General features: G+C 41.8%; 9 protein-coding genes across 9 annotated transcripts; 7 read left to right on the forward strand and 2 right to left on the reverse strand.

Annotated features, from left to right (window-relative positions):
- Window positions 1-706: 706 nt before the first annotated feature.
- On the reverse strand, window positions 707-2,452 carry LOC121055573. Its single transcript, XM_040528368.1, has 3 exons — window positions 1,884-2,452; window positions 1,515-1,777; window positions 707-1,084 (listed from the first exon to the last, which is right to left on the reverse strand). The coding sequence occupies exons 1-3, from the start codon at window positions 2,236-2,238 to the stop codon at window positions 1,028-1,030; spliced, it is 675 nt and encodes a 224-aa protein (XP_040384302.1). The 5' UTR covers window positions 2,239-2,452; the 3' UTR covers window positions 707-1,027.
- Window positions 2,453-7,728: 5,276 nt separating this feature from the next.
- On the forward strand, window positions 7,729-9,600 carry LOC102715697. The gene is made up of 8 exons (XM_006661937.3): window positions 7,729-7,990; window positions 8,126-8,147; window positions 8,277-8,333; window positions 8,456-8,537; window positions 8,651-8,746; window positions 8,848-8,972; window positions 9,055-9,073; window positions 9,168-9,600. Exons 1-8 carry the CDS (start codon window positions 7,888-7,890, stop codon window positions 9,312-9,314), a joined length of 651 nt encoding a protein of 216 aa, XP_006662000.1. The 5' UTR covers window positions 7,729-7,887; the 3' UTR covers window positions 9,315-9,600.
- A 1,153-nt stretch (window positions 9,601-10,753) lies between these two features.
- LOC102703251 (putative expansin-A30) lies at window positions 10,754-11,631 on the forward strand. Its single transcript, XM_006662487.2, has 2 exons — window positions 10,754-10,907; window positions 11,000-11,631. The coding sequence occupies exons 1-2, from the start codon at window positions 10,754-10,756 to the stop codon at window positions 11,629-11,631; spliced, it is 786 nt and encodes a 261-aa protein (XP_006662550.2).
- Window positions 11,632-12,194: 563 nt separating this feature from the next.
- Window positions 12,195-14,455, reverse strand: LOC102715975 (SUMO-conjugating enzyme SCE1-like). Its single transcript, XM_006661938.3, has 5 exons — window positions 14,255-14,455; window positions 14,072-14,155; window positions 12,832-12,984; window positions 12,638-12,751; window positions 12,195-12,550 (listed from the first exon to the last, which is right to left on the reverse strand). Exons 1-5 carry the CDS (start codon window positions 14,321-14,323, stop codon window positions 12,488-12,490), a joined length of 483 nt encoding a protein of 160 aa, XP_006662001.1. The 5' UTR covers window positions 14,324-14,455; the 3' UTR covers window positions 12,195-12,487.
- Window positions 14,456-28,234: 13,779 nt separating this feature from the next.
- Window positions 28,235-39,789, forward strand: LOC102716250 (MADS-box transcription factor 56). The gene is made up of 8 exons (XM_006661939.3): window positions 28,235-28,574; window positions 28,696-28,980; window positions 37,354-37,435; window positions 38,310-38,371; window positions 38,476-38,575; window positions 38,706-38,747; window positions 38,862-38,903; window positions 39,127-39,789. The coding sequence occupies exons 2-8, from the start codon at window positions 28,796-28,798 to the stop codon at window positions 39,307-39,309; spliced, it is 696 nt and encodes a 231-aa protein (XP_006662002.1). The 5' UTR covers window positions 28,235-28,574; window positions 28,696-28,795; the 3' UTR covers window positions 39,310-39,789.
- Window positions 39,790-54,664: 14,875 nt separating this feature from the next.
- LOC102716533 (flavanone 3-dioxygenase 2) lies at window positions 54,665-58,308 on the forward strand. The gene is made up of 4 exons (XM_006661940.3): window positions 54,665-55,020; window positions 55,124-55,371; window positions 57,256-57,580; window positions 57,686-58,308. Exons 1-4 carry the CDS (start codon window positions 54,814-54,816, stop codon window positions 57,926-57,928), a joined length of 1,023 nt encoding a protein of 340 aa, XP_006662003.1. The 5' UTR covers window positions 54,665-54,813; the 3' UTR covers window positions 57,929-58,308.
- A 974-nt stretch (window positions 58,309-59,282) lies between these two features.
- On the forward strand, window positions 59,283-61,041 carry LOC102703526 (protein CURVATURE THYLAKOID 1B, chloroplastic-like). The gene is made up of 6 exons (XM_006662488.3): window positions 59,283-59,680; window positions 59,776-59,885; window positions 59,997-60,083; window positions 60,195-60,257; window positions 60,556-60,593; window positions 60,718-61,041. The coding sequence occupies exons 1-6, from the start codon at window positions 59,497-59,499 to the stop codon at window positions 60,770-60,772; spliced, it is 537 nt and encodes a 178-aa protein (XP_006662551.2). The 5' UTR covers window positions 59,283-59,496; the 3' UTR covers window positions 60,773-61,041.
- Window positions 61,042-61,677: 636 nt separating this feature from the next.
- LOC102716812 (peroxidase 5-like) lies at window positions 61,678-62,641 on the forward strand. The gene is made up of 3 exons (XM_006661941.2): window positions 61,678-61,725; window positions 61,812-62,000; window positions 62,096-62,641. The coding sequence occupies exons 1-3, from the start codon at window positions 61,678-61,680 to the stop codon at window positions 62,639-62,641; spliced, it is 783 nt and encodes a 260-aa protein (XP_006662004.2).
- Window positions 62,642-66,308: 3,667 nt separating this feature from the next.
- Window positions 66,309-68,179, forward strand: LOC102717097 (peroxidase 5-like). Its single transcript, XM_006661942.3, has 3 exons — window positions 66,309-66,730; window positions 66,823-67,011; window positions 67,383-68,179. The coding sequence occupies exons 1-3, from the start codon at window positions 66,488-66,490 to the stop codon at window positions 67,953-67,955; spliced, it is 1,005 nt and encodes a 334-aa protein (XP_006662005.1). The 5' UTR covers window positions 66,309-66,487; the 3' UTR covers window positions 67,956-68,179.
- The last annotated feature ends 1,170 nt before the right edge of the window (window positions 68,180-69,349 follow it).

Below are 69,349 nucleotides of genomic sequence, written 5' to 3' on the forward strand. Positions count from 1 at the left end.
CTTGAACTGACGCTTTCAAAACTCCTCTCTGAACCTGGTCTGAAACTGTAGCTTGTCTCTTGTCTCTGAACTGAATAGTCATCACTCACCAAAGACAAACATGAGGTGTGAAAGAAGTGATCAGGCCCGTTTAATTCCCAAAAACTTTTTTTAAAAAAAACATCACATCGAATTTTTAGACACCTAAATAAACAATTAAATATAGATAAAATTAAAAACTAATTGCACAATTATGAAAGAAATCGTAAGACGATCTTTTGAGTCTAAGTAGTGCATGATTAGCCATAAGTGCTATAGTAACCTAAATATGCTAATGACAGATTAATTAGGCTCAAAAGATTAGTCTCGCGGTTTCCAGGCGAGCCGTGAAATTCGTTTTTTCATTCATGTCTGTAAACTTCTCACGTATCCGGTCAAACGTTCAATGTGACCGTAAAAATTTTTATTTTTTAAACTAAACACACCCTCAGACTTCTAGAAGCAGCATGTTCTTGGTTTCAGAGACAGGTATCTGTCCCCTTCAGTCTTGCTAATTTGCCACCATTTGTCAGAAACGTTAGGAGTAGTCAATGGAAAAAACACAACTCCGCTCACTTTGACCTGGTTAATTTGGTCCAAAGAGGGCTGCTCCGTGTTGTTCTGAACTTTCTGCAGAAGAACACGAAATTGCCTGCAATTGGTAGCTACAGCATGGAAATTTCTCGTGACATGATTTTGTTGATATCATGGAAGAATTGGACACACAGCATATCAATCACCACTTCTATTGCAATAGTAGGACAAGAAAGGAGACTGAACAAGGAGTTCATCAACACGGCTCGTCCTGCACTGCATTCTCAGGAGGCCGAACTAAGCACAAACTCTTTTCATCATATTTACATCGTACAATCAATCCTGACAGCATATGCATCGGAGTTGTACACCACAAAACAGAAAGAACTCGACCAAAAAAAAATTTCCTACAAGGAAAATCTCAAGAACACCTCCTATCTGTGCATGTGTATACGTATCTTCAGGTCACATTATGTCAGACGCTACACTGTTTCATCCCCTTTGGTGTCTGATGGCCCCCTTTTAACCTTACCTGCATGATGGATTAACCAACTAAGTAATTGTTCAGTAAAATGACTAATCCATTTTCATGGTGACTAATTAGAATAAGGAAACTTTTTGGCAGTTATTCCATTTTGCCTAAAATATTCGGCGAATTGCAACTTTGCAAGCCTATTTGATTCCTCATCGTTCTCACCGAAAGCAGAATGGCAACATGTCGATGTGCTATATAACTCAGAGAAATTGCCTGGATTATTCTCGAGAATCACGCTTTCGGTTTGCACGAATCTCAAAGCACACTGGATGAACCTTGCAGCGTGTGATCATGGCTGCCACTAAAGCCCAATTGGATCGCAATGGTGCTTTTTTTTTTTTTGCATCTAGACGTGTATTGTGATCGAAAAGATTTCACTTTTTGTGTGGCGCAATTGAAAATTAGAATTGAGAGTGGTGGTACTCACGGCCTCGACGTCGATCCGGTACACGAGCAGGCGGCGGCGCTCGCGGCAGCTGGTCCGGTACGCGACGGCGAGGTGCGCGGCCGCGAGCGCCAGCGACAGCAGGAGCATGGGCTCCGGCCCCGCCGCCGCCGCCGGTGGTGGCGCCGTGGAGCGGCGAGGGAGCACGGCGGCTGCCTTAGCCAGTACGTAGGACACCGACCCCGCCGCGGTGGTCGCCACCACCCACAAGTACGCCGCGCCTCCGCCGCACGCCATGTACGCGCCTGCGAGAGCGTCGATGATGTCAGCTCAGCCACGCGAGAGAAAAACGAGCACGAGATTTAGACAGAGTGCCGTCGACGACGACGCCGGTGCGTGCCGACCGCTCACCGAGTATCAGCAGCGCGCGCGCGGCGGATACGGCGAGGAGGTCGACGAGCGAGGACCGGAAGTCGAACTCCCGCGCCTGGGCGGCGACGGCCGCCACGAACGACCCCGACCCGTACTCCACAGGATCCTCCCCGCCCCCGGCGCGGAGGTGCGCGGACAGGAGCGCCGACGGGAGCGCGAGGTCGAGTATGACGACCAGCAGCGGCGGCGCGCAGACGAGCAGCAGCGAGGCGATCATCGCGACGAGGAAGAACGCCGTCTTGGCCCACCTCCACGGCCGCGCCCACACCCTCTCCGCCCCGCCGCCTCCGTGCTTGTGCGCCAGCGCCAGCGCCACCGGCAGCCTCTTCTCCATCCCTCACCTTCCCCGCCCGCCAGTGAGCTAGGCTAGCTCGCTCTGTCCAGTCGCCGGCCGGAGCTACCAGCTGCACGTAAAACCGTACTCGCCGGAGTAGAATTAATTGGAGCTGGCACGCAGCTGCGGTTTGATCGCTTGCTAGTAATGGAGTATTTGGTTGGCTTCGATTGCTTCGCCGCGTCGAGGCCGACGGTTGAGGGCGATGTGGCGATCGAGGTTGACCTGCGCAGCTGCATCCGCAACTGCAACTGCCTTTAATACACTACTCTCCCGTCGTGCCCAACCTTCGACTCCCGTTTACGGCGGTAACTGCTATGCAAAACGAGTCCACCACTCTAGCGTGTTTCTTTTACTTTTGAGCAATTTTATTATTTTTAGAATAAGTTTAATAGTATAGCCAGCTGTTGGCTATAAATGATCTATAGCTAACTTAGTAGCAAATATATACAATAGTTATATACTATACAATTAATATTCAACCCCACCTATCATTCACATATTGTGTCTTAAAGCTCGTGCTACAGCTGGTTACAAATTAGTAGACTACTTCTTTTCTCTCTTCTCCTATCTCGTTAAAATATGCTTATAGCTGACTTATAGTCTGCTATTGTACCTGCTCTTAAAAAGATACTAAGAGGTACCACTGTTTTCTATGTAAAATTTGATACCTCTTGGTATCTTAGATACTAGAAGATATCAAATTTTACATAGAAAATAGTGATACCTCATGGTATCTACTCAAGGATAGAAAAAAAAGCTCTTTATTCTTTTATGAGCAATTTTACAATCCAACAAAAAGTAACAAAAAGTACCTCGAGGAACCGGTATCCTGCGGTGGTACCTCGAGGAACCGTTATCCCACGGTACCAAATCATTTCTGATCGTTGGATCTAACAGCGCACATCCTACTCAGCTAGATCCAATTGTGAAAAATAATTTGGTATCTCAAAGTACCGGTACTTCAAGTTACTTTTTATTGGACCAGAGCAAATCTCTTCTTTTATTTTAACGATACTACACTGTAGTGTTCATATAACGATAAAAAGATACATAGTAGGGCTAAAATCTAACCCAAGAATTAATTTATTACTTTGTGTACATTTTGTTGTAAATGACATGAACGTGTGAGGCTGAGATTAATCTTTGCGCTATCTTAAAGTGTACTCCATCAATTTTAAAATAAACAAATATAATGGTTTTCAAATGGTGTTCCTAGAATTTTAAGGAGTGAAATAGTTCTAACCTTTAAGAACCAAGGATTCATGGATCTACACTTTTGGCTATCGAACCCATTTTACTCACTTCATTCATATTTATTTAGTGTGTATGAATTCATATATAAATTTTTAAACTCATCGTTCACATCACAAAAATTAATTAAATTTGATTGAAATTTACTGGGATAATTTATTATTTATAAGAGCCACTTTGTATAAATTTTGACCCATTTCTATATATAAGATTCACATATATCTCTTATCTTAATAATCAAGATACTCATTTAGTTATACGTGGATAACCTATTTACGTAGTAAGCTCGGATAAATTTATCCTATTGAACTGTAGATTAATGAACTCAACAAAAGATTTTCAGGTTGATCCGTATCCTAACCATTTCCATCGTAGGTTTTTGCCGTGTTGTGTCGCATTCGAAAATTCCAACGTAGTTGGACCTGAGCCTGACTTGCGGCAGACCGGCAGGTGAGAAAGGCAGTAAAAAGCTAGCAAAGCTCCCTTTTTTTTGTGTGTGTAGGTGAAGAAAAAGATCCCAGTTTTTCACCTGCCGGAGAACGGTGTCCGAATTCCCAACCGTGCAAGAATGGAGCCAAATCGACCGACGAGACGACGAGTAGAAGCAGTCCACCTCGATCATGCAGAAGCCGGCCCGCCGGCCGGCCGGCAGCGACACATGGCGGCCATGTGGCGCGCCAAGCGATGCAATGCTGCACGGCGGCGGCGGCGGACCACATGATCATGATCGCCGCCGACCAGGTGCTGTCGCCGTCCGGGTGCGCGCGCTTCTGGATCGTTGCAGTGCAGCCGCCGCCAGGCGGCCATGTGTACGGTAACCGCTAACCGCTGGTGATTAATTTAACCACGCGAATTGTTTATGACACTGATTTGATTGATCAAAGTAGTTGTAATAATTTGTTCGTTTATTTAAGCAGAGGTGTTGGTGGGGACCACCTCCAACGCTGAGCTGACAAACTTATGGAAGCAGAGCCAGCAGAGCCGCAGAGGGCCTTGTTGATCGACTGAAATTATCATGGATGAAACGGTTTATTAATAATTAAAAACAATTTATTAGCGATCTAAATTATGATAAGAGAATTATAAAGTTAAATCCAAGAGCAATTTTACGGTTCAACAAAAAAGTAACAAAAAATACCTCGAGATACTCGTACCTCACAATACCAAATCATTTCTAATCGTTGAATCTAACAGTGCACATCTTATTCGGCTAGATCCAATAGTGATAAATAATTTGTTACCGATACCTTAAGGTTTTTTTTGTTGAACCGAAGCAAATCTCTAAATCTAAAAGGGAAAGATCAAAGATGGATGCATGTCAAATTATAAAACGGAAATAAAGTGTCGCAGGTTGATGTTTTTAAATTGAACTCTTCTAGTAGATGACGATTTGGAGTTAGCAGTTGCACTTGGATTTGGATTCGGATATGGGCACTGCCAAAATATATTAATTAGGTAAATATCAGTAGTTTCTTAGGCCAGCAGTATTGCTTGGCTTCACAAGGAAGATGAGCATATGGATGAACAGCGCTTTCATGCGCATAATTTAGCATTTCTTCATCTTGTTTAGTACACAGACTTGTGGATGCATATGTACCTTCATGCCAAATGGCCAACTTGGATATGCTTCAAATCGATGTTAATCATACAACCAAAATATAGCTTAGCCAAGAACAGTGCGGTTCAATTAATATTCGTGTACAGAACAACACACTGCCCAACTTTTGTAGTGTGAATTGGGACATCAGAGTAGTGAGGTATATCAGGCCATGTTTTCTGTGACTGGTGGATTTTGGATTTTCGTTTGTACTGTTTTCTAAGCTCTGTTTCGTGTAAAAAATCATATATATGTGTGTGTGAGAGACTTTCTTATTCTACCTTCTAAATTAAATTTTAACTTTATAAATCAACTTTTAACTTTGTAATAGTTAAATCAGTCATTTATACAATCAAACAACTCTATAAGATTGGGTATTTACTCGACTTTCTTCGTATGTGCAACACATCTTTTCACTTATGTTTATAAGCTAAAATGTAAATTTTTAATCTTATGTAGAGTTTTTTGATTCATGATCGAGAGAGCAGGTCTCTAGAATCGTCGCCCTCGTGAAATCTTGTACCGAAAGAGAACAATTTATTTTTTAAACTTTTAGATACTAATAATACATATATAAAATTTTTATTTATAAATTTAATTTATAAATATGTTGTTTCGAAACCAAACAATCACCCCTTCGACACTACTCAAAATGAAGCACCAGTACATGCAGTTGCGATGGACAAGATTTTCTTGGGGAGCAAAGGACAGCGTGTTGCGACACATCTGAGGCGTTTTTTTTTTCCATAGTTTTGTCTGATGCGAAGAGATCGAAACGCCGGTCAGCAGTTGCAGGTTCGGTTGGGATTTCATTTCAGGAAGAAGCCACGCTGGCAGGCATGGCCCACCTTGTGTTCATCCGTGAGCTCACCAGTCAGTCACACCTAGCCGCCATTTGGAACCAGGTGCATGCATTATCATTATTATTATTTTATTTCGCAAGAACAGGTGCATGAATAATTCATTAGCAGATCCTGATCATGTGACAACTTGGGGAAAATAGATAATTGCACTCGATTGAATCTTGGTGTGTAAGACTTTCTAGTACTTCATTTTTTTTCTTCCTTTGAGGTTAAGCATTACTCTTGATCGTCATTATCATTTTTCTTATTTGCAAGCTGCTCTATGACCTGCTTATGGCTTAGTTATAGGTTTGCATGTAGCCTGATTGGGTTCGAATTATATGGGCCTGTTTGTCTGAGCTGCGGCTTAAGCTACAACCCAGTTCTGAATTTTAGAATATAATTTTAACTTTTTTTGTTCTTTCCTTTATATATATTTTTTACCATTGGCTCGAGTCTTAACCTAAAATTATTTTTCATTGCTTTGATTACGTGTCTCCGGCTACAAGCCGTATTAGTAAATGCGTTTCCAAGCTGGCTAAACTTTTGTATCGAGATTATTTGTCTTTTAGAGCATTCCCAACCCACAACACTAATGTAGTTTTCATAAACTCCACATCATCAACAAACTAGTACTAGACACTACTTTTCCAATGCAAACAACACTATTCCATACTTCAATTTAATGCTACTTATCTAACATGATATCTTGAATATTATATAGAAACCATGGTTTCATTCTTTTTCCTCATTTATTCACTTGCCACATCATCTTTCATTCTAGATGGCAACTTATTTAATGTTATGGACACCATCCTAATCATTAGGTTGGGAATACCCTTAGAGTACACATACACCCGCCTTCAATACATGTATAAATGCTTCAAGATGCCTTGGCAATATATCCTCACTAATTGTTATTTTAAAAGGACAATTTTAATAATTTTTATGGTAGGGGAGAGGGAAGAGGTTGGCAAGCGGGGTGAATCGACGAGAGGCACGAGGAGAGATCGACGAGAGTATTGGGAGAGAATGATGGAGAGGAAGGGGAATATGACTTCTTATATTTGTTTATATTTTTCTTTATGGATGTTAAAGGCAAAATATTGGATTAGATGTAAATTTTAAAAATACGAGGGATTAAACAAAATATACTAGTGACTAAATGTGAAGCTATAGCTTAAGCCACTTACACGGTAAAAAATATTATTTTTACAAGTGGTTTCAACCTAGGTGATACTTGAACCACTATGGCCCATTCGTTTCCCCTCTACTTAATTTCATATTTTTTTCATGCGTACATGTCCCGAGCTACTAAATTAAATGTTTTTTACAAAAATTTTCTATAAGAAAGTTGCTTTAAAAATTCAGATTAATCTATATCTCTATTTTTTATATTTAATAATTAATTAATCATATACTAATATATTACCGTATTTTTACAGCGGTTAATAAACAAGCTGCCGAACGCAGCCCAGATCGAAGGGATTCTATTTAAATGCCCTTATAAATAGAGTGGGATTTGGTAAATGCTGACGTGATAAGTCTGTACGGTCTCCTGGCGTACGGAAAGGGTTGTATGGAATCACTCAGCCACACAGCCCACGGAGAGCAGCAAGCAAGAAACTGCAGGTCTGCAACCACGCACATTGTCACGTACTCCTCCCGCAAAAGACTTGCCGTCCTTCGATCGATTGCTTAACGCGAAGCTCGCAATCGAAGCTTCCACCAAAACCCTTTTTTTCTTTCTCCAAAGATGACTTGATCTTTGGAATTGACTGGCCGATCCATCCGTCAAACATCCCGGCCAGCTGCCGGTGTTGACGGCCGCCGGCCGTGCGTGGTGAGAGAGACTTAAGCAGCCACGCGCGTTGCGAGATCGGTAGCTCGCCGGCCACCGAGACGATCGACCTAAGGAGACGGGAGGGTCCGGCCGGTGGCGAGAGAGAGACGACGATGGCGGCGTCGCAGGCGTACCTGGACAAGGCGCAGCTCCGGCAGAGCTACCGCAACGTCTGGCACACCGACCTCACCAACGCCATTAAGGCCGACTTCACATGTGAGCAAGCATTCGATCATCCGATTCCGATCCTGTGCTACTACTGATAACGATTCGTCCTTGAGATTCTTGTTTTGGGACTCGATCTCAGTTTTTTTATTTGGTTTCTGTAATTGTGTCTTGCTTTTCTTGCAGGCTGCTGCCTGTCGCTGTGGTGGTGAGTTGGCGTTGCTCATCTGGTTTCTGAATTTCTGCACTCTGCACTCTGCACCTTAGATTGCAAGAGCTAGCTCAATTAGTCTCTGAAAATATGTTATGTTGCTATTTTTTTTATCTTCTTATCCAGCGGACCATGCGTGTCTTACATGCTGCGCAAACGTGCGCTCTACAACGACATGTCAAGGTAAATTTTCTCTCTCTTTTTTTTCCATGTGTTTGTTCATCGTGTTTGGTTAGCTAGCAGTTCTGTTCTTCAGTATCTTTCACGGCTTGAGTTCGTTCGTATCTCCATGTGTGTGCTTTCAGATACGTGTGCTGTGCCGGGTACATGCCATGCAGCGGGAGGTGCGGTGAGAGGAACTGCCCTGAATTATGCCTTGCAACCGAGGTGTCCATCTTGATTTTGATGTTTCCTTGGTTGATAACTTCTGATGATCTATGTGATCTTCACATGTGGTGTGTTAAAGTTGAACTGATGTCTGATGATACTGTATTTTTCAGGTGTTCTGCTGCTTTGGTAGCTCAGTTGCTTCAACCCGGTTCCTGCTGCAAGATGAGTTCAACATTCAGACAACCCAGTGCGACAACTGCATCATTGTACTGTCACTTCCCCTCTCGTTCACCCGATTTCCTCCCATCGCCATTGTTTCAGAATTCAGACTGCGAGAGTAAACACAACTCTTGAATTGCTACTGTAGAGCTTCATGTTTTGCCTCCAACAATTCGCCTGCATCTGCTCTCTAGTCGCGTGCATTGTCGGCAACGAGGAACTTTCAGAGGCCTCGCAGCTCATTTCCTGCATATCTGACATGGTCTACTGGACGTAAGGCCCTCAAAGTTTTCATGCTTCTGAATTCCTCTCTTCAGTCACCTGTGTCTCTGACCTTTTCTGATGCAATGTGCAGGGTTTGCTCGTGTATGCAGGTAATGCCACATTTCACTCTCCTGAATACTCACTCATGTACTCTCACTCCTTGACATTTCTGACATCTCTTGTGTGATTACAATGCAAGTTCAGACACAACACAAAGTGGAGATGGACAAGAGGGACGGCAAGTTTGGACCTATGACAGTGCCCCCGATGCAGCAGATGTCTCGCATCGATCAGCCGGTTCCGCCTTACGTTGGGTATGCACCACAGGCACAGCCAGCATACTACAGGTAGTCCAATGGAGGCTATCCAAGAGCTCCATATACAGATCAACCTCAAAGGCTCTCTTTAGCAAGTGAAGGATATCCGTCAAGTAGATATATACTATTGTGAGAATGTGAAGAGTTTCTAGTTTCTTTAGGTGATTTAGATGTTTGAATTAGTGATGAAGTTGTGATATTTCTGCGGGAACGGTGAGGTTCACCCCTTTGTTCTCCAAACATTCTTGTCTGAATAAAATGGGGGTATTTCGGATGGTTTTGTATTGTGAGATTTGATGATCTGCCATTTACTATTAGATTGGGGATTTGATGATTTTTCATCCTAACCTACGTGTCATTGACTAAAAGAGGGCCCCACATGGCCACATGTCATTTTCACATGATTGTTGGCGAAAATCTAAAGAACGACCAATTACCAAATTTCATCTCATCTTTTCGTTCTTACTTACGCTACCAAATTTTAACTTTAAATTTAGAGTTGATCTAGGGGTTTTGCTTTATTTTTTAGCATTGACTTTTAGATCGCTAAGAATACATATATATATATATATATTATTCGTAAATTATTTTTTTTACAAATATACCATATAGCTTTTTCCATAAAAAAAACAAACAACCGCCCCCCTTGCCTTTTGTCTTGTTCAAGAAAATCAATTAACTTTATTATCTACGTACTATCTTTTTTAGTCTAAAATATTGCAAAGATAAAGATGTCGCTCCCTTGATGACCTGTAGTTTTCAGCAAATGCTGAGGTCTTTGGTATGTAATGTAATCCAACATACCAGGTCGTCCAATGTTGTTGAAGTTGAAACGATCTGAGCCGTCCATCTGTAGAGATTGCGGTCCACTGGATGCTATCAGCAAATTGAATTACACTATTGTTTTCCTGAAATGAGGTCGAGATAACACCAGCGGACCATTTATCAACACTGAATATTTTAACAAACTCAAAATATGTTCACACCTTTTTCAAACTAAATAAAATAAGCTTGTGACCTTATCAGCTGGCATGTTCATTATATTATACTCCTCAATTATATCACATTCTCCACAATCTTCTCAAAAGGAGGAAGAACACAAATCGGGATCACAAGACAAATTCCGGCACCCAATCTGCCGTACCGGCAAAAGAAAAATGGATAGAAAAACAAAGTACAGCTCGGTTTCTTGCCGGCACGTATGTGATAAACCCTCGTACGAATCTCCACAGACTCGAGGGTGTGCAGGCACGTCGTCCGGCGAAGTTGTGCGCGGTGTTGTTCTCCAAACTAATCATCACTCTGATTTGATTGATGGTTGGTTGGTTAGTTGGTTGATTGATCCAGTGCTTGCTCGATCACTATAAATTCCAGTGGCCGGCATGCGTTGTTCATCAGAGCTCATCAGCGGATCAGCCTAGCTAGTGCAGTGCAGAACAGCTCGAGGAGATTGATTCGATCAAGAACGGTGCAATGGCGGCTTCGTCGACGGCGACGGCCATCCTGGCGGCTCTTGTTGTCTGTCTCACCGGCGCTGTGACCACCGTGGACGCCGGGTTCGCGGCGATGCAGTGGACGCCTGCCCACGCGACGTTCTACGGCGACGAGACGGCGTCGGAGACGATGGGTAGGTTCACCGGCGAGGCGGCAACCGCAGCTGGTGGTAACGACGCTCGTGGATCTCGGTTGCTTACGAGGTGTGTGTGCGCGGATGTGCAGGCGGCGCGTGCGGGTACGGCAACCTGTACGCGAGCGGGTACGGGACGGACACGGCGGCGCTGAGCACGACGCTGTTCCGGGACGGGTACGGGTGCGGGACGTGCTACCAGATGCGGTGCGCGGGGACGGCGGCGTGCTACAGGGGTTCGCCGGTGATCACCGTGACGGCGACCAACCTGTGCCCGCCCAACTGGGCGCTCGACTCCAACGCAGGCGGGTGGTGCAACCCGCCGCGGGCCCACTTCGACCTCTCCAAGCCGGCCTTCATGAAGATGGCCGACTGGCACGCCGGCATCGTGCCCGTCATGTACCGGAGGGTGCCCTGCGTCAGGAGCGGCGGCCTGCGGTTCGCGCTGCAGGGGAACGCGTACTGGCTGCTGGCGTACGTCATGAACGTCGCCGGCGCCGGGGACGTCGGGGACATGTGGGTGAAGGGCGGCGGCGCCGGCGGGTGGGTGCGGATGAGCCACAACTGGGGCGCCTCGTACCAGGCGTTCGCGCAGCTCGGCGGCCAGGCGCTCAGCTTCAAGGTCACCTCCTACACCACCGGCCAGACCGTCCTCGCCGCCGGCGTCACGCCGCCGAGCTGGTGCCTCGGGCTCACGTACCAGGCCAACGTCAACTTCTCCTAGGTCAGGTGGATGGTGCAGCCGCCAGCAGCAAGTAGCAAGAGCTCTCCAACACCACTGAGAATGCTTTGCTCTGCTGCTCTCTTCTACTGCTCGTCTTCTTCCTGTCGCTGTATCGTTTGCTAGGACATCATGCTCGTTGCCCCCATCCACAAGTTCATGTGGAACAGCGGGTTTGACGACAGCATTGATGATGTAGCATTACAAACTACATTGTGATGCAAACAAGGCAAAAAAAATTTGTTGCCGAGTTTATTGTTCTGGACACATCAAAGGCCACCTAATCACAAAGATGTAGCAAGGCTAGCCATATAGAGCAAAAAATGGCATGTGCCAACTTCCAGTATCATAGGTATAATCAAGAAAAACTTCACTATATTTCTTGCAAAAACATGGTAGGCACAAATAATGGCAAGATTGGATACACTATCACAGCTTCTAGCATCCGGTATAATCAAGAAAAACTTCAGTAATCGGCAGGCACATATATTGGCAGGATTTGATACAAAAATGGCATTATCAATAGAAACGTGAAGCAAAGAATCGCAGCCAAATTGAATAGTAAATTTCCCCAGTAACACGCACAAAGTAATTTCTCTTCAAGATATAACTGGCACGGCCACGTATTTGGTACAATTCTTATCCAAACATCCATCACTCAAGCGGTTTCAACAGTTGATAAAGCTATTTCTGTTCAGCCAATGCCAGATCACATAGCACAAAAGGACCACAATGACATTGGACAGTTCTTTAAACATTCCATTTTAGGCTATTTCCCATAAAATCACATATTTTGACTTTGCAATCTACTATGCGGATGTGCAGGATGACAAGCTAGTAACTTAGTAGGCCAACGCCCTCAAAGCAAAGCAGGGTACTGCTTGGCCTGCATACGAACACGCCTCTTATATTCAGGTTTGTCCTGCAAAATAGACAAAATAATGACAATGAATGACATATAATGCAAGAATATGGAATGGCAGAATCTCATCAGTTTTTTCTTCCCAACCTGAATAAAAATGTGATAACCGTCAGTCTGCGCAGGATCGGCAGGATTTGGCTGATCAAGTAAGTCCTGTATACCAACAAGGATCTGCTTTACAGTGATAGCAGGTCTCCAGCCCTGAGAAGATGCAACTACAACTGTAAATTCGGCAGACTGGAAAGTCCTCATAAACCAAAGAAACAGCTTGGCAGGCTTACGTTGTCCTCATTAAGAATTGAGAGGCACACTGTTCCTGAAGGATAGACATTTGGGTGGAAAAAGCCCTGTGGAAACTTGCACTTGGGAGGTTTGCTAGGATAGTCCTCACTGAAGTGGAGGGTAACAGGGTAGTACCCACCTTCCCAATCAGTCTGCACAAATGTTGTATAATTATCCACTAGTTCAAACCCACACCTTAAGGATACTGAACACAAATAGCATCACTGATTATGAACTCTGGGTGGAAGGAAACAGGGGAAGAAACTTAAAGGCAACCCCTGATTACCCTTCCATGGGCTAATGTGTAAAATAGTACACTGTATCATACATATGTCAATATATTTTTGAAATGAAAAATAGCATTTGTAATAGCTTAATAGCCTGGTTTGTCGAGATAATTATTGTTACACAACTATGGAAAGTTGAGCGGTAGCACGCTCAACAAACTAATGCAAAAGATTATTATAAATGATAAATCCCCCATATGCAAGACAGAGCTAATTATGAAGACAGTGGTGATGGTGACATTTAATAATCCATATTTAAGCAACTAAATCTTACAACATTCAGATCCTTAACCTCTTGATTAGTAACTGTGCCCCGTGGCTCTGTTCAATTGCATTTGGGTTCATGAAAAAACTATATCCATGTGCATTATGCACACTCCACTGCTCATATAGGAGCTGAACTACTACTCCTACATGATAAAGCTAAAGCAAAGCATGTGAGAAACCATGCAAACCTCTACTAAACCTAGAATGGTGGAAGACAACTCATGCTCAAAACCATGTATTCTAACTCTCAAACTATAGAGAGCATCCCAGCTGTCCAGAGTAAAAGGTACTAACACGTCAATTGATAACACAAAGAAAATACCAACTTGTTAATTGATAACACTAAAAAATCTTACTGAATTTCTGAAGCCTACTGCAAACCAACTCAATCCATCAGTAAAATTGTCAGCAGACCCTCTGACCAAGTTAGGAAATCGTAGTATCCTCCCACAGTTCATAGGAATTCTTGCTCACAACTTCAAATACCAATTCAATCTACTAATTCACCAACAAAGCTAAAGAAAAATCTACTAATTCACCAACAAAACAGTGCCGAAAACCTAAAATTCCCCCACAAAGCTGCCACACAGCCAGACAGGAAGCATCGCATCCAATTGCGTGTGCGTATCACTATTCCTACCAGATCGGGCAGGAAGAGGGGTCCTCAAGCTAGCCAGTTACTTACCCCCTGCTTGCCCGGGATGGCGCAGTGCCAAACCATGAGGTTCGCCGACCCGTCGGCCGTCGTCTCCGGCTTCGCGACGAACCCCTGACGAGCAGAGCAAAAGAGACCAGGTCAGAACTCCCAGAGCCCGAACCAGCGGCGAGAAGAGAAGACGAGGAGGGGTCCAGTCCAGGACCACCCTACGTGGGGGTGGTTCTTCCGCCAGGCCTTGCGCTCCTCCGCGAGGCGGCCCCGAGCGATCCCGGCCGACATGGCGGCGGCGGCGGCGGCGGCTGGCTGGCTCCTCTCGCGCGCCCGCCGCTTCTTCTGGTGGTTGGGTTTGGGCTTCGGAGTCTCTCTGGAGGAGGAAGAAGAAGCTTCTCTCGTCAGTCTCCTCTATTATTTCGACGAAATTTTCGTTTAGAAAAAAAAAGGGAAAGTTGGCGTGGGAATTCCGGTGGAAGGTGGGCCCCACGTGTCTTGATGGGATGAGGAATTTTTTTACTCGCTCCGGCTATGCTGTTGTCCTGCGTTTGTGCGGTAGTCTTATTTCAACTTTTTTAGAAACTGAAAAAAAATAGTCATATTTATGATTTATCATCTACAAAAATAAAAATATTAATCGCAAAAGAAATTTAAATAAAATGAAGAGTTAAACATTATAGCTAAAAAGTGAAGAATTGGTTTATTTTGGGACGGAGGGAGGATGTATTATCTTTTAATTATTCGTTTTATTATATAATTATTGATATAATTAATTATTAAATATATTTTAACCATAATTTAATTTAATTTTTCTTGTTTGCATAAGATATTTGAGTAAGATGGATATGTGTGAAAAAAAATCAAAGGAACATTTAGATTAAAATATTTTAAAGGGGGATATTTTGGAGGATGCGAGGCGGGTATCTTTTCAGGCTGAGATTGCGTTTCGTTGTGTGGGGCCACAGCAAAGCAGCCGAGGCCGGTGGATTCCATTTCTTTTTTCTCAACGTTTTTTTTCCCCGATCAGATTCGCGTGCCAAATTACCCTCCACTTTTTTCAATGTCATGTGCCGTCTTTCCTTGTGTTGCAATCTCAGCCCGCATATGTTCTGTTCAAAGTGGGATTTGGAGCCTCACTAGAAATAAAAATTAGAATTAAATTATGAAAAAGAGTAATTTGTAAGTCAAATTTGGCTGCTCAGTTGCGTGCGTATCACGCCACCGGGTCTTATTTTTGTAGAGTTTCTTGTTGACTGCTGGTATAATTTATGAACAAAAGTATTGATATTGGTATATAGAGATGCTCTTTTCTCTTAAGATTTTAGATTCTTTTTTGTTTATCTAATTTTGTAGTAGTTATTTAAGGGTTTACGTAAATGAATTAACTACAGAAATGTTAGAATATTTTTAAAAGTTTACTACAGAACTTTTGCATGCTCTATAAAATTATTTTTTACGCTAAACACACCATGTAGAAAGTTTGCAGATGAAAAATCCAAATCCAAATCCAAAAGAAATGAACGGGCCTAGAGCATCTAGAATCTTCTGTCTGAAAGCAAAAGAAAATGTTTTTCCTTCCATTATTCGCCGTGGCATTAAAGACATCTCTGCTTTATTTATCACCATTCTTCTGCATTTCCCTCTGCTAGCTGCAGATGCCCATTATCATAAACTCTCGTAAATTCCTCTGAATCAAAGTTTGGTTTCACCTGAAACTATACTAACTATGGTAGTTCACATTCATAATTTAAATGATTTTATTATTGCATCGCATTATATGACTGCTTCTAGATATTGCTATGCATGCATTGATGCATACTGTGAGTGGGTATTATTTCTTTTGGGGAAATTTCTGCTTAACCATATATATTTGACGGAGCAGGGGGTCACAATATTTGACGAACTGTTTAAAGTTGAGGATTTTATGGCTATAATTTCAGTGATCAAACTTACTTCCATCTGACTGACTGACATAACCCACTAATGCTAACTGGGCCGTGTATTTGCCGAGGTCTTCTGCTACGTGGGCCCCTGATACGTCGCACAAATTCTAAGCGGGCCATTAACGGCCCGTTTGTTCCAAGATGGCGGGGATTAAGTTATGGGGCCTTTCATGGGCCGCAGTGAGGCAAATTGGGCCTAATTGTGGGCCATAATGCAATAACATGACTATAATAGGCCGCCTTGATGTGATGGGCCACTTTGAGTACTAAGTTGCCACTCAAAGTAGCCTTGACGCTAAAATGGACCAGCGTGTCGTTCCATTTTTTGACCGCCCTGACGCTTGCTAATAATGGCAGCTTGGTAAATCGCTCTCACAAGAAAACACCGTGGTAAAAGTATCACTTGACTAAACTCGAAAACATTGACCAGGATCTGAGTAGCAAATAGCAAACAAAAATTTCTGTTAACTTAATATTTTCGTTTGTTCAGCAGCAAGCAACTTTAGTTATTATTATTATTTTGTTCAGTGGCAAGTGATATTCGACATGTAACAGCCAACAAGCATGGTAAACAGCAGGGTCAGCAATATACGGCACACGCATACACAAAGTACAACTAATACGTCAACTCTTCATGGAGGAAAGACAGTTTTTTCTGTTCTGTCAGTACTCCTGGATCACTTAAATCCATGTAAGTGAACTAGACCAGAAAACAGTAAACGAAAAAGAACAAAGAAGTTTTCAGGATACCAAGCATATATATTCGTGAAAAGAGTTTTACTCTCGTCCTTACTTTTGTATCTCGAGGTACCGGTACCTCATGGTATCAAATTATTTTTGATCGTTGGATCCAACTGTGTATATAGCTAGATCCAATGATGAGAAACGATTTGGTATCTCAAAGTATCGATACCGTGAGGTACAAAAGAAGGGATGAAAGTAAAACTCTCATAAAAAACAAGCTGATGTGTACCACAAATTCCTACAAATTAAGTCTTTTGCTGATCAAGACCTCGATCATCTCTATAGAGCGAGTGATAACTGATAAGAACAATCTCAACTTAATTCAAAGAGCAATGAGTCGCTTCCATGCAGCACGTACTAAACCGCTGCGAAACCCAAGGAGATTTACCTCCAAAACAGCAAGTTCTGCAATGAGTCATGGGACATTTCCTTCCCGAAACCACGTGCTGCCTGCCCTCTCAACGTCCCTTTTGACGAACCAAACAGGTCACTGAGTCCATTGTCCCGTCTATTCGTATACGTTTATGTATATATAAGTTAAAAAATTTTGGTTTAACAAAAAAGTAACTCGAGATACTGGTACCTCACGGTACCAAATTATTTCTGATCGTTGGATCTAACAGTGCACATCCTACTCAGCTAGATTCAATGGTGAGAAATGATTTGATATCTTTAGGTATTTTTTGTTGGACCGAAGTAAATCTCTAAAAAAAACATATAAGTTAAAAATAGAATTTTAATATTTAATTTTGAAGTTAATTTTGAGATTTTTTCATGGTAATTTATTTTCTAGGAAATGTTTTTAGATCCCTAAGAGCATGTTCAATAGTAGAGCCCATTGTGAGCTCTACCTCAAGCCACGTCAGCAATAAGAGTCTATTTTAAAATGATACGTACAAATGTAGAGTCAGGTGTGGTCTCTTTATTCCTGTAATAAAATATTTTTTATTAAGCTAGTTTCCTTTTTATACATTCATGCAGAAAGTTTCCTTTAATAAATATTAAGAATCGATTCTAAGCCGTTACCATGCATGACAACAGCTTTTCTCTCTTCTTCCCACTCTTTTCTCCATATCACCAAATTTGCTTATGTGACGATTGAGAGTCAGCTAATAGGCACCCTTGTACGTGCCCTAAGAACACATGTATATAAGTTTTTACCAATAATATTTTTATTTGTTAATGATTTGTTTCGCTTGTGTTTAATTTCCACGAAAAGATGCCTCGTCCCTTCCGCTTTAAGACTGCATGGGTACAAATGCCAGGAATCATGAGCACTGTCCAGCAAGCTTGGACAATTCTGAATTGACAATTAATCCAAGCCGTTCCACATCCTTGCACACAATCTCGCGACAACCGGGAAGAAATCCAAAACATGGAGCTCTTTTGGACACAAAATTGCAGCTTCATATGGGTCAGGAAGAGAAGCCGGCCCCCGCGCATCACCTACCTGAGAAGAGGAAGAAGGGACGCCAACACCAGATTCTTTCACCTCAAAGATCAAACTCGAGAAGGTGTAAGAGAATATAACATAAGTTTTTGAGAAATTTTATCATCCTTAAGAAGGTACCAGGAGATACCATTATTTCCTATGTAAAATTTAGTACCTTCTAGTATTTAAAATATCAAGAAATACAACATAAGTTTTTAAGCAATTTTATCATTCTTAAGAAGTTACCAGAAGATACCACTGTTTTCTATGTAAAATTTAGTACCTTCTAGTATTTAAGATATCAAGAAATACTAAATTTTAGATATAAAACAATGTTACCTCCTGATACCTCCTCGAGAATAGGAAAAATGCTCTAAGTTTTTTCCCAAAGAAATCGTTTTTTTATCGTGGAACAAATAAAGTATGGCACTAATTAGCTGGATAGTCTATGGCCACGTTCGATGCCCTGTAAGTTAACTTATATCCTCTCGTTTTTCGCGTACACGCTTCCCGAACTGCTAAACGATGTATTTTTTACAAAAAATTTCTATAGAAAAGTTGTTTTAAAAAATCATATTAATATATTCTATATTTTTAAAAAATTAATAATTAATTAATCATGTACTAATCTATTACTATATTTTCCGTGCCAAGAATAAGTTAACTAAGAACCCTCTATACCGAATGCGGCCTATATATAATATTGGGGCATTAGTGAGATTGGTCATGATGTGTTCTTTTGATAGGGTGTTTTGGATCCGGGATATAATAATAAGCTAAAACACAAGCTTGTCCTAGCTCGATTCGCAAGCTAGTTTGTTAAGCTCATTATCAAACTCTATATCATTTACATCATCATCCTTCAAAATTTCAAATTTACCATTATATCGTATTTTAACATAATAATAAATATATTTATAAAGAACTCTCTAAATGCAAATAGTTTATGTGCAATGAAACGAGTGGACACTACTTAAGAAGCACTATGTATGTGAACATATGGTTATATTTTGTGATAGCGAGCTTAACGGACTACCTCTTAAGCTCACGAGATAACCTGTTATAAAATGAATGTTTTGACAAAGTAATTAAGATAGTTTATGTACAATGAATTATTTTTTATAACATATTTCAACCCTCCCAACGACATCGTTTACCCAAAACCAAACAGATCGACGTGAATGTACGTTCTGAAGCCAACCCCCACGTTCTCCTCTCACCAAGTCAGCATATGCATCCTTCCTCCTTTGGAGGACGAGAGAATTGAATGTACACTGTGACACGACGCTACGACAGTAACAACCTAAGACGAAGAAACAAGAGTGGGCCGGCCTGCACGTCCATGTCAGGCTGAAGTGAAACCACCCACTACACTACACGATGATCACAAGATGATCGGTCTCCTGTGCAAGCTTTTCGCAATCCCTTTGCAAACTTTCTTTTCGCAAGTTGCATTGCAATGCGCTGCGGCTGGATCATGCATCATGGCTTCTTTGGATGGTCATGTCATTTCCTATCGATCATCGATCAGTACGTTGTTCGCGACAAAAGAAACTATACGATACGTCCTCCTACTGCTGCTACAGTGATATACTGCGAGTGCAACTACTGCATGCAACCTGCGGACAGATAGCGCGTCGTGACACCGGCCGCGAACGAACTTGGTAAAGCCATTAGCTTTGCATCAATGCCATATGTCTAGATATATATCTCCCATCCCTGGTACTGCTCCCACCCAAAAGCTAGACAGGTATTCCTGTCTAAGCCATTGCCACTGCAGTGGCCATGCATAGCTATCTAAGCTGTGTAGGTTAGCCTAACCCTAACCCCCACCTAACTCCTAACTAGGTCTGTGCTTGTTTATCTGTTTGCTTAATTTGATTAATAACCGATCCCTTCCAAAATATATGCTATTTTGATTATGTATCTGAACGTAGAAGTAGTATTTGCTCCGATTACCCTTTTTGGGAAACCATATAATTAATGGTAGAACACACAACCACTAGTTGGTCAGTTGCTTTGTCACTCAGAAAACAATAAGAGGCGAGTTGAATTACTCACTCATTTTCATATTATTAGATTTATTTTAGTTATGACTAGATTTCACCTATTGATTATGTATATTAGTTATATATATGTCTAGATTCAATAACATTTATATAAATCTAGATAATATTTAAAAAAATTATGTTACGAAACTGAGATAGCAGTAAAGTGCAGTGGCGCCGGCTCTCTAATCTGAAACTAGCTGCTTTATTCGATCGGCGGCCAACAAGGGAAGGTGGATGAGATCCTGCCGCGTCACTGAAGATTGTATAGTTCCTACAGGAGCTGCTTGTCTGATCAGCTGGCTCTCTTTTCAGATGTGTGCTAGCTTACACTTACTTTTTCTTGTTTTCTTTCATCTTTAAGTATGCATGATATGTGATGATATAAGAACATGTATAATAACAGGCTATAAACCAGTTATAAATATATTTTAAAAAAATAAAAGGAAAGAGAGAAGGGATGTGGGCTACTAATTTGTAGCCAGCTGCACACGGGCTCTAATACAAAATGTGTGTATGACATGTGAAACCATGTATCGATGTTTTGTAGGTAACTATTGTATGAATTGACTATAGATGAATTGGAGCTACTAGTTGACTATACTATTGAACTTTCTCTAAGTGAGCTTATGTAGATCTTAAATTTTTAATTAGAGCTAGCACAGTTATTAGCTATTGATAGGCAAAATGCTTTTGCTAAAAGCAAAAGGCTGATGCTTTGCCATCTAGGGATGGCGCAAAGCTAGGGACGCGAGTTGACAACGTCTACTAGTTGTGTCTTCTAAAGAGAACAATTGCTATGCTAGCTAGACTACGGTTTATTGATCACAAATCTTTCTAGTTAATGTACTTATTCCATTTTATTTCTACGTAAATAAATGTCCTATACTATACCGGACGATTTAGGATCTGCTGTACGTACAGTACTGTGCCAACAGTTCCGTGTCACCAAAATGTCAAAAAAAACTTCAATTTTCAAAAATAAAATGTCAAAAGTACCAGCAAAACCAAAATTCACAGGATTCAGTAAAGACGTATGATTGTACTACTTGTAACGGAGTTCCTTTGCTGTTACACGTACAATCCTACGGTGATGTGATACAAACATATGACACTAAATATTCGCTCGCACAGATTGGGTTTTACTCTAACGGTAGTGATCAATTATTTATAATGGTTCCCCTCCCCTTACAGATATGTTAGATCAATAGATTGAAAGGAGGAGATATCATTGATAGGAAAACGGAAGAGAGAGAAAAAAAAGAGGAGAAATCAGCCCCGGCCTATCGCAATCCACACTTGTTGCGGTCGCCGTTCATCATCGTCCACCAGATTTACCATCGCTGTCCCTGTTGGGAAATTAATATAAGTCGTTGTCCGCCATTCACGTCGATTCTAGGAGCGCATATATATATATAGTAGTAGGACTGTATGCTAAGCCTAGCCGGCTTGTTGGAGAGGTCGAGCTTGATGCTCATGGTGTGGGCTAGCTCCCGTTGTCATGGGAGATGAGGAGCACCTCATCCCCGATGCCCAAGTTCCTCGTGTAGTGGAGGAAGTGGCATGGTGGTTGCAACAGGCAGGCAACATTGGCACTAATGGAGACGGGAGCCAAGTGGGAGAGATGGAGCAACAAATAGCACTACGAGTAGCTATGAGAAGATAAAGGTTGGGATGGAGCATGAGGACATAATGACTTTTTTTGCTAAGGAGGGGTCATTTATAATCGCTCCCAAATGACATCTTATCACTAACGGCTCACAATGGTTGTAGCTATCTCTAACGACAATCAATATCATCACCCATCACAAATGTTGTGATATATATTGTCTCATTTGGATCTCTTATAGATAACCCGTTATAGCTTTTCAAGATCTGTGCTAGTGTTTTAGAGAATGAGAAAAATTCAGAGGAGTGGTTGATAAGCTACAAGTTACTCAATTTTTGACTGTTAGTTTATTTTATGGATTGTGAAACTATTGATTCTTATAATCTGGGCGAAAATCTAGATAGACTTTTGGAAGCCAGAGATTTTAAAGGAAGCTGCACTCGTCAAGGCTCCTTCAAACATGGTGGTCTTGCCATGCTGTAAATAATGTTTCTTGCTTTGGAGAGACTTACTTATTTTTCATTATTTACCACAACTCTTATCACTTTATTAGTATGAATAGTAGTATATGGTTACCTCGTTCTGTACATCCTATCAGTTTAACATTACAAACATGAAGGATTAATTCATTTACCATGATTCTGTCCAGCAGATCGAAGGCTTTACCTCTGTACCATGCTAGTCAATCTCAGTCACCTCAAAATATGGTTCTTCCAACTCTGAAACCGAAGTGCGAGGTCACTACTCCGAGTACTCACTAGTACAACTACTGTGAAAAGACCAATCACAAAATAGCAATTTTACTTGGAAAATCGCAAGAAAAGCTTCAAAAGGTACGAGCTGCACCTGTCAGGTACTAGGAAAAACCTTTAATTAGTACACCGGAGAAAGACACTTACTATAATTGCATGGACCACAAAACCACTGACTTGTAATTTATGCAGCCAAGTACAAAATCTCAAAAGAAGTTATTCCCATTGTGGTTTTTACATACTCCCATGCACCAGCTCAACAACCTAGCTGCCCAGCTCAGTGTGATCTTATTTACTTGGAGAATTAGCTGACCCGTCCTTCGCAAAATATCGACACTTCTGGTGTAACGAAATGTGAAATTTAAATGAGATGGTTATGATTTATCGAGATGCTCAGAAGATATGTTATAATTTGTTGAGACAAATAGATAAGCAGAGAAACTATTGTGTTTTCGGATAAATTTAATTAAAAAGTCAGAGGCTGATATATTTGGAGGGGTGCTTTTTTACCATCCTTTAAAAGTACCTTAAGATATCCAGAATTTTAGTACAAATTTTTAGTAATTTAAGGTACCACACTTTTTACACTAAAAAGGTGATATGTTGATATACTTCTTTAAGGATGATAAAAAATCTCTATTTTGGAACCAAGGAACTGGTACTGATACTTGAATGCAATTTACTGTGCTACTACCAAATAATGTATAGAAAGGACGTTCAGATCATGTAGTATGATTAGAAGCTAGCCATGAGACCATGAAGTATGTGTAGTCACATGCAGATCGAATCCGGCGAGATCATTGCACCTCTTGTATTTGGAGGTTCGCTTATACTGATCCATGTGCGTTCATCGCTTGACAAGTCCTATCTCCGTTTTATATTATAAGACTTTCTTTTTTATGGGGATATTATAAAACTTTCTAGCCTTATGTAAATTCATCAATTGATAAATATATATAATTTATATATATATATATCTAAATTTATTAGCATCTATATAAATTTAGACAAGGCTAGAAAGTCTTACATTGCGAAACGGAGGGACTATTATTCATTTGTAACAAGTACCAAACGATCTAGCAAAACACATATACGAGACGTGTCACGTTTTACATCCAGATAATGATAATGAACGACTTAATTGCAAGTGAAGCATCTGTACACACTTTTATGCACGCGGATCTCCAGATCATACCCTGTTTAGAGCAGGTACAATAGCAGGCTATATAAGCCAGCTATAAACATATTTTAAAGAGATAAGAGAAGAGAGAGAAGAGAGGTGAACTACTAATTTATAGCCAGTTACATGCGGACTCCAAGACAGAATGTGTACATGATATGTGGGACCATGTAGTAATGTTTTGTAGACAACTATTGTATGAATGGGCTATTAGATTGACTATAGATAAATTGGAGCCAGTAGTTGGCTATACTATTGAACTTGCTCTTACTGTAGCTAATAATGGATGATTATGCAGGCAGGCTAGCATAAACAAAACAAGCACACTAAATAATATTTGATGCTAGTATGCTACTGCAACGTTGTCAATCCAGAAATTCCAACGAGGAAATAGGACAAGGGAAAAGAACTGCCACACGATGATGACATATTTGACTTTCTAATATAAGACATTTAAAACAAATTAAAGAAAAGGACAGGGAATATCATCAGCCGACACTTGCTATCTTAGTTAAGCTTCTTTTTGGGCAATGAGTGGCTTTGAGAGGGTATCCTTTTAAGCTGTATAAATGCTTTATTCTACCACAAATTACATGGCTTAATTAAGAGTCTAAAACATAACATCTTCAGTTAGATATATAGATGGTGAAGCAAGAAGGTGGCTAGCGACCGACCACAGAACAAGCTAGAGAATTTTTGAAGGACAGTGTATGAAAAGCTGCGAGGGTGACACTTTCCACTAATAGCTTAATTATTTACCGTTTTGGGGCAGTAAAAAAGCACATCCGGATAGGTACTTCACCAAATCACACATGATTTCACGGCGAAATATGCTTACCCTGCCGCTTTCGGGAGTAAAAAAAGGTTAATTATCTGGGTACGGGGTACCAAGTGGTTGTACGGCGTAGTGCGGTTAAAGATCATATCCGCGCCATGCTAGCTGATTAAGATGTGTGTCATGGTAGCACTCTACTGCTTCGAAAAATAATTCACACACATTCATTTATGTCTCTACGCCAAACTTGTATTATACTCCCTCCGTTTCACAATGTAAGTCTTCCTCTATTTCGCAATGTAAATCTTTCTAGCATTGCCTAGATTCATATAGATGCTAGTGAATCTAGACACATATAAAAGTATATACATTCATCAATTAATGAACTTAGGTAAAGTCAGAAAGACTTACAATATGAGACGTACGTAGTATTTCATAAAATTTATGTACTATGAGAGTCACGGTTAAACAATAAAAATGAAAATAATTTTAAGAAATTAGTTAATTATTAATACCAATATACATTGAACTGGTTGCTTTATAGGTCAATTGAATCTTAGCCAGTTTCTTCTTACTCCTTTTGTTCTCATTCCCGGCCAACCGTGCCATGAAGAGTCGAGCAAGAGCAATCGCAGCTTTATCTCTGCCTTTGCTGCTCTCATTCCTGCCTTATAAAAGCTTCAATCTACAAAAGTAGAACTACTGATGACAGGTCTGGCCTACAACTGACTTGCTTTCAGACTTACTGGCTGAAGAGCAAAGAGATATCTATTTTACAGTAAATTCCTCTTGGACAATGAACCTCACGAAAGATGATACTTCCAAAGAGTCTATGTAACAGTCTTACGTACTTTTAATATACTTTTAATAGATAACTCATGCCTATAAAATTAGGTTGCGTATAAGTTACGGGACCTACGTTGGTCAAACAACTATTAACCTTGTTTCGTACTAATATAAAATAGTACAATACATAACCGTCTATTATTAATGTCTCCCTGTTCATTAAGATAGATAACCAGCTAACCCCACCATATAAATTTAAATCACTATTAAAGACATGTATAAAAAAACGTAACCGTGACTGATTATAGCCCACCATTTATTCCAGGGAGGGTGTCTCCCCACGTCCTCTCCTTCCTGCACTAGAGAAGCAAGTTGCCCAACCTGAGCGTGTCACGTGAAAGGGAGGAGTCGTCCTAGCGGGAGCGGACGACGAGGCGCCTGCCGCGCGCTACGTGTCGCCATCGCAGCGGCCCGATTCGTCCGTACGAGGCTGGGCCCCACCCGGGAGGCCGACCGCTTCCCAACCCTCGTACACGCCGGGCGGGCCCCACCCTCCCGGGATTGGCAGCACGGGACGGGGAGAGCGGGCCCACCTGTCACAGCTCTTGCTTTCTTGCTGCAAGTGGTAAATCCGGATGGACAGTTGGAGGAAAGAACGCTTTGTGCTGTGTATGTTTCCATTCTCGTAAAAGGTTTTTTCTTTATGTACGAATATGTATAAAAAAGGTTTTTTTATCCTTCTTTAAAAGTATCTCAAGATAACAAGAATTTTAGTACAAATTTTTGGTAACTTAAAGTACTATACATTTTACACTGAAAAATATGGTATCTTTAGATACTTTTTTAGGGATGAAAAAAACCTCTTATAAAAAAACTCTACGACCTTTTCAGTTTTGAATATTTTCTGAACTTTAAACGTATCAAAATATAAACACTCTTAACACTATGAGCTTTTTTCCCATGGTACCATGAGATACCACTGTTTTTTATGTAAAATTTAGTACCTCTTTAAGGATGGTAAAATTACTCTAACACTATCCATAGTCTCATCAATCATTTTTAATTCAAAGTTATTTTCATTTTATCTTGTCCACGCTTCCATCCTTTCCACGTTTATTAGAGTGCGCAATAATTTTTCTTCTCAACTTTCATCTTTACTAACCAACATATGAATGCCTATATTTTTGGACAGAGATAGTATAGTATTTTTTTAGTTTTGTTGACTTCATTTTATATGTTTACAAATTTCAATATGTACATGTAATTTGTTTCTTATTTGTAAAATTTTTAATGTATTAGTATTTTGTTTATTTTACTCCAATACCACGATTACTTTAGTACTAAATCCTTTCTGGGACATAAAGTTGGCAACGGAGGGAGTAGTACTGTTGGAGGCAGGATTATTATCAACAGTTCCACAGTACAAGCACAGTACATTATTGTTGCTACGAGGGCTAGCACGACAAGCTACTGCTGCAAAGGTGAATCTGCTCCACTGGTTTAGATCCAACGGTCCATGACCTATTGACGCTAAGCAAACGGCCGGCACTGTAGCAACGCTGGGTTGAAGTGGTTAATTAGGTCGTGCAGCAGCAGCAGCAGCAAAGGTTTTGGCATGTCCGATCGATGATGCAGGAGGTGCATGGCGAGGCCTTAGGGTAGGTGTGCCGTTCTGTTGCTCAATTAGGCTACAGGTTAGCGTCAGATTTCATGGGTACGTTGCTGATCATGGAAGAGTTCACGTCACGTTTAGAAGTTGTCTGCTTTTCGTAATGATTTTATGGCATGGAATGATATTTTCGACAATAATGGTGTGTTTGCTAGACTTATGCTAAGGCTCCGTTTTGATGATAGGTATACCCTTTTATAATGAAGTTCAGGTAACTACATATCTTAATTTCCTGTTTTAGTTTGTCCGTGTAATCCTTGAGTGGAGGACTCATGAAACATGGCATGAATTAAAGTAGCAATTTGGTTCTCCCATTTTTGTAAATAAAATTATGTTTGTGAATGCAGATAGGTACGAAAGGTATCACTTTCACAATAATTCTATATTGAGATATTTCTTCTTATATGACATTAGCATACAACTTTTAGTTTGAGTGCTCTCTCATCACGAGGATCTAAATTATTTTCTTGTTGACAAGTCCACGCTCATGGATATAGTTTTATTAAAGGCATGTGTGTTTTCATGAGGTTGAAATCAAGGCATGTCACTATTGCCATTATTATCCTAAGAATCACAATATATTTTTGCCCACGAAACTTTAACAAACTCCTCACAGGCAAAATAGTTGGTAGGTGGCCACACCATTAACATGTGATGCCGAATGCAAAGAAAAAAAGGACATATGCCTATCCACTTGATTTTGACACCTCCTAGTCTCGACAAGGATAGAAACAATTACATCATTTTTTGCCGGTCGACTAATTTAAATTTTTTAGATTCACTTGTTGGATAGGCATGGATGGAATTCACTCCAGCAGGTATATGTTAAACTACTAAAACAGGAAATCATCGAGATGTGCCGGTGCATGACTCCATAAATTGAATTTCAAATCATGATACCCACGAATATTACACACACGTTGGTATATTTTTAATAGAAGCAAAGTAAAATCTAAGATTTACGACTAATCTCTATCTTTTTTTTAACAAACGTGTGTGAGAGGTAAACTCGTAGGTGAGTGAGAGATTCGACTCACAGTCAACATGTACCTTATTAGTACATGCCCAAATGGTTAAACCCTTAACCATGCAATCCAATGGCCAGAAATGGATGCAAATGCGCAACTAGCTAAGCCGGCGGTCCCGCCGGGAAGCAAAGCAAAGCGCGAGCCAGCTAAGCCGAAAGCGTCCACTTGTTCCGCGCTCCTTTTCCCCCGCACGCGAGGAGATGGAGAGCGCGACGGCGAGCGAGCGAGCGATCGACGGGGCCAATGGCGATGGCCCGCGCCGAGGCCGAGCCAGCCGGTGGGTTTCCCAGGACGGGAAGTCTCGCTCGCGCGGTCGCCTTCTTTATTTGGCCCGCCCCCCTCGCCCGCCTCGTCTCCACCCTCCCGTCCATCTCGCTAGAGCTCAGCGCGCGCGCCCTCCTCCCCACCCCGCTTCCCACGCGCGCGCGCGCGGGCCGCCATTCCCGCTTATAAATCCGCCCGGCTGCACGAGAGCGGAGGCGGCGGTTGCCTGTGTGCTTGCTGCTCTCCTTCGCCGTCGTCGCTCGTCGATCGATCTCGTCTCTTGCTGCTGGGGATAGCTGCCATTTCGGGGTGGGGAGCGGGGGCCGGGCGGCCCTCCCCGGTCACAGATCTGTCTACTTTTTGTCGAGTTTTGATCTGCTGGTGCTTGGATTTAATATTCATCCTGGTGCGGCGACCCGTGCTGCTGCAGGGGTTAGTTTATAAGTGGGGAGGAGAGGGGGGCGGCGGCGCCGCCGCCGCCTCGAGTTCGAATCCCTCGTCGTCCCCGCGCGCTCGACCGGCCGGCCGGGATGGTGAGGGGGAGGACGGAGCTGAAGCGGATAGAGAACCCGACGAGCCGGCAGGTTACCTTCTCCAAGCGCCGCAACGGCCTGCTCAAGAAGGCGTTCGAGCTCTCGGTCCTCTGCGACGCCGAGGTCGCCCTCATCGTCTTCTCCCCACGGGGCCGCCTCTACGAGTTCGCCAGCGCCCCCAGGTATCCCCACCTACCTCCCCTCCCCCCACCTTCTTCTCGATCGTTCCCGGCGGCAAGCCGGGAAATTCCTCTTGCTCGATCGTTTCGCCTCGTTGTGCGCGCTGCTGCTGCAAACTGCGATTTCATCTTTTTTTTTATACGATATAATTAAACTGGTAATCGGGGATTCGGGGGGTGATTTTTGTGGTTTGGGGTTTAAGTGTATGGGCTGTTCGATTGATCGATCTCCCGATAGTTTTCTCTGCCTTCAATTTCGTTCAACAAAAATGGGTTGGCCGTTCGGATTTGGCTTCTCCGAATCTGGTCTCTCCGCGCAGACGACGACGACGGCGACCGGCGGCCACACCTGCTCGTCTTGCCGTGGCTTATGCACCGGCCATTGTTGCTATTATTAGAATCTGTGAACTCCTGTAGAGGTTGACACTTCTCTCCCCTCTCTAAATATCTGTACGGCATGGACCGGATGAATGATGCCCACAGCACCTCACAGTCACTCGTGGCTTGTAGCATCTCTCCTGTTCTTCACTTCTTCCTCTCTCTTTCTCTCTTCGTCTCCCTCTTCTCCTCTCGTCTCATCCTCCCAAGCTCGCTTACCTGTTCCATGGAGCATGTCCACGAGCCAGCTGATTTTCGCCTCGTCCTTCTCTCCTTTTCCGTCTGCGTCTCTGCGCATCCTTCTTCCCCATTCGTTGTCGATCCGCGGGGGAAAGCGATTGCTGCAGCGAAATTTTTTTTTTGATGATTTAAAGGGGATTTCTCACTTCTGAAACAAGATCAAGGACACAATCGTACATGGAGATGGATGGAGGCAGTGACCCAATAGACAAAAACCGAAATAAATGGGCAGCCAATGGGGGAAAGGATGCAGGACGCAGGCCCGGCGTGCGTGCCCAGTAATTGCGGGTAGGAAAGGAGCGTGCGACGACGACACAAATGGAGAAACAAGCTCATGTGACATCCGGTCAGTGATCGATCAATCGAGATGATGGTGGAGGTAGTAGTAGTACTGATCGATGCCTGAGGCTAGCCAATTGAATTTTCTCGTGCAAGTACTACGGATTGGCCTGCCTTTTTTCTCGCATCGGTCGCGTTCGTTCGAGGTATGGCCTGTTTGTGTGTATGCCTTTCCCGTCATACTCCTGCCTGTGCCGTTGGGCACAGTAGATAGCATGCGATATGGCTGTTTCTACTCCGTCTATAGCTCGCGTCACACGGCGAAATAAAGTTTTCTATCCCTGAATATGTTTCAACAGGTTCAAATTTCTTCGGTGTCTCTCTCTTCTTAATGGATATTAGTCTTGGTTCTCCTCTAGTATATCTATTTCTGGATAGTGGAGAGTACGTACCTTGTCTGGCGCATTGAACCATAATCCTTATATTGTTGATGGTCAGGTGTACTGTACTGTTTATTATACATTAATCATCAATTCATCGTCTCTTAGATTAGGCTTGCTGCACCTTAATATCCAACGCTTTATCAGGCTTATATATGCACGGCAGTGGAAACGAGCTCTACAACATGCATCGCCGATTAATTCATTTGTAATGCATGCATGTAGTTTACAAACACTAGTCTAGGGAATACTTAATGGCGTTCTATGTTTTTAGGTGATGCTAACTACAGCGCTCTATGTTTTACCTGCCATGTTCGACAACGACAACGGATTAATTCAGAACGGAAAATTTCCGTAGTACTTCATATGAACCCAGACTGTAGAGAATGCAAAACTGAGAGGAAAAAAGCTTTGCTAAGCAAGTGATTGAAATGTCGATTGACCTGTCCAAACGGCAGTAAAAATGAAGTTTATCCTACTGTCAGTAGCATGTGATAATGTTCTTATTATTAATTGACTGCCAGTCCTTAGCATGCTTTGGCTTTAAAACAATAATCTTAAGAGTTTGAGCGACGCACATGTTCCTTCTTTAAATCCATATCTTAATTCTCATGTGCTGATCATATTTAGTGTGTCTAAGAACTTGATATAACATGCATCAATCAGAACTCCATACTTATGTTTAAAAAACATAGCTCATAGATCTTTCATTAGCTGATTACTAAATCATGCCAAGTTTTCCAATGTTACATACTACCCTCCAATTTGATATATTACATATGGTTTTATTGAAGTATATTTCAAGATTAATCTATGCACATGGTCTCCATGTTTCTTATGTCAATATTTTAAAGTTACTTATAGTCAAAATTCTAAAAGTTTCATTCAATAAGTATTCTGCAAACTTGAAGGGAGTATCATGATAGTCTGGTGCTGAAATTACTTTGCATTTAATCTTCCAAGCAAGTATACATACTTAATCGCCACGCTATTCATGGTCAAATTTGGATTCATATATATATATATATATATATATATATATATATATCTTAGGCCATTCTCAATGAAAGTTTTATGGACACGATTACCTAGAGTGATATGTTATCTAAAAATGTTTGAAAGTAGAATAAAACACTCATATGTCAATGCATAGTTTTATCTATTGTTGTTTCCTAGGTTACATGCAAGACACAAGCTGTCTAGTCAACTGTGCATACATGGTTTCATCTTCATAAAATTTATCACATCTCTCTCTTCATTAATACATTGTCACATCATCAAAAATATCTACATGACACCCTATTTATTGCCCATAAAACTTCCACTGAGACTGGCCTTAGTCAGTTCTTAAAGAGTTAATGCAACCCATTTCATTATGTTCAATGGTAGCTAGATTTTGTTTGTGGGAGTTTTGTTCTAAAATATAAGTATTTGTGGGTTTTGAATGTTATTCTAACATATAATTATTTATGTACTATTCACATTTTACTACTTATCACTTCAATCACTTCGTATATAAAATGCTTTTCGTTTTATCCCCGCCCACCTTCCCACCCACATACATTCCATATTTATTAAGAGACAACATAGTCTTTTCTTCTCAATCTTACCTCTGCTAAACAAAATCTTAGATTTTGTAAGGAGGTAGTATAACATTGTATAATGTTTAGTATTTTTCCGTGTTTAAGATGCTTTCTCTGAATATAAGTGCTCAATTTACACTGCTGTCATTGGTTTGTCTTCCTTTCAGAATCCTTTATTTGAAATATGGAAATATGGATAAATCAGCTTTATCCCTTTTGTTTTTCCTGATAAACTATACTTTACATATATTAATGTCAATTATATATATATATATATATATATATATATATATGTATAGTTACATTTATGCATGATATTTATGGGGTATGTTCATTCTTGTCAAATATGTACCATTCTGGACAGAATGGGGGCATGTTAGTATTGTCCCAAAGAACAATGGTGCCAGATATGCCTCTTGTACTGTCAAAATAGCAGCCAGCCCGTGATGGCTCCACCAGGTCCACATTGGTAGTAAATTCATGTTTTGGACATCCATGTTTTACGAGGAGGTAACGCAAAAACCAACATAAAAATGCCTATAAAACAAATATTAGTTTTCGTTCAAAGTTGATTAAGAAATAAAGCTTGCAGAGGTAGGATATCCAAGAGTCCCATATTGTCAGATCAACATATATACTAAGTGTCTGTTTGGATTCAGGGACTTTAAGTAGTCCCTAGACTTTTTACTAGTAGTCCTTAGGACTTTTTTTATAGTCCCACCTGTTTGGAAAGAGGGATTAAAAATGTCTTACTATAGGGTACAAATACTATAGTACCTCTGAGAAGAGCAGGGAGAAGAGGGAAGAGGGGGCGGGTAGGCGGGGGCGGCGCCGGCCGACGAGCGGGCGGGGGCGGGGGTGGGGGCGGCGTCGGCATTGGCCGGCGAGCGGGCAGTGGCAGGGGCGGGGGTGGTGCTGTCGGGCGGGCGGGCAGCGGAGGGGAGAAGAGGGGAGAGAAGAGGGGCGAGGAGGGGGGTGGGGTCGGCGCCGGCCGGCGAGCGGGGCGAGGGCGAATCCGTCGGGCGGGCAGGCGGGCAGGCGATATAGGGGATAAGAGGAGAGAGGAGGGGGTGGGGGTGGCGCCGGCCAGCAAGCGGGGCGAGGGCGGCACCGTCGGGCGGGCGGGCGGGCAGCAGAGGGGATAGAAGAGGAGGCGGAAGCGGCGCCGGCGTCGGCCGACGAGCGGGGCAAGGGCGACACCGTCGGGCGGGCGGGCGGGCAGGCGGCAGAGGGGAGAAGAGGAGAGAAAAGAGGGGCACTGCATGGAAAGAGTGAGAAAAGGTCCCTAAAAGTCTCTTTCAAGGGACTATTGATTTTTGAGGGGCTTCTAGGAAAAGTCTCAAAAAAAGTCCCTCCTGTTTGGAAGAATAGGGATTTTTTCCTAGTAGTCCTAGGGACTTTTTTGGATCGAAACAGGGTCTAAGAACACCATCTAAGGACCTGCTTCGACTCTTTAGTCCTCCTCGTCTCCTGGCAGTTGTGGAAAGAGAGAAACCGTAGGATCTTCGACTCGACGCTGTCCCCCATCCTTGCGGTGAAGGAGTTGGTAGTCTTGGAAGGCCAGCTGTGGTCGGCCGCCGGCGTTGCCACCTTTGGAGATCTGTTAGGAGTGTAGAGCGGTCTTGTCCCCCTCCCTTCTCCTGGTGTTGTGCTTTGTTTCTTAATCACACGTCTAGTTTAGTTGCCCTGTTTTTATCTCTCGGGTCTGTGCCTTAAGCCTATTAGGCTTCTAGGCGTCGTGTACCAAAACTCTTTCCTTCTAATGTATTGACGTGCAAATCTTTCGCACGTTTGAGAAATATATATTGATAATGCTTGATTACAAGCATATTATATATAAAACCTAAATTTCGATTATATAGAGTATTTATATTTGAGTAGGGAAAGGGTATCTGATAATAGTGTGTTATAATCTGGTCATTAAAAAGTGAGCGAAAGTAACATTTTAATAATCCTTATCTTACTATATTTAGTTGAGCCATACTATGGTGCTCTCTACTAGATAAAAATAAATCTGAACTGTTGATCTAATTTATTGGATGGTTCAATTGCCAAAAAAAAAATGGGCCTAGTTAGCGGAGCTTGAGCATTTGTACAATTCAACTCGTCGCAACGTCTACCATGCTATCCTAGTTAGTACGAGGGCCACAACCAAGGTTTTGAATATTGGTTTTGCTGGAAATACCCATGCATACCGGCCGGCCCCTTGCTAGTGGTTCATAGAAAAATATTCAAATCCAAAGTTTTGAACTCAATGTGGTTACCAGTAACCAGGCAAGAAAAAAATGCGTTGAAAAAACCAAGCCGAAGAAAAAACATCAACAAACATAAGTTGATCAAAACGATCAAAACATTATCATCCACAGTGACATGCATGAATAAATAATTGTCCATTATGAACAATTATAATTCAACAATCCATTACAAAACCCCTACGTAAGGGAAGAGCACAATTAATATTCCTTCTCAAAACGATACAACACAATTTTACAGCGCTTATAAACATCTTATGATCGATTCTCTCTTTCGATTAGCGTGTACCTATAAATTACTGAGAAGAGTTCATACGGTTTCAAAATTTAAACTGTTCCGGGCAGTTACCTCACAGTGAGATTTCTAGCCGTTGTTGCATTGTCAGTATGGTGTATTGCCCCGTACATTTTAATTAAAGAAAATGATAATTAACCCATTATTAGTATCATTTTTATATATTAATTCATGTATATATTGTTTAAAAGATTTTTTCTTTGTATATAAAGTAGAGAATTGGTAGAGGACGACTGACATGTGAACCCACTGCCACCTTCTTAGAAAAATAGAGTTGGTAGTGAAATGGTAGCAAATTTACTGCCAGCACACTTTTTTTTAAAGTGTAGAAAATATAGAGTTGGTGGATGACTGATGTTGGGGTGTTGGAGGATTCACCGTCACTACTATTCCTATTTAAAGTAGTATATAGATTACAACATATATATTAGGGTTGTCAAGGAGCTGGCTTGAGCACATGTGGCCTTGATTGAGTGAACCCAAGTTCGTGCAAGAATTGAGGTTGAAAGTATGCTCTTGGTAAAATAATATAGATCAAAATTTGAGCTTTATATAGTGCGTTTGATATATAAGGTTCCTGAACTCTATTTATGCATTTCTCAATGTTTGTCATGCAAAAGAAAACATGGTCGATCCCGAGTCCATAAGGCTAGCTTGTTAGCTTAAATATATATATATATATATATATATATATATGCGTATACCATATAAGCTCAAATAAGCTGGCGTTTGGCTTTGCAAAACTAAAAACTGCACAAAAGTTAAATCATGGCTTCACCATATAAGCTCAAATATTTTGAAACAGAGAGGGTATATTTTATAATGAATACGTAAGCACGTCATTAACCATAATTTTAAAGCTCGAACTAATTAGGCTCATAAGATCAAGTGTTGGTTTGAAGATGGGTCGTTTGGAGCTTTAGCCAACTTGAGCAGTTCATGCATACATAAGCATTTACAGCCCTAGCCTTAAAGCTTGTAAATTCACTAACTTTTATGTGGATAGTCAAACAAATGGCAAGTCCGCAATGCAATGTGTAATAATTTATTGCAAAGGACATTACATAATTCATCAATTGATCTGAACAAGAAGTATCGCCATTTATGTATTTCCATGAAAATTATATTCTATATTGGACAAGCTTGTCGGTTTATATGGTTGCAGTTTTTATGATTGGAAAAAAGTTCCTGCTTGATGTATATCCCAAGGAATAGCCAGATACATTTTTTGTTTCTAGATATATATTAACTACTTTTTGGCAACCCAACAATAAGTAGTCACACTCCTATATGCACGAAAATCACATTATGTTGATTCAGAAACATATGGATGCATTGCTCATTTAGATAGTTGCAATACTAATTTAGCTAAGATATTGCCAACGAGGCGATGAAGTAGAGATGACAAATGGAGGAATCCAGAACGTACTCAGCCTTTTTTTTCTTCAATTATTTTTTTGAAGTGTATTTTTTTTCTTCAATTATGAAACTTCTAAAATCATCACTAGGAAGAGTGAAGATTTTACTGTTCATTTAATTAGGTGGGCAATACAAGGATAGTAACAGTTCAGTTCATTATAGTTGAATTTGCAGCTTGATACCTACTACCTCTATCCCAAAATATAAGAAAATTTTTAGAGTTGAACATGGTTATTAAGAAAATAGGTGGAACTAACTATTAAATAAGTGAACTTTGTGAATGGTTAAGAGAAAAAAGTTAGCGGGGAGAAATTGAAATGCAGAAGGTTATGATTAGTTGACAAAAGAATATAGGTTGTAAAGTTATTATATTTTGAGACAAATTTTGTTGCTATATCGTAGGATCTGGGATGGAGAGAGCACACCTTAGTACCCATATTCTCGTTAACCTTAGCCTGGCTTGCCTATTACTGAGTGTTATTTTAGCAGAACCTAATTGTGTTTTTTTTATTTTGTATAAAATCTAGAAATTGAGTTGCATCTTTGGTCAGTACCAAATATTCAACACAAATGATAAGATGTCAACAGTTTAATATTGATTTCTGAATAGGACAGACTTAAAATCAAATTTATAAAAAAAAAAGTATATTTCGAAATGTAATGCAAGCAGATGCATTTCCTAGTTTGGTTTGAGCCGCATAAATCAACATATTGTTCTAAAGGTTATGGATGGCTATCATATTGGAAAATGTATATATATATGCTTCTTAAAAAAAGTGGGTTCAAAGATGCATGGTAAATTCTGTAATATATTTTTTCAAAAAATATATTTTGATATATGTACTGAAATTTGCACCTTTTTTGTGATATTATATATGCATGCGCCATGCAGTCCAGAATTCTCTTGTTTTTTAAGTGCTTGTGTGCACTTATTGGTAATTATAGGATGTGCATGCATGATGCATGTGCTATCATGTGTACAGATTTGGATGTTTCATCTGAATTATTATACCATGAGCATGAATATGTAGGAATAATTAAGTGACAAAATGTTCCTAGTGCTGATCTTGGCATCTTTTTCAGAGAAAGTTGGAACCAGAAACTAGTTTCTAGGTTTCTACTTTTCTTTGGCAATCATTTGGTTGGATATATAGAGCTGGCTATATGCCTATATACCAGTTAGCCACCACTGTCCACTGCTTGTAGCATCTCAATATGAGCAGACAAACGTTGAGCTGCTGAGCTGCCTAGCAGATCTAGCTGGCTAGTTGTACCAGACCGAACATGCAGAACTAGCTCAAGTCATATATATACTACTAAATACAGTATCTTGTTGTGGGCTTCATTTGTTAATTGCTGGGATATATATATATATTCTTCTGTGAGAAAGTAATCGGTAGCGTTTTCTATCTCAATCAGAATATGATTTTGCCCAACAAACGATTATCATCGTTCTTCTGATTCTTAGTTTGCTCCTTGTATCTGTTCAGCTTGCAGAAGACGATCGAGCGCTACAAAGCATACACAAAGGATCATGTCATCAACAACAAGACAATTCAACAAGATATCCAGGTGAAGAGCTGCCCTCCAGTCCCACGTATATGACCTTCATCCTTAAAAATTAATACCACACACCTTATGTGAATGCCCAATACCAACTAATTATTTGAATGCTCAATATCAAGTAATATATGGAAATTATTTCTTGTTTTTGTGTTGACGAGAGGTCTTGAGTGATATACTACAGAAGGTAATGCAATTCAGCAGCGGCACAATTTTAATCTTGCCGCGAGCAATAATATTCTGACATGCATTTTAACGTACGTAGCATGCAATAGCATGCTTATACTCTGGTTGTCAATTAATGCAGTTAGCTTAGCTAAGATAACGTCCTACACATGATGTAGCAATATATATATAGTACCAAGCACATTTTAATGTAGCACTATCATGTTCATTAGCTGACTGGCTGTTGTTGGGAGTCCTGTTAATTTGCCATTAGGTACGTCTACTAAATGCATGCATCCTACACATTTTCAAGCTTCTTAATTAATTAAGCTGACAAATTATTATTATCTGCATGATACTTAATTAGCTGAATCATATTTTCCTTGATATCTTATATATGCCAAATTTCATTTATTAATATCACCAAGAAACATGTTTGTGGTATTCAAATACATTGTAATTAAGAGAGTACAACGATACCTAATTAGCTGAATCATATTTTCCTTGATATCTTATATATGCCAAATTTCATTTATTAATATCACCAAGAAACATGTTTGTGGTATTCAAATACATTGTAATTAAGAGAGTACAACGTTTTTCACTATCGAAATACTTCAATATTATTGGAGGCATGCTGTACAGTGTACAGTATAGCATGCATGTGAACTTGCATTTTTTAACTTCTAAGTCTGAATATCATCGACCTGAACTGCAGCAAGTCAAAGATGATACCTTAGGCTTGGCCAAGAAACTAGAAGCTCTTGATGATGCCAGACGGTAAGAAGTTAATCCAGTCACTCTATGTGGATTACAATTACAAGGTGATTCTGCAGAGAGCCATAAATCAGTGGTACTACTCTGAGTTTACATAAATTATGTAGGAAAATAATGGGAGAAAATTTAGAAGGATGCTCCGTTGAAGAATTGCGTGGTCTGGAAATCAAGCTTGAGAAGAGCCTCCACAACATAAGACTAAGAAAGGTTAGCTATTTTCAGTACTCCTGAAGGCCATAAAAATGGTAGACAGACTTTTCAGAAACTATGAATTATCTTCTCTCTACAGAAATTAACATAAATTTTTTTCTATATATTATCAATTCATTGACACTAGACCCAGCTTCTGGAGCAGCAGATAGCTAAACTGAAAGAGAAGGTACAGCTCCAAACCCCCAACCAATATGCATATCCCTACAGTAACAAACGAAACTCCATATTTGATTATTTCCTGACTCCATCATTATTTTTCCATGCATCTCTTTTTTATCAGGAGCGGACTTTGCTCAAAGACAACGAAAATTTACGCGGCAAGGTAATCAATCAGTGACGAACTGAGAATGGACCACGGCCATTTGCTATCAGGCAAACATATACAGCAAAAGTGCAAGCTGCAAACTACCTTTTTCTTTCCTCCAGTGAAGCTGCAAACATGAAGTGATATCTCATGTGGAAACTGCTTATAATCCATCAACCACGCCGTTACTCATATGCGCAATTGATCTTCACCGTGGGGTTGTTCTTGTTCCTACCTGCAGCATCGCAACCTTGAGGCCGCGGCGGCGGCGGCCAACCACCTGACGGCGACGCCGGCGTGGCCGCGGAACGTCGTGCCTGCGCCGAGCAGCGGCGCCAACGCCGACGCCATGGACGTGGAGACGGAGCTGTACATAGGATTGCCCGGCATGGATCGCTTCTCCAACCGGCCGGAGACAGGTTGATCGATCGAAGAGAGCAACGCGGCGCCATGCATCCATCCCCAGTCACCCTGTTCGTCGGTCTCCCACAAGAATAACCAGAGCTCTACGCATGCATGAAAGCCCAGATCGTGGCATCCTAGTTCGATCTCGGTGGGTAAACTATTATTTGCATCGTTAACTAGCTACATGCGTGTGCTATCTTGATCTTCGTTAGATTACCATGGAATAAAAATTTCCGGTAAGTAAACTCAAACGGGAAAGACACAGATCGATCGAACAGACCTGTAGTGGTACGGTAGACCAGATCGATCGATCAATCGGCAAGTCGATCGAAATGCCTAGCAGTATATATGTTGCTTCGAGCTATAGCTTCCATCTCACCTGCCTGCACTGTGTGTGTTATTTTTTTGCAAATTGATAGAGCTTGAGAAAGAGGAACTGAACTAGCTAGGTACTGTCAGTTCAAGGATTTATATATAGCTGATCCAAGTATATGTCCTACTGCCACGCGTTGTGGGCGTCGAAGGTTCTAGACTTCTCGAGACCGATGGAAAGAGATTAATAATAGATTATTATGCCGGCATGGGGGACATGACCCGGCCCCTTGGGCTGCTGAACTGAATTGCAGCCTTACTACTTCTTCAGACATGCATCTGGACCGGCCTGCATAGCTGCATTGGGTTTGGGCCTTGAAACAAAAGCTTGGCCCAGATGGTAATAAAGCCCTTTCCCCCCCGGTAGAAATGGAATATTTGGAAAGTATATATCCCTAAGTATCACCCTATGATCTATTTAGTCCAAATATTCTATTTCCACCGTGTGGTTGGTTTAACTAAATATGCTAATTTCAATTTTGACATCTTAAAAATAGAACTTAGTTTATTTTGTTAAATTAGAGCCCGATCCCGGATTACAACGGTCTCAACCGTGCCCGACACTAGCTATAGTTCACGGCCTGTGGTGGGTGTGGCTTCAGTAAATGAACGGCCTTTTTGCTTGTCCAAACAACGGCTTCAGTAATCTAATTAAGCTGGTGGATGTGATCTCGACAACCCTAGTGTGACTTCACATTTAGGACTGCACATGTATCGAATCTGTCCAGATCCATGACAGGCGATGACAATACCCGTAGTAATTTCCCCCAACAGATAGTAGTCCTTCCTCTTCCCCTTCCTTTGGTCACCCTGGCTACCCTTTGTCTTGCTATCTCATTTGTAAGAATTAATACCACCTCCGTAACAATATAAATATATTTATGGATTTTCGTGCTCAACGTTGACCGTTCACCTTATTTAAAAATTTACAAAAAATTTAAAAAATAGTCACACATTAATTGCTATTCATATTTTACCATCTAACAATAATAATACTAATCATAAATTTTTAAAATTAGATGGATGATCGAGCGTTGAATATAAACAGTGCAAATGCACTAGGTTTCCTGGTTGGTGAAGGGACAGGAGGCGGGTAATAAGGGAAGGGGTAGATGGAGAGTACTCCAAGTTTAGCCCCCTTTGATTCAAATGAAATTTATAGGAATTTTAGATGATTTCATTCCTATAGGATTTTTTCCTACAAAGCTCTTCGAATCACCCTATAAAATTCTATGAAATTCCTATGGAATACCTCATTCCCATACAATTTTTGGAGAAAATTTAGCAAGAGGTAGAACCTCATAGAAAAATCCTTTGAGTCTTTATCTCTCCTCAAATTCCTGTGTTTTTTTTGTGGTCCAATCAAACGGTCATTCCTATGTTTTCATGTGTTTTGTAATCCTCTATTTTACACTTACATTCCTGTCAGAATCCTATGTTTTTGCTATTTTTCTATTTTTTTATTAATGTGATTCAAAGGAACCGTTAGAGAGATAGCCGTGTGGAAGTTAGGTGGTGTTTAGTTTGCAAAATATTTTTGCAAAAACATCACATCAAGTTTTCGGATACATATTTGAAGTATTAAACGTAGTCTAATGACAAAACAAATTTCAGATTCCGGTTGAAAACCGTGAGACGAATTTTTTGAGCCTAATTAATCCGTCATTAGCACATGTTGGTTACTGTAGCACTTATGGCTAATCACTTTCTAATTAGGCTCAAAAGATTCGTCTCAAGATTTCTTCCATAACTATGCAATTAGTTTTTTGATTTATCTATGTTTAATGTTTTATTTAGATGTTTAAAGATTTGATGTGTTGTTTTTGGAAAAAAAATTAGGAACTAAACAAGGCCAGTGTACATCAAAATGGGTGGACACTAAGGGGGTGTTTGGGACAAGGGGCTAAACTTTAGCCCCTTGTCCATCAAATGTTTAAACACTTGTTATAAATAAATAATAAATATATATTATTAATAAAACTCACCCATAATCTTAGGCTAATTCACGAGACAAATCCATTGAGCCTAATTAATCCATGATTAGTCTATGTGATGCTACAGTAAATATGCTCTAATTATAGATTAATTAGGTTTAAAAAAATCGTCTCGTGGATTACCACTCATTTATGAAATTAGTTTTTTTATTAATCTATATTTAATAGTTCAAATTAATGTACAAACATCCAATGTGATATGAGGCTAAAAAGTTTAACCGCATCTAACCATAACCCCTAAGACAGTGGCAAAGCTGAACTATTGGTTAGGAGGCAGAGGTGTCTCTAGCAACTGGAGACGCAAATGACACGGAGTATAGTGGGGTGGAGTTACTTGCTGTTGTTCGGCTTGGGGAAGAAAGGTAGTGAGGGGAACTGTTTAGGAGAAGATGAGGTGCAATCCAACAGTTCAAAATTTATAAGATATTAGAGGGTGTTTTCTGTCAAATATTGGTAAACGGTCCCATTATTATTTTTTTGCTTAAAAATATATCATAGACCACATCATTTGAAAAAGTCAAACGATCTATTTATAAATAAAAATAGTTTGTAAATAAAAATTTATATACGTGTTTTTAGCGATCTAAAAGAAAAGACTGAAAATAAATTATAATAAAAAACTCCAACATCAACTCTAAATTCAAGATTAAAAATTCAGATTTTTGCTTGTAAGCACAGTCATAAGCGAAAATTAAGGTTTGATGTAACTTATACGTGCACACTTAGGAGTTAGGAGTACATGTAAATGATGATGTAATCTGAGGTTATGCTAGTGACGACATTGGGTGTATGCAATTGCAATCATTCAAATTGATTGACTTTGATTGCCACCAAAGTCCTATCGATCTAAATTAACAAAACAGTTATTAGTTGAGGCATCAATGATTGAGATCTCGGTTTCAATTGTATATAGTTTTTGAATAGGCTAGGCGACAAGAGTACGTATATTCACGCTGTCCATGTGATGACCAAGAAAACGACGGAACCAGAGTGTAGTTGCATAGTTTTAACCAACATGAGTTAACCAATTCTGTAAAGTCCGATGGATTGGCTACCTACTGTATTTGTATGTATATGTGCCAATTGGTGCAGCAGTTGAGTCAATCTATATATATATATATATATATATATATATATATATATATATATATATATAGGAAAAAAGCCATCTCATTTACACTCATGAGCTAAAAAATCTCACGTTAAACAAAAAATCAAATCAAATTAGAAATACAATTTCATAGTTAAAAACAAAGAAAATTAAAAAAAGAGTGCAATTGTAAATGCATTTTAGAAAAACCAAATTTTGGATTAACAGTCAAAAATTATTAAATATTAAGTAAAGAGTTTGTTTATAAATATAATTTGAAAACATCTTAAATGTTGGTTAAAACTAAGTAATATTAAGAGAAAAAGTCGATGTATAAATACAATTCATAAGTCTCTAAAAGTTGAATTAAAAAGTAAATATTATGAAGAAAAGAGTTTACGTACAATTAAATTTTAGAATAAATAAAGTAGTAGAAAAATGAATCTCCACATTTTCTCTCATGGACTAGAAAAATCTCATATTAATCAAAAAATAAAATAGGATCCGATTAGAAATACAAATTCAGAATTTAAAATAATAAAAAAGAGTCGTTGTGTAAATATAGTTTAGGAAAATCCAAACATTGAATCAAAATTTTAAAAATAATTACATTTAGTGAAGAATCCATCTATAAAAATATTTTTGAAACATCTAAAATCCCGGTTAAAATAAGTAATATGAAGAGGAACTGTTGTCATATAATTACAATTTAGAAGAATCTAAAATTTCAAAATATTATGTATAAAAGATTTTATGTGCTATTACAGTTTAGAATAAAAGTATAAATATAAACTGTCAATTAAAAAATAAAGAAAAGTAAAATGAGGTTGCACATAGAAATACAATTTAGAAAAAAGTCTGAAATTCAAATTAAAAATATAAAAATTAATTAATATCAAGATAATAGCTCATGTATACGTATATTTTTTTAATGATGCTAGCTACGTTCGTTTTATCGACATCACTATGGTCTTTTTTTAGCACTTGATGACAAAAAGAGGAAAATGTGGGAACAAACTGGTATGCCCATCAAATTTCCACCGGAACTTTACAACACGGAAAGATCTAAAACAACAGTTTGGATGATATACCATAAAAAAAATTTCGAGTCATAGGAAGAAAAAAACTATAGTTTCCTCCAAAATTTCCATTGATTGGCTTATTCCATATATATGTTTTTTTTAAAAAAACATTCTATGAAAACTTTTCATAGGATACAAAATACAAATCCTTCGAAATTACTCCTTTTCTCTATTCCAAAGAAATCCTAGAAGCTGTTCGGTTCTAGAAAAGGACTACTTATGACTAGCGGACCCAATACTTCGTTCAATGTTAAGCAACTATAAGAGAGTGTAGGATTATGAAAAGCAGTTGATAATTAAAAACCTAGCTAATAAAATTATTAGAAACCTAGATTTCTCGACTTTATCTATTAGATTATACTTATAAATTCTCAAACTTGAATGAGGCCTTGTTTAGTACCTAAAATCATTTCCCAAAAACATCACATCAAATCTTTGCACATCTAAATGAAGCATTAAATATTGATGAAAATTAAAACTAATTACACAGTTATGTAAAAAATCGTGAGACGAATATTTTGAGCCTAATTAGTACATGATTAGCCATAAGTGATACAGTAACCAACATCTGCTAATAGCGATTAATTAGATCAAAAGATTCGTCTCGTGGTTTTCAGACGAAATTTAAAATTTATTTTATAATTAGACTATGTTTAATACTTTAAATGTATGACCGTACGCGCCGATGTCCCTAAAATATTTGGGGACTAAACGGGGCCTAAGAATATATAGGTCATACTTGGGAGTTTTCGTCAGCTGCATTTTCCGATGTGCAAAACCCCCACAAACAAACATGACACATGCACTCTGTGCAGAGCGTTCCACGCACGCTGGGTGTTTGGCACCGCCCGGCAACGACCCGACGCAGCGCGGCCTCGCACGTCAATCGCCGAGATTTACGCAGACCGAAACGCCGGCCTCCTCATCGATTTCCACCGGCACAGTCATCGCCACGCCACCATGCATGTGCAAAGGAAGAAGAAATCAACACCCCCATCCTCAGACAGACGCGGGGAAAAACTCAGAGAAAATCTGCGTTAATTTGGAATTAACAGTCACCACGAATCCACGATGAGAAAAAAAAATTAAGTGTTTAAGTGAACAAGTGATCACCGGAACAAGAAACTGACGATGGCGATAACATCATGCATTACGCAGCACGGCAGGAAACCTGACCCTGCATCACTGACCACACTCTAGCTCATTTTGTTTGATTTTTTATGAAAAAAAAAGTTAAGTCCCTGAGTAGCGAAAAAAGATACCAAAATTTTAGCGTAAAATTGATATCCGTGTCTAAGGTACCGGAAGATACCAAAATTAACATAAAAAAGTAGTATCTCTTGGTACTTCTTAAGTACTGTAAAATTGTTTAAAAGTTAAATGGTATATTTGGAAGAAAAATAATTTATGAAAAAATATATATATACTCTTCGCAATCTAAAAGCTTATTAAGTCTATAAAATAAATTTTGATTAAAAAAATCTAAATCAATTTTAAATTTAAGAGTTAAGATTTAAATTTTACCTTCTAAGTATCAGCAGAAGTGAAAAGACGGTAGCACTAGTGTTTATCGGTCAATGGACGCTATTACAGGATTGGAACATGCCGGAGAAGATCCGGTCGCCGTGTTGACGCGTTCAAGCTGTCGACTTGTTTTGAGAAAGAGAAAGAGAGAGAGATCCGGCAGCGATCGTGGGCAATTTTGAACGGGTTTTCGGGCCCGCACGACGACGACGACGGCGACAAGTGTTCAGACGACGTGCGCCGTGCGGTGGTGGTGCCACCGCCGGCCGGCCATGGAGCGTTCGTGGAACGTCGCGCGGCGGTCGGCTGCAGCACGGATGTGATACGTCCGTCACTCTCGCCGCCCGGCCAGCTCCACACACTTTTCCTGTTCCTGGGTCTTCGCCGTCGACGTCGAAAATTTCAACGGCCGACCTATCTGGAATGCGAAGCACAGTTTTAGTTTTGTACTCTCTTTGTTTGTTTGTTTGCTTGCAAAGTAAAGTACCAGTTCTTGAACAATGACACTATAGGGCCCATTTAGTTCTCAAAAATATTTTACTTCACATCGAATTAATCATTGGACATCTAAATAGAACATTAAACATAGACAAAATAAAAAACTAATTGCACAATTAGAGAGAAAACAAATCTTTTGAGCCTAATTAGTTCATGATTAGCCATAGTGATATGGTAACCCACATGTGCTAATAACGGATTAATTAGGCTCAAAAGATTCGTCTCGCAGTTTTCAGACGAGTTATAAAATTCGTTTTCTAGCTCGTGTCCGAAAATCCAAACTGACATCTGATCAAATATCCGACGTGGCATCTAAAAATTTTCTTTTTACGAGCTGCACAAGACCTAGGCATGCCGTCACAAGCTAGTGATCTGGCATTGCTATATGGGCTTTTTATCGTTCTTGAAAAATATCTCAGGGTAACAAGAATTTCAGCACAATTTTTTTATATCTCAAGGGACAATGTACCGTACTTTTTACACTAAAAAGTGTGATATCTTAAAGATATTTTTTTAAGATGGTAAAAAAGCTCAAGCTGTATACGAACCTGCCAAATCGCTTGTAGTAGCTGCCATCAACCACAAAATATAATGTCAAGATTCTATGGGAAAAAAGAGAGTAAACTTTCAGCTTCAGGTGGTGTTTAGATTGAGAAAATTTTTGGAAGAAATGTCACGTCAAATGTTTGACCGGACGTCGGAAGGTGTTTTCGGATACGAATAAAAAAACAAATTTCACGGCTAGCCTAGAGACCACAAGATGAAGCTTTTGAGCATAATTAATCCGTCATTAGCGTATATTGGTTACTGTAGCACTTATGAATAATCATGGGCTAATTAGACTCAAAAAATTCATCTCAAGATTTCTTCCATAACTGTGCAATTAGTTTTTTAATTCATCAATATTTAATGTTTTATTTTTATCCAAAAATTTAATATGATGTTGTTGAAAAAATATTTTGGCAACTAAACCAAGCCTCAGTTACGAGACTGATGAAATGAAACTACATATAACACTAGATCGTCTGAACCACCCACCGGTCGAGCTTGCTGCCGTGCGAATCTCGCCGTGAGCCGGCGTCGCGTTTGTTGGCGCTTGGCGGCGTAGCGTAGCGTAGTGCGAAATCGCGTCACGGGCGCGTACCACCCACGCTAAGGCCAGCTTAAGCTTTTGAGTTATATGGTTTACTAGCAAATTACTCGTACGTTGCAACGTGATTTTATATTTTAAAAATATCATTAAGTGAGAGTAATCCTTAGTTATTTTTTCTTAAAAAATATAATACAAATAAAAAGAGGAGGCATTTTAGACCTTTCTCTGGGCACAAGCAACAGGCCACGCCCTTTTTCCCCTCACACGCTCCCCCTCCACCCAGGCCGCAACCTGGGCCAGGATTCTTACTCCCCACGTGCTCGCACGTGGGCTGCCCATTCATTTCCAGCTGTTCGATCCGATGGTCGGTAGGCAAGATCGGGGTGGCAAAACCCCGACCCAGCCGCCGCCGCCAACCAAAACCCTAACCCCAGCTGCGGCTGGCCCGCGCGGTATGGCGGCGCCGTCGTGCGGCTCCTCGCCGGCGCGCGTGTTCTCCCGAGGGGGGCGCGCCGCCGTTGAGTGGCCTCACGGCGGTGACCTAGCCGGCGCGCCCCCATTCGTCCTTTCCTCCCTCTCCCTCTTGACACTGGCCAACGGCGCTAAGCCCACACGGCGGCAGGACGGTGCGGCAAAATAACAACCTGTGCGGCCATGGCGACCTGGCAGCTATGACCTCACTGCTCCCTCTCCAATGACAGCCGGTCCTCCCTCCCAATCTTTTTTGGGCCCACGCGTCATCCACTCTAGTGGTGGCGGCACTGCCACCACCATCACTAGAGTCTTTTAAAAATGGTAGAGATAAGTTGCTTGCTTAAAAAGATTTAAATTTAATCAGTAACCACAGTGTTACATATATGCTAAATAAGCTCAAAAGGCTGCTTAAACATAGCTTTTGGTTTGACAGTATAAAAGTGGCTTGTAGCTTAAAAGACATAGTAAAAGAAGTTGCTTGTTTGTCTAGGCTTATGCTTTTTTGTTTAAAAACCGGTTTATAAATCTAAACAGAAATAAGGTAGCCTAAATCTGGAGCTAGGTGAACTACTGAAGACCGTAAGTACATATATCTCTGGTTAGGCATTGCGAAGTGGAGGAAGGCTGAGTACTTGTCGTAGGCTGACCATCGCTTTTTAGCGTAGTGTCTCTATGTCCGTGCGTAGTATGATCTTCCACATATTTAGCAGCCGCCGGCCTATGGCTATCGTTTTACTAGTAATGCTTACCGTGGAAATGGTTCTTAACTTCCTAGCCGCCCACTTCGTTTTCTCATAGCTAAGTCAAATCGTACGTCCGGTTGTTTGACAATGTTTTGCCGTCCCATCTTTTTTATTTTTTATTATTCTTATAAGGCCCCGTTTAGCTGAGGAAAACTTTTATGAGAGATGTCATATCAACACGTACGGTTATATATTTAAAGTATTAAACGCAGTCTAATTACAAAATAAATTTCAGATTCTGCCTGAAAATTAACCGCGAGATGAATCTTTGAGTCTAATTAATCCGTCAATAGCCCATATTGGTTACTGTAGCCGTCATAGCTAATTATGTATTAATTAGGCTTAAAAGATTCGTTTCACGATTTTCCCAATAACTGAGTAGTTAGTTTTAATATTCATATATATTTAATGCTTTATTTAGATGTTTAAAGGTTCGATGTGATGATTTTGGAAAAAGTTTTTGGAAACTAAACAGAGCCTAAGCCAGAATTTAAACTGTTAACTTTGGATTTATACTAGATTACGAGATTTTTTATTATAGTTTATTTTTCAATGGCTTTTAGATCGATAACAACACGTATATAAAACTATTGTTCGTAAATTATTTTTCATTCACAAATTCTCCGTTTGGCATTTTTCTATCATCCCCTTGTTTGTATCCGAGCAGCATCATATGGAATATATAGTGTTGAGCTATAAATGAATTAATCGTGTGTTATTCTTTACTAACCTAAGTTTTTCTATTAGTTAGTATCTGGACTTAATAATGGTTACATACGGTTTCCGGGTGTCTTGAATTTTTAAATCAAATTAATCCATTATTAATTAGCACATATGAGTTAATATTGCAGTTATGGCTAATCATGCACTAATTAGGCTCAAAAGGTTTGTCTCGTAAATTTCTTTCAAACTATGTAATTAGTTATTTTAACTATATTTAATACTCTATACATGTGTCTAAATATTCAATATGACAGATGAACGAGAAAATTTTGGGAGCCCGTAGAGACCCGTACTCATTTGGGAACTTTGCCCGCCAAAATTTGGTCCGCCTGTTATCCAATTTACTCTACGTTTATCCCGTTAGGTTTCACCCCTATTCCAAATAAAACGCTTTCAACATTTGTGTATCTTGTCAATTGTTTTCATAGATGACTTTAAAAGGGGAAAGTATTTTGTAACGAAGTTGGATATTCACTCCTTTCTTCCTATCACCTAAATAAGGGTTTTCTAATATCTTAAGAAATTATTTGAGGTACTAAAAATTTTAGTGCAAAATTTTATTACCTTAAGATACATGGTACTTCAAGGTACTAAATTCTCACTGAAAAATATGGTAGTTTAAGATACTTTTCGAGAATGGTAAAAAACTCTCTAAATAATCATAAAAAATAGAAAAGTTAACAAGATAGGTTAATATATCATTCCACAAACATAGAAACACAAATATGATTTCTACAATTCGTAACAAAAATAGAAAATTTAACTATGAATGTGTTCATATTATTTTTATTTAATTTGTTTTTATTATAATTTATAGTAGTCAAATTTAAACTTGTATATTTATGGAATATTTATGGAGTGGTATATGCTTGTCATTTTTTAAAACTTTTTATAATTGTTTAGGTGACATACAAGAAATGAGTGGATTCCAATTAAAAGATGAAATCCATCTTACTTTAATAGAACCAAAAAGATATACCGGTCGTGAAGTACTCCCCTATCCTTAAAAACACTATTTTTAGCCAAACTCACATACAACACCATTCTCAATAAGATTTTCATGGAGGTTTCAATCTTATTAAATATCATAGCACATAAGGAAAAGTAATGATGTTGCGTGAAAATATCTAGACCATAAAACTAGATGGAAACCCTCACTGCTAATTCGTTTCATTAGCATGTATTTAATCAATTCCTATTAGATAATTGGATGTAAAATTTAAGTGATATGTTAGCTTATAAAACCTGAATTATATTTTCATAGAGAATAATTGTTTCATGCATCCACTCAAACAAGTTTTGACGATATGACATATTGAAAATTGCACATTAAAATCTTGCACCAAGAAAGTCACAAAGACTATAATGACCTTCCATTTTTTAAAGAGATTTATCTCATGCTTTTTCTGTAGGATCGCAACAGAGTAAAACAACTACCAGAGGGGGGTGAATGGTAGGTAGATCAAAAAACCAAATCTTTTCGCGGAAATAAAAGATTACCTTCACAAAAACCTTACCGAAGCCTCCGATCACACTGCTGATGTACCACCAGTCAGACCGCCGTTACATGGCCAGTCAGACCGCTCGCATATATAACCTCGGTCAGACCGACGTTGAGTGGCCGGTCAGACTGCCAGCCTACCTATGGTTAGACCGTCGGGATCTTGGAAAAACGTCGATCAACAAAGCTTCGAGATGTAGATTAAATCTCTCGACTTTTATTGATCAACCAGTGTTTACAAAGTACATAGAAAGCATTCCTAACAAAAACTTTCGATCTAATATTAATATCGAAATAGAGTCGAAACCCTCAAACGGCACAAAAAAGCTCTCCGGGGGCATACCCCTCAGTACCTATTTATAACCTCGACCTGGACATGCAAAGCCCACGTGTCTAGCACGAATTAGGACTCCCAATCTCGTGAGAAACATATCCTTATCCGTAACTAACCATATCTCTATCTCTACTACAACAAATCTTCTCAAATCCGAACTCTATCCGAACTCAACTTTCATATCCCATACGCACCCAATATCTTCATCGCATGCCATATGGAATCTTCACCAACCACGTGCATTGAACTCTAGCCTAAGTATCCTGTATGATATCTTGACCGCCGGACGTCACCTCATCTCCAAGCTGACTCTTAATTCATCATCGGTAATACTCTCCCGAGGCATCAAGTCACCTACACAAGAATCAAACAAAGAAACCATATTCCGAGACCAAGCTATCTTCAACTTGACTTATGGTCAGCAAAACAACAGTACCAATACGTATAGAAACCAACTAGAAGTCGAATTCACGAAGAACAAATCCGAAACCAAAACTGAAACTGTCGGGGCTGACCTGCCGGTCTGACTGCCCACATACCTGCGGTCTGACCGTAGTTGTCTGAAAGGTCTGACCGCCCGTATACCTGCGGTTTGACCACCCGGTCAAAAATCACAGAAACATTTAACTCGTAAACCACCAATTTGTTCATCGCAAAAACATATAGATCACTCCTTGATCTTACATTTTCAAATCTCGATATATTTGTCTGTTATTTTACCAAACTCATAAGCATAATTGCTGAATAATAAAGTATTTTGAGATAAATACGAGGAACTAGGAATGAAGTCCTTTTTGAGACTGCGGTAGTAATACCAACAATCTGCTTTAATGAGTGCTGTTACAAGTTTGCACATGTACGATTGTACACGTCTTCCACGTGACCGAAGAAAAATAATTGTAACTATCACACCTCAAGGTGAGAGAATGCCAAGTACTACCGAATAATTGTGTGGTACCGTGGTACCAATCTGAAAAATATAACGAAAAGGTACAAAAAAGTGAAAAATTCTGAGAAATAAAGCACAATCACATGTACCATCGCACGTAAAATCTTATATTTTCGCTTATACTTATATTTATGCTTATAAGTCAAAATTTAAATTTTCAATCTTATATTTTAAGTTCATTTAGGAGGTTTTTCATTAAAGTTTATTTTTCCAGTATTGATTTTTAGATCATTAAAAATATATATAAATTTTATTTATAAATTATTTTTCGTTTGTAAATATGATGTTTAGATTTTTTTATAAAAAACCAAACAATCACACCCGAAACATGTAGGAAGAAAAAAGAAGTCAAACCTGAAGGAAATAGTAAAGTGAGTTGTTTGATCACTATTGTAGTGGCTCTATTGTCTTTGTTTCTTGTGATGCTAGTGCTACATATATGAGAATCTTTTTCCTTTTCTTTTTTGACTTTTTTGCATTTATGAAGCTTGGTAGTACAGGAGCATGGAACTGTTGCGTAGCAGATTTCCTACAGATGAGATGCCCTTTTTCCATAAACATGTAGTGCATTTCGTTGAACTTTTTTTCCAAAGAAAAGAACTTTCGAAGCTAGCCCACCAAATGGACATGGACCATGGCCTAGCATGGGTGCACAGATCCTGGTAAGGAAATGGTGGCCTTGTCAAAAGAGCAGAGGATGGAGCTCCACATGCACAGATCCACTGCACCTGTTCACCTTCTTCCTCAGCCCAAGTCGCTTATCGACGCCGCTGAGCTCGCTGGCCCGGAGTGGATATGCTCACCTACGCCGCCGTGCTCACCAGCCCGGAGTGGATTCGCTTGTCGATGCCGGCGAGGTCGTCGGCCTAGACTGGATCTGCTCGCCGGCCCAGACAGGATCCGACTTGATCCGCTCGGCGACACCGCCAAGCTTGTCGGCGCAATGCCGAGCTTCGTCAGCACCTCCCCAGATCTGCGACCACCGCCGAGATCTGCAATCCCCGCCGAGCTCCGTCGTCGTCGACACGCTGCTCAGCTCCACCGTCATGGGCCGCTGCCACTGTCGGATTGAGGCTTAGATCCGTCGAGAGGGAGAGAGAGGAGAGAGAGCTCGGAGAGAGACGAGAGAGACGGTGGAGTGGCAGGAATAGAAAATGAGAGTTTTTTTTTATGGAACCCACCTGAGGCCACATGAGGCTATCTGCATCGTGGAGTGTGGAGCTACATCCTACGTGGCATTTTCTTTTTCGAGGACCACTCTATAGAGATCCTTGCACTGTGTATGCCCTAAAAGAGCTACGCGTTATCTTCAAAACTTTCTAGGAGGTGACTATTTGACTTTTCACGATATATTTGTTATACTGGTAAATGAAAATAAAACTTATATATATATTATTAGCGATCTAAAAGATAGCCAATATTCCTGAATATACTTCAATGAAAAACCTGAAAATCAAATCCAAATTTAAGATTGAAAAACCAAATTTTGGCTTATAAGTATAAGCATAAGTAAAAGATATGAATATCTATGTTATCAAGGACCAACATAAAGTTAACTTATATAAAAATTACACGGATATGTATTACATCATTGATATGCATAGCGGCTGACGGTAAATTTGTTCATCGTTCCTCTTTTTTTTTACTCCATCTGTTGCATATTATCAGATTTTTTTGGATTTGTATATATATTTATCCATGTATTAATATATATATGTCTAGATTTATTAGCACACAAATAAATTTAAACAAGGCCAGGAAGTTTTATAATATGGAACAAAGAAAACAGTTTTTTTTCTCATCGACGTAAGCATAAATATGTTGTGCTATTTGTTACTCGCTACATCCCATTATATAAGGCAAAGCTATTTTTCTCTCCATCTCATAATGTAAGGCATGCAGGTAAGCATGCATTAAGGAACACATATATTTTTTTCTAAATTTGATTTATTTTAAATTTTTACCATCAAAACGTCTAACCATATTACGTAAATACATACATATGTGCCTATGTAATCTAAACGAGAAGACGGTTATAACCCTTTCTTAATCTTTATATTAGTATTAGTTGAGCCTTACAGATACCTGGAACACCCTACTAATTACACATATTAGCTGGGCTGTCCCCTCTGTTTATCATGGATGTGCAGCTCTGAGCGCACGAGGCGATCCAAGAGGCGACATGACAATCGCACCAATGGAAAATTGAGATCCTCTACGGTACTTACAGTACTATAAACCTACACGTGGGCCTTATAGCTTGTGGGCCATTTGTCATTGTGCAGTGAGGTGGTGTTTAGATTGAGAAAATTTTTGAGAAAAGTGTCACTTTAAATGTTTGACTGGATGTCGGAAAAGGTTTTCGGATACGAATGAAAATACGAATTTCACGGCTAGCCTAGAAACCGCGAGATGAATCTTTTGAGCATAATTAATCCGTCATTAGCATATGTTGTTTACTGTAGCACTTATGGCTAATTATGGACTAATTAGGCTCAAAAGATTCGTCTCAAGATTACTTTCATAACTGTACAATTAGTTTTTTATCTATATTTAATATTTTATTTAAATGTCCAAAAATTCAATACGGTGTTTTTGGAATAATTTTGGAAACTAAACGACGCCTGAATCCAGCAATGGGTGGATTCTTCGCTGTCCCAGATCTGAAACGACCACCTTCGCCGATCAGTTCTCCTCGCGCACCAGAAACTGTCGTGCTAGCTGAGCTGAGCTTTGGATTCCCAGAAACCCCATTTTTTCTCTCAATTTTTCACGCAATCACAAAGGCAGCTAGCTGACGAGCTCGAGTTCCCAGTTCTGGGGTTTTGACGAGGCGGACGAACAGTCTTGACGACGGGGTGGACGTGACGTCAGAGGGCGGCACGGCGATGACGACAGCGACGACTCAGCTCCAGTCAACTCAATCGATCTCCCTCTTCGCCACGTTGGCTATAAGCCTATAAGAGCGGCTCCAGGATTGCTCCCCGGTGAGCCATGTCGCCGGACGGTCGGTCGCCCGCCTCGCTGTCGTCGTTATCGCTGGCTGCCTTCTTCGCGCGACTCGGCTTCTTGTCCACCTCCTCCTTCTTCTTCCTCTCCGCCGTGACAGGCTGACATTTACCTAGCTAGCTACGCGGCGCGGCGGCATGGCGGCGGAGAGGGAGCACCAGCTGCTGTCGACGGCCGTGCACGAGACGATGCCGGGGAAGTACGTCCGCCCGGAGTCGCAGCGCCCGCGCCTCGACCTGGTCGTCTCCGGCGCCCGCATCCCCGTCGTCGACCTCGCCTCCCCCGACCGCGCCGCCGTCGTCTCCGCAATCGGCGACGCCTGCCACACCCACGGCTTCTTCCAGGTACCGTACCCTCCCCGCCGCCCACGCCACGCACGCCACCGTAATCTTGCGGCCATCCATCCTATCTGATCCCTGACCGACCGACGCCGGCGCGCGCTCGCAGGTGGTGAACCACGGCATAGACCCGGCCCTGATCCTGTCGGTGATGGAGGTGGCGCGCGAGTTCTTCCGGCTGCCGGCGGAGGAGAAGGCCAAGCTCTACTCCGACGACCCGGCCAAGAAGATCAGGCTGTCCACGAGCTTCAACGTGCGCAAGGAGACGGTGCACAACTGGCGAGACTACCTCCGCCTGCACTGCTATCCCCTCGAGCACTTCGTCCCCGACTGGCCCTCCAATCCGCCATCCTTCAAGTACACATCTTTTTCACCTTCTTCTCCCATTTAATTACTGCATCGATCCAAGCTTCCCCCATTTACTCCTCCTTCAGTTTTACTGCTCCAATCTTAAACAAACTTAAAACTGACTGATCTGTAATTTAATATTGGTAAGTTTGGACCAACCGTTTCTGCAGCTGTTTAGAGTGGACCTCACTCTTGCGGTGAACAAAACACAGAGTCGTAGCGAAAATTGTAGTTAAATTTGTGTGAACAATTAAATAAGTTTAGACTTCCTACTGCATTTTGCACCATTGCCTTTTCTAGTCGCATGTTAGAAATCATTTTCCAAAAGTTAGATTTGGTCTTCTCTGGTTGTATGTCAGCAAACATTTTTAAAAAAAAGATACATTAAAAAGGATGAAGCATAAAGCTTTGGCCGGTCTATTACATATGCAGAAGATCAATCCTCAAGTCACTTTGTTTCTTTAGATACTAACAAATTCACAGCTCCCAACTTACAATTCACGTGTTTTTTAAGGTCTTTTTTTTATCATCCTTCAAAAATATCTTGGGTACTAAAAGTTTTTAGTTAAATTTTTACACTGAAAAATATGATATCTCGAGGTATTTTTTTAAGCAGGGTAAAAATATATATATATATTAAAATGGAGGGAGTAGATAACAAGGGATATCATATCACCAAGTTTATCAATTCTTGGCCATTTCACTATTGGAATCGGTATACCACTCACAGTTCAATAAAAGCAGCATGAATTTGCAATTTCACTAAATTTTACTCGCAATCAAATATGGCAATAGGATTAAATTCCACAAAGAGCAAATTGAAAAGTCAGCAGGATAAGACGCGTACCAGTAGCTTAATTTGAATGATATGGACCACTAATAACTGTAAAGTAAAGGTACGTACTGGAACGAGTGTTATGGCAAACCTGGACCGCAATCAACCGGAATAATTTGGCTGGAATTGGGACCGAATTTGGTCGGAGACATACTTCCAAATTCGAGCCATTTTGGCCGGTGCCGAAATGAAATTCGATAACAATTCGCAAATGCATATCACCGTCAGATTCTTTCGTAGGTCAGAGTGACCAATTCAGTCTCGAATACATCCAGTCAGACAAGGATCGAGATTGAGATCGGCATGGCATCACAACAAAACGATGAGATCTTGTGATGTTACACGTAGGGTGGGAGCTTCTCAAGTGTGTGCAGACAATCACCTAGCTAAAACCTAAGAGATATGCTCCCTTTGCCTCTTTTTTTTTCTGAACGTCAGTCAGAGTAGAAAGAAACAGCAGCAGAAACGAGCACCGTGAAAGGTGGCAAGCAGAGCCACGTGATTCAGGGACGTCGTCTCATCGTCTGAATCGAGCTGACGACGAGCCCATGTGTAGTGTGAGTACAGGTAGTTTAGTTGCATGAATCTGCAGAACAAAACAGAGGTAGATAGTTAATTAGCTGCATGATGCTCTTGCAAAAATGTTAAGATAATCTCTCGCTGGAACCAAACAGAGCAATCCGACACCGAAGACAAATGGCCTCTTGTAAGTTGTAACTCTCTGGAATTGGAATCAGAATCCAAAGGTTACAAGGTTGTAACTGCAGCCACATCTTTTTTTTTTATTAAGAAATATAAGAAGCACATGCATGGTCACATGTGAACAATTGAGCATATGCAAGGATAACCACAACGTGATTAACCACGTGCAGAATTTTAAAGAATATCGTAGTACTGCCTGTCCAAAATCTAGCATGTTTGTATGTTTCACTGACAGATGCTTTATCCTGGCATCTCTGTTGACTATCGTAGCTCAGTTTGATACAGACAATTTACACAGAATTAAGATCAAAACAGCAACTGAACTAATCTAATGCTTATATGGATCGATGGTGCAGGGAGATCATTAGCACGTACTGCACAGAGGTGAGGGAGCTGGGGTTCAGGCTGTACGAGGCGATCTCGGAGAGCCTTGGGCTGGAGGGGAGCTACATCAAGAAGACGATGGGCGAGCAGGAGCAGCACATGGCGGTGAACTACTACCCGCAGTGCCCCGAGCCGGAGCTCACCTACGGCCTCCCCGCCCACACCGACCCCAACGCCCTCACCATCCTCCTCATGGACGACCAGGTCGCCGGCCTGCAGGTGCTCAACGACGGCAAGTGGATCGCCGTCAACCCGCAGCCCGGCGCCCTCGTCATCAACATCGGCGACCAGCTCCAGGTGACCGGCCATCGAGGAATCCTCCTCGAACCGCAGTGATCTTTACAGAGCAACTCCTCATGTGATCATATCTCTGAACTCTGAACATTGGGTTTGGATTGTCAGGCGCTGAGCAACGGGAGGTACAGAAGCGTGTGGCACCGGGCGGTGGTGAACTCGGACAGGGAGAGGATGTCGGTGGCGTCGTTCCTGTGCCCGTGCAACAGCGTGGAGCTCGGCCCGGCCAAGAAGCTCGTCACCGACGACTCGCCGGCGGTGTACCGGAGCTACACCTACGACGAGTACTACAAGAAGTTCTGGAGCAGGAACCTTGACCAAGAGCACTGCCTCGAGCTGTTCAGGACTTAGCACGCAGCTCAGTATTAGGGCATCCGCAATCCTGAATTAAGTTCTGAGACCTCTTTTTAGCAAATCAATTTGGATGTTATCTGTTAATTGGCAAAGTGAAACAAAGAGGTTCCGTTATAATTCTTTCGACAGTACTTCTGAATCAGAGATTTTGACAAAGTTCTTTAGCTCGTGTTCTCTAGATTAGCTTCTTCTTTCCTCTTTTTTTTTTTGGTCTCTGAATTTGGATGTCAGGAGTATCTGTTTTTCTTTTGTGTGTGTGTATTTGCAAAGGAGATGTACGCGGTTTTTTTTTTGGAACTTTTTCAGTACCAGTCTTTATCATACACAGTACTCTGTCATCTCATTATTCTTCTTGGAAATGGAAATGGAGAAAAGCAGTTAAGAAGATGGATTAGCCGTGTACATGGGCTAAGAACAGTGGGCCACCCAGCCCAAAGCGTCACGTCATGCTGCGGCCCATGTACGTCTCATGGGCCGAATTGGCTCACCTCCTGAACGGTGCCACCTCTCTTTCCCCCAAACGGCCCACTCAAATGTTACGGCCCAGGAAAGCTTCTCGTGGGCTTCCGGTTTTTAACGAAGCGATGCATTCCAAGGCCCACTGATGAGATTGGGCCGCTCTTGCTCCGTACGGGCCGAGACTTGTGCTGCGGATAGGCATGCTCCGTCCATGGGCCTCCTGCTACGCTAACCTACCTGACAGCTCAATGACTTGGCACTTGGCAGGTTGAGGATTAGTGTCACTCTAAACGTGTCTTTCGTCAGTTCGTGTAGATTATTATTGTTTGGCATGATAGAATATTTTCACACAAAATTAATACATAGTAGCCCTCAATTAAATTTGTAGCCCCATCGTTTTACTCTTGATAAGCATAAGCAAAACCACTTATTAACAGATAATTAAAAATAGGTAAACATTTTGTATGTGTGTTTCTAACAGTATAAAAAATGATGAAAAATAAAATAAGTTAAAACGTAAAACTAAATCTAAAATTAAGTTTTAAAGTTCTAAAATTAAGGTATAAGGATAAGCGAAAAGATTGGGTTGGAGTATACCTCTAGACTGTACGTGTAGGAAGCGTTGCTATCGAGCGTGTACTCTCTCAACCAAGAGAGAGAACCAGATGCAGCACAATGGATTAGAGGTCATTGTCTAGGAAGAAAGAAATGGATTTGCAGGTGATCGATCGACACGCGTGGCGGGCCGTCACGGATCAAATCATCCAGAAAGTTTGGATTTCCGCAAACAAAAGAACGGGAGAGAGTTTGCATGACACGAATGAATGAAATGAGAATGCATGATCCAAGGCCATACAAACGGCCCAACCCCATCTTATCATCACAGTTTCCCGCGCGAAAACGTGTGGTACCCATCCCACGCTTCCCCAACTTTTATCTCCCACCTCCGAATCGCCGGGCCTCGGATCACCCTCCGAATCGCCTATAGCTCGCCGCGCCGGCCGCCGGATTGACGAGACGAGACGAGACGAGACGTGCTCCGATCAGAACGACCGATCGTACTAGCTACGTGGAGAGTGGTCAGTGCTACTACGTAGTGCGGCAGCATGGCCCCGACCGTTGCTACCACCGCGTCGCCGGCCGCCACGGCGGCGGGCGTCGGCGGCTCGCCCGTCGCGGCGGCCGAGGTGAAGCCGGCCAAGCGCACCCTCGGCGGCGGCCTCGGCCTCCCAGCGCTGCCGCCATTGCCGGGCCTCGCCTCGCACGGCCAGCCTCGCGTCGCCTCCTTCTGTGAGTGCATACATATACATACACATACATGCGTGCTCAGTGGAGTGTGTCCTCTTTGCTGTATCGATCGAGCGAGCTGCCTCGATGATTTTCAGGCAAGAGGCTGGCGAGGAACGTGGTGGCCATGGCGGCGGGGGAGGCGCCGGCGGCGCCGCTGGCCGCCAACGCCGAGATCACCGAGTTCATCAACGACCTGAAGCAAGAGGTACTATTAATTCGCTCTCCTCTGACATGCATATGAAATGCTACGCAAGGTGCACTGCACTGTACTGTACCATGTAATTGTATTCTGGCGTTGTCGCGTGCGTGCGTGCAGTGGGACAGGATCGAGGACAAGTACGCGGTGACGACGCTCGCCGTCGCCGCCTCGCTCGGCATGTGGAGCGCCGGCGGAGTTGTGTCGGTCTGTACTCTCAAGTATCTCACACTCGGTCGCCTGGTTGCTTTAGTCAGCCTCTGAATTTTGTAGTTACAGTGCAGTAATTCTTGGGGTTTTTGCCTGATTACCTTGCAGGCGATTGACAGGCTCCCTCTCATTCCTGGCCTGATGGAGGCCGTTGGCATTGGGTACAGTGGGGTAAGATGCACATCACAGCCAAAAAAAAAAAATTCATATTACTTCTTATAAATTGCGTGATTATTGTGTTTTTACGACAAATATAGCTGGTTATATTTACACTTAAATCAGCAGTTGTTGTTTGAGGTCCAATATATTCAGATTTTCGCACTGGCAACATTTATCATTGATTTGTGGATTGCTTCGTCAGACTGTTTTGACAAGCTGTCTGAAGTCTGCATTTTCTTAATCATTAGTTTATTAATACAAGTTTTCTGCTGAGTTTGATCATCCTTGACAATATGTTGCTCTGGTGCAGTGGTTTGCATACCGAAACCTGCTGTTCAAGCCTGACAGGTACTCTCAGCCACAGCTATTTTATCCAACCTGTCCAAGCTTGACAGATGTTGATATATGCCTGTTTCTTGAACGTTCTAGTCAACGAGTCGCCCTAACCCAAAACTATTATGATGAATTGCAGGGAAGCTTTCTTTGCAAAGGTTAGGGAGGTCTACGAGGATATAATCAGCGGTTAACAGAAAATACTACTTATATACAAGCTCAGTTCAAGGGAGGCTGCTACCGTATTATCAGTAGAATCTAATTTAATTGTTCTTACTCGATGTATGTCTATATAAGTTGGACATTACAGCTAAATAACATTTCCAGAATGTTTACTCAGTGTGTGGCATACAAACGTTTGGGAATTTTGTTGGAGAATTACCTCAGAGTTGAAATGCATTGTCCACTGTCCAAATGTTCTGTCAACCAAATTGCATCTCTCTGTTTTTAGAGAGAGGGAGAGGGAGAGAGCCATGAGCATGTTAGTGTGTTGGAGATTTGCTTCAGTCTAACAAAAAGTACCTCAAGATATCGGTATCTGTTTCATCATTATTGGATCAACAAATTGTATAGATTGAAGCACTCGACAATTTACATGGAGGCACGTCTAAACCGACACAGGGTAGCATCATTAATCAATTCGATATATCATCCGACGCCAGGTTCGCAGCTACACAATCTCAAAGATCCAGCCTGATTCGCAGGACAGGTGGCCACTGTTTTATCTTGACTTAATCGAGTTCACTCCAATTATCAAACACGCGATCGGTCAAATTAATAGCATACGTGCTCACCTCAAATGCATACATGATCTGATCTCCTCGTGTGTGTATATAAACCTGAGACGCGTCGTTGCAATCCGTGCAGTAGCCAGCGGCAGCGAGAAGTCAGTGTTGCATCGATCACAAGAACGATGGCAATGGAGAGGAGAGCCACGGCGGCGCTGTCGGTGGTCGCCGCCGTCGCCGGCATGCTCCTGCACGCCGCCGTCGCCGCCGACGCGCAGAACCTCGTGTTCGGGTACTACAACCAGACGTGCCGCGCCGCGGAGTCCATCGTGTTCGACGAGGTCCAGAAGGCCTGGAACGCCGACCGGAGCATGCCGGCCAGCCTCCTCCGGCTGCACTTCCACGACTGCTTCGTCAACGTGAGATCGCGCGGCATCCATGACCATCTTGGATGAGTTCGTTCGCTCGCGTGGCGCGTGTGTTCTGATGATGAGATTTTTTTCAGGGGTGTGACGGGTCGGTGTTGCTGGAGGCGAGCGACGGGCAGGCGGAGAAGAACGCGAGCCCGAACCTGAGCCTGCGAGGGTTCGAGGTGGTCGACAGGATCAAGGCGAGGCTGGAGGCGACGTGCAGGCAGACGGTGTCGTGCGCCGACATCCTCGCCTACGCCGCCAGGGACAGCGTCAGGGTCATGGTGAGCAACCGCGAGCTGGACACTTGCCACCGCATCAAACCGTAGCCATCGTTCTCATCGCCGGCGGCCGGCGCGTCTGTGGTTTTGTGCTGCAGACTGGCGGCTACGAGTACGCGGTGCCCGGCGGGCGGCCGGACGGCACGGTGTCGCGGGCGAGCATGACCGGCGACCTCCCGCCCCCGAGGCAGCGGAACGTGGACCTGCTCGCGCAGTACTTCGCGAGGAAGGGCCTGTCCATGGACGACATGGTGGTGCTCTCCGGCGCGCACACGCTCGGCGTGGCCAAGTGCGGCACGTTCGCGTACAGGCTGACGAGCGACGGCGACAAGTGCATGAGCGCGGCGTTCCGGAACGACCTGAGGCGGCAGTGCAACTACAAATCCGACGCCGTCGTCGCCCTCGACGCCGGCAGCCCGTACGGGTTCGACACCAGCTACTACGGCAACGTGCTCGCCAACTGCACCGTGCTCGAGTCTGACGCCGCGCTGAACTCGCCCAAGACCCTGCAGCTGGTCACCCAGCTCAGGGACAGCAAGGCGCTGTTCATCAACCGCTTCGCCACCGCCATGGTCAGGATGGGCAACCTCCGCGGCGGCAACCCCGGCAAGGTCCGCGACAACTGCAGGCGGGTCAGGACGTGATCGGACCACGTTGGCGCGCCGCACCATTGAATTCATTGCTTCATGACCTTCTTCTCTTCCCCAAACTTTTTGTTCGGTTTTGTTGATGTATCTGTTCACCTTTCGCATCGTTGGCATCATTTTGTTCGAATTCAAAGGTGTAATTCCTTCACTTAACATGGGCCCTATTTAGTTCCTAAAAGATTTCGCGTTCACCCGTCACATCAAATTTTTGGACACATGTATAGAGTATTAAATACAGTTAAAAATAACTAATTGCATAGTTTAAAAGAAATTTACGAGATAAAACTTTTGAGTCTAATCTATGATTAGTCATAACTACGCTAATGGCGGATTAATTAGACTTAAAAATTTGTCTCGTAGTTTACTGACCCTATATAATTATTTTTTTAATTATTCGTCAAAATATTCTTCGGAGATCAAACATCCACTGTGACACTTAACTCATAAATTTTCACGAAATAAAAGAGTCGTTGATTGACAAACGCTTCAACATCGATCCATTTGATTCTTACATCATGTTGACTCTGGTCAAACAGCTTCAAATACGAAGCTGGCACGAACGGGTGCGGCCCATCAGACAAGTAGGCCCAGAACTCGCACCGGCCCATTGGATGGACAAAGCCCATTAAGTGCAGGGGGGCAGGCATCTTCTCCGGCGCGCGGCCACGCCGGAGCAGAGCTGCTCCTCCTCGCCGGAGTTAGCGGCGGCGTGGCCGCCGCCCCCACCGTCGGAAGTGTGAACAGACATGCTCTCGTGGTCGCGGCTCCGGATACGGCTTTTGCACAAGCCGGCAAAATCTGGCGCTGCTCCTGGTCTTTTAGCCAGGCTGAGCTGAACCAACGCGCATTTGGCGCTTTTTCTCATGTGCTAAGCAAGCCTAAGCCTAACAACCTAACTAAAAGCACGCGACGAGCCTAATCTGCTAAAAGCATTTTGATCATGTTCTTGTGAACCAGAAAGCTCAGGCAAGCTGCTGCTCGGCTCTAAAGGAGAGAAAATAAAAATGGCTGGCTCACAGTTCTATGAAAGGCATCGGGAGTGATTGCAAAAAGCCATACGTGCAAAAAAAAACTAATTTATAAATAAAACCTATATATATATATATATAAACCAAGACTGAAAAATAAGAAAAAAATCTTAAAATTAACTCTAAATTTAATGTAAAAAATTCAATTAACTTATAAACATAAGCAATAGGCAAAAGATGACGCGGATCAATTGTCACTAGCTGTGCTGCACAAGAAGATTACGGGGACCCATGGAACAGCAAGGCTGCAACCTGCATGAGAACCAATTTTGCAGAAGCCGTTCATACTGCTGGCTATGGATTCAGCATTGCTGACAAGCATCGATGTACATGTAGCAATGAGCTGCCTTGTTCTTACTGTCGTAGTAGTGTTAGACAGTGCGTATGTGTGTGACTTATTCGGTAGATATTAAGTGGCTGTTTGGATCCAGTGATTTTTTTTAGTCGATGTGAACGTTAATTAAGAGTATTAAATATAGACTGATAACAAAACTAATTGTATAAATAAAGGCTATTTTATTAGACAAATTTTTAAGCCTAATTAAACTACGATTAGCAAATATTTACTGTAGCATCACATTCGCTAATCATGGACTAATTAGGTTCAATAGATTCGTGTTGTGAAATAGTACAGAATATGAGGTGAGTTTTATTAATAGTTTATATTTAATACTTCTAATTAGTATCAAACATTTGATGTGACAGAGACTTAAAAAAAAGTTAGTGCGAATCAAACAGGCCCTAAATTAGTACTGCATGCTAATCAACTATAGGACTTGAGGACATTTCTTCTGCAGACATTCAGTTATTAAACGGATAGTGCAGTATATTTTATTGGATTGGCTCCCGATCCAAACTGCATTGTGAAAGGTTGATTCCTGACCCTGAGGTCAAATTCTGACCGGCAAGAGTCAGTTTAACATCGAAGAATCTTGTCAGTAAATGAGCTCTACCAAACACGATCTGCATGTGCATCGCAGACGCTACTCGCTCGCTTCAGTCACTCATCACTCGTACCAGTGGCCTGAATCAGTAGCAGATTAGCCGTTGCAGGGTGGCTCCCGTTCCTGTACTTGTTCTTGCAGAAAACAAATATCTCCACTTGACTGAATTATAGCCTTATCTTCCGGGCCTGCATGTGTAGATCTCACTTGTTTTTTTTTTTCTCATACATCGATCTGAAGTATGAACTCGCGACTCACTGAGTCTAATGACCAGCTTAAGTTATAGCTAGCGTATGGAGAAACAAATGATACTGCTGCTCTGTAATAACGAATTGATGAGGAGTCTCCTCTGTCTCCCGCCAACGAAACAGGATGCTTTCGTGCTACGTTGTTAATCCCAATCAAAATTTTCCCAGTGAAACGCAGATTAGAAAGGAGGCGCTTTCTAATTAACTAGCAAGGTAACATTGATGAGCTGAGCATGTAGAGCCAATCATTTGATCCCTGCTGGATTCTTTCGAGCTGTGAAGCATTTTGCCACTACACTGTACACTATTGCCTGGAGCTTAATTGGCTGTCAGGAATCAAGTTTTCTATTCCGTGGGTACGTATCTGATTCTCCCAATTGACACTCCATGCAGAGATTACAGGCATATACTGCCATTGCAATGGACTAAAGGCACATATTGGACCATTGTACGTTGTATAAAAGATTGTTAATTTGGACCCCCAAATGCAACTCAACGACACCCCCAGCGGTAGCCCCAGGAAATAATTTATCATTCCGTCAGAAGAACAGGATTATCAGCAGCTCGAAAAAGGCTCGCCAAACTGTAAAGGAGAAGATAAACATTTATTCAGAATTCAGTCTTAGCAGAAGAGTTTTTTTTTTACCGTAACTTGAGATAAAAAAATATTAGTGCAAAATTCTGATACTTTAAGATATATTATATCTTAAGATACTAAATTTTTATATAAAAAATATGGTATCTCAAGTTTCTTTTAAAAAATAATAAAAAACAATTTTACCATCCTTAAGGAGTTACCAAGAGGTACCACTGTTTTTACCTTCAAGAGGTACCAAATTTGACATAGAAAACAGTAGTACCTCGTGGTACTTCCTTGGATGGAAAAACAACTCTAAAAAAAACTCTTAGCAGAAAGGGCCTAAAGGCAACACCATCCATTACTGAATCTTCAGCTGTAACAACGGCAAGGCAACACCATCCATTACTGAATCTTCAGCTGTAACAACGGCATGATCGATGTGCACAGTCCAAAACTCCCAAGCTCCAAATACGTCAATGCAGCAACACATGAAACACTGTTCCATGCATGAAAAATGCAAAGGCATACGTACATGATCAGAAGTTCAGAACACCACAAAATGGCAGCTTCGATCCAGCGTTGCGTGCTCTTGATGTTCACCATGTGCTTCATGCTGCAGATAAAAACAGGAGAGTAATCCTACCTACACAGCTAGATCGATCGATCGATCTCGTCGCGTTTCCATGGCGTCCTCCCTCCAATCATGTTACAAAAAGAAAGGCCCCCAATTGGCAGCAGCACCACACCTTTTTACTACCAACCTATCCCCTCTGCACATGGACGGCATCTGGCACACTGATCATGATCACTCTCGCCCTCGCACCCCCAGCTCAATCAAGATTCCACTAAACCCTCCCGGATTTTCTATATAATCACGCTTCACTCTTCCACTCTCGCATTACTTAACCAAGAAGCATAGCTAGTGATCGATCGATCGATGTGCATGCCTGTATAAAGGGATAGGTGTAGTGAGCACTAAGCAGCAGCTAGTGCCATATATAAAGAGACCAGTTAGTACTAAAGTGAGTGTACTGAGCTTAGTGATGAGGAGAGGCACCAGGACGACGACGACGACGATGGTGATGTCGTCGTGCTTGCAGGTGGCGGCGGTGAGCGTGCTGCTGATGGCGACGGGGCTGCAGGCGCAGCTGAGGGTTGGGTTCTACGACAACTCCTGCCCGGCGGCGGAGATCATCGTGCAGCAGGAGGTGAGCAAGGCGGTGTCGGCCAACCCGGGCCTCGCCGCCGGCCTCGTCCGCCTCCACTTCCACGACTGCTTCGTCAGGGTCAGCGCACAACACAAAACCCCCCTTGCTCCGATGTAGATGTGATGGATCATTCATTCATTAATTTGGTTTGTGAGATTCACATCTTGCAGGGGTGCGATGCGTCGGTGCTGATCGACTCGACGAAGGGCAACCAGGCGGAGAAGGACGCCGGGCCGAACACCAGCCTGAGAGGGTTCGAGGTGGTCGACCGCATCAAGGCGCGCGTCGAGCAGGCCTGCTTCGGCGTCGTCTCCTGCGCCGACATCCTCGCCTTCGCCGCCAGGGACAGCGTCGCACTGGTGAGAGCACGAACACACAACAACTCGATCACACATGCATGACCTGTCGATTTAGTTTGCTTCAGTCCTAAATCTGTCGCCTTTTTTGTTTACAACTAAACTAGCTACATGATCATATACTCATATGGGGTTTGCAGCGTGAAGCTAATGTAGCACGTACGGTTTGGTGAAAAAAAAAAGCTATCTTGACGGACGAGTGATTCTGATCTATGCATGTCCCCCGTCTTTTTCTGCACACGTTGGCACGTTGCCTGCACCACATGATGCTGGCATGCTGCAGCTGCATTATTACAGCAAAAGAAAAAAAAAAGATGATATTTTTACAACGAAACTAAAAGAGAATTCAAATATATATGTTGCGTGGCGCGCAGACCGGCGGGAACGCGTACCAGGTGCCGGCGGGGAGGAGGGACGGGAGCGTGTCGCGGGCGTCGGACACCGGCGGCAACCTGCCGCCGCCGACGGCGGGCGTGAGCCAGCTGACGCAGATGTTCGCGGCGAAGGGGCTGAGCCAGAGGGAGATGGTGGCGCTGTCGGGGGCGCACACCATCGGCGCCTCGCACTGCAGCTCGTTCAGCAGCCGGCTCTACAGGTCGGGGACGACGGCCGGGCAGGACCCGACCATGGACCCGGCGTACGTGGCGCAGCTGGCGCAGCAGTGCCCGCAGAGCGGCGGCGGCGGCGGCCCGCTCGTGCCCATGGACGCCGTCACCCCCAACACCTTCGACGAGGGCTTCTTCAAGGGCGTCATGGCCAACCGCGGCCTGCTCTCCTCCGACCAGGTGCTGCTCAGCGACAAGAACACCGCCGTGCAGGTGGTCGCCTACGCCAACGACGCCTCCACCTTCCAGAGCGACTTCGCCGCCGCCATGGTCAAGATGGGCGCCGTCGGCGTGCTCACCGGCAGCAGCGGCAAGGTCAGGTCCAACTGCAGGGTCGCCTGATGATGCGATCGATCGAACGTGACAGCGTGACATGTGTATGGAACGTGCATTTTTGTGTGTGCGTGTATGGTTGGTTGGTTGCTCTCAATTCTTTGGCTGATCTGTATTAATTCTTTGATTTTGTGACTGTGTGCGTGTGTATCTTTTGAGAGAACTGTAACTAGCTATGTGTGTGCGCCAAATGGTGCTTAATAATGAAGATAAGCTAATTAATTGTTGTTGATTCGCAATCAAATCAACGTTCAACAGCATTTTATTTCTTTGTTTTTTATTTATCTTGACGTGATTACATTTTCATACATCAAACAAATATATGCGTCTGTGCCAATCGTATATGGTGCTAGCTACTTGATACTTGTGCTTCTAAAATTACGGTGCTATGTAGATCTGGCTTATAGTTCTTTGAAGTTTTACCCAAAAGATGTTGACCATTATTGCTGGGGGCTACTTAACTTGTAGGCTAGCTAGACCAACATCTTAGAGGAGGTGACAAAATGGGCTAATGGTTCTCAGTAGAAGCCGGAAAATTAAAAGTCCAATCCACATCCCTCAACTATGCATCGAATTTCTCCATGTCCCTTAACCACAAAACCAGATATAAGGTATCCTCAACTTCTAAAACCAATAAAACCAGCACAAATGAGTCCCTTGATGGTATTGAGAGATGTTTTGGCTGATGATGTGACTTATTTGACTTTGTCCATTTACGTACAAGTCCTAAATGAGTTTTCTATTTTCTTTTTGCTAACTAGGATGTCACATCACTTAAAACCAACCTTAGTATTACTGAAGGACTACATTTTCCATTGTTTTTAGGAGTTGGGGAATGTTATATATATGTGGTTTTGTGGTTGAAGGATATATAAAGAACTACACCCTTAGTTGAGGGACCCACAATAGACTTTTCCCGTGGAAACCTCAACTCCTCATGCTGTAATTCATTCGGCCTTATGCTCACATAGAAACCTTTGGGCTTTGCCAATTTGGTTGGGCCTCATCCACGGCCATCCCACTGAAGGAACCGGATCAAGGCCCATCCATACATATGAGGCCTAAACGGCCCAGGATTCATACCGGGCCGTACTTGACTTGGCCCACTTCTCACACACTGAACCGGCCAATCGGTCCAAGGGCTTGTGATCTCGACAGCACAGCCCGTTCATCGAATTTTCACTGGAAAGCTCCCATGGTTAAAACTTGCTGAAAAGTATAACAATTCGACTACGCACATTTGTGGCAATCGTCGAGCATGTGATGGGCCTCGTTTTTGTTCTTACGTAGTTGTCATGTACTTAGCAACAGTGCCGGTTAGGTACCACACATACGGAGAAGATGTACAGGTGCATCATTCATGTACAGTATTATTGATCTGATGGGACCTGTACGTACCATGG

The sequence above is a fragment of the Oryza brachyantha genome, chromosome 10, assembly GCF_000231095.2.
Source record: "Oryza brachyantha chromosome 10, ObraRS2, whole genome shotgun sequence".
Lineage (NCBI taxonomy): Eukaryota > Viridiplantae > Streptophyta > Magnoliopsida > Poales > Poaceae > Oryza > Oryza brachyantha.

Excerpts from the sequence above, each read along its gene's own strand:
- LOC121055573 (XM_040528368.1), bottom strand. The coding sequence starts at position 2,238 with ATGGAGAAGAGGCTGCCGGTGGCGCTGGCGCTGGCGCACAAGCACGGA. Across the intron at positions 1,778-1,883 it reads GCGCGCGCTGCTGATACTCG|GCGCGTACATGGCGTGCGGC; the intron begins GTGAGCGGTCGG and ends ACGCTCTCGCAG. Across the intron at positions 1,085-1,514 it reads ACCGGATCGACGTCGAGGCC|GTAAGGTTAAAAGGGGGCCA; the intron begins GTGAGTACCACC and ends TCCATCATGCAG.
- LOC102716250 (XM_006661939.3), top strand. The coding sequence starts at position 28,796 with ATGGTGAGGGGGAGGACGGAGCTGAAGCGGATAGAGAACCCGACGAGC. Across the intron at positions 38,372-38,475 it reads GCTCTTGATGATGCCAGACG|GAAAATAATGGGAGAAAATT; the intron begins GTAAGAAGTTAA and ends TAAATTATGTAG. Across the intron at positions 38,576-38,705 it reads ACAACATAAGACTAAGAAAG|ACCCAGCTTCTGGAGCAGCA; the intron begins GTTAGCTATTTT and ends CATTGACACTAG.
- LOC102703251 (XM_006662487.2), top strand. The coding sequence starts at position 10,754 with ATGGCGGCTTCGTCGACGGCGACGGCCATCCTGGCGGCTCTTGTTGTC. Across the intron at positions 10,908-10,999 it reads GACGGCGTCGGAGACGATGG|GCGGCGCGTGCGGGTACGGC; the intron begins GTAGGTTCACCG and ends GCGGATGTGCAG.
- LOC102716812 (XM_006661941.2), top strand. The coding sequence starts at position 61,678 with ATGCCGGCCAGCCTCCTCCGGCTGCACTTCCACGACTGCTTCGTCAAC. Across the intron at positions 61,726-61,811 it reads TCCACGACTGCTTCGTCAAC|GGGTGTGACGGGTCGGTGTT; the intron begins GTGAGATCGCGC and ends GATTTTTTTCAG. Across the intron at positions 62,001-62,095 it reads GGGACAGCGTCAGGGTCATG|ACTGGCGGCTACGAGTACGC; the intron begins GTGAGCAACCGC and ends TTTGTGCTGCAG.
- LOC102717097 (XM_006661942.3), top strand. The coding sequence starts at position 66,488 with ATGAGGAGAGGCACCAGGACGACGACGACGACGATGGTGATGTCGTCG. Across the intron at positions 66,731-66,822 it reads TCCACGACTGCTTCGTCAGG|GGGTGCGATGCGTCGGTGCT; the intron begins GTCAGCGCACAA and ends CACATCTTGCAG. Across the intron at positions 67,012-67,382 it reads CCAGGGACAGCGTCGCACTG|ACCGGCGGGAACGCGTACCA; the intron begins GTGAGAGCACGA and ends CGTGGCGCGCAG.
- LOC102716533 (XM_006661940.3), top strand. The coding sequence starts at position 54,814 with ATGGCGGCGGAGAGGGAGCACCAGCTGCTGTCGACGGCCGTGCACGAG. Across the intron at positions 55,021-55,123 it reads ACACCCACGGCTTCTTCCAG|GTGGTGAACCACGGCATAGA; the intron begins GTACCGTACCCT and ends GCGCGCTCGCAG. Across the intron at positions 57,581-57,685 it reads ACATCGGCGACCAGCTCCAG|GCGCTGAGCAACGGGAGGTA; the intron begins GTGACCGGCCAT and ends TTGGATTGTCAG.
- LOC102715697 (XM_006661937.3), top strand. The coding sequence starts at position 7,888 with ATGGCGGCGTCGCAGGCGTACCTGGACAAGGCGCAGCTCCGGCAGAGC. Across the intron at positions 7,991-8,125 it reads CATTAAGGCCGACTTCACAT|GCTGCTGCCTGTCGCTGTGG; the intron begins GTGAGCAAGCAT and ends CTTTTCTTGCAG. Across the intron at positions 8,334-8,455 it reads CTCTACAACGACATGTCAAG|ATACGTGTGCTGTGCCGGGT; the intron begins GTAAATTTTCTC and ends GTGTGCTTTCAG.
- LOC102715975 (XM_006661938.3), bottom strand. The coding sequence starts at position 14,323 with ATGTCGGCCGGGATCGCTCGGGGCCGCCTCGCGGAGGAGCGCAAGGCC. Across the intron at positions 12,985-14,071 it reads CCATCCCGGGCAAGCAGGGG|ACTGATTGGGAAGGTGGGTA; the intron begins GTAAGTAACTGG and ends ACATTTGTGCAG. Across the intron at positions 12,551-12,637 it reads GTTATCACATTTTTATTCAG|GACAAACCTGAATATAAGAG; the intron begins GTTGGGAAGAAA and ends TCTATTTTGCAG.
- LOC102703526 (XM_006662488.3), top strand. The coding sequence starts at position 59,497 with ATGGCCCCGACCGTTGCTACCACCGCGTCGCCGGCCGCCACGGCGGCG. Across the intron at positions 60,084-60,194 it reads GCGCCGGCGGAGTTGTGTCG|GCGATTGACAGGCTCCCTCT; the intron begins GTCTGTACTCTC and ends ATTACCTTGCAG. Across the intron at positions 60,258-60,555 it reads TTGGCATTGGGTACAGTGGG|TGGTTTGCATACCGAAACCT; the intron begins GTAAGATGCACA and ends GCTCTGGTGCAG.